At 43.2% G+C, this 71,568-nt stretch overlaps 2 protein-coding genes across 5 annotated transcripts; one reads left to right on the plus strand and one right to left on the minus strand.

Annotated features, from left to right (window-relative positions):
- Window positions 1-9,545: 9,545 nt before the first annotated feature.
- Trpv6 (transient receptor potential cation channel subfamily V member 6) lies at window positions 9,546-25,001 on the plus strand. Its single transcript, XM_055598311.1, has 15 exons — window positions 9,546-9,875; window positions 17,798-17,895; window positions 18,041-18,163; window positions 18,718-18,855; window positions 19,156-19,254; window positions 19,390-19,562; window positions 20,034-20,180; window positions 20,257-20,469; window positions 20,748-20,834; window positions 20,935-21,011; window positions 21,242-21,407; window positions 21,742-21,808; window positions 22,539-22,807; window positions 23,833-23,939; window positions 24,285-25,001. The coding sequence occupies exons 1-15, from the start codon at window positions 9,748-9,750 to the stop codon at window positions 24,574-24,576; spliced, it is 2,184 nt and encodes a 727-aa protein (XP_055454286.1). The 5' UTR covers window positions 9,546-9,747; the 3' UTR covers window positions 24,577-25,001.
- Window positions 25,002-25,147: 146 nt separating this feature from the next.
- Ephb6 (EPH receptor B6) lies at window positions 25,148-38,999 on the minus strand. Of its 4 annotated transcripts, none has more exons than XM_055598338.1 (19): window positions 38,337-38,999; window positions 33,152-33,273; window positions 32,801-32,869; window positions 32,104-32,304; window positions 31,725-31,789; window positions 30,709-31,471; window positions 29,947-30,102; window positions 29,358-29,708; window positions 29,044-29,168; window positions 28,704-28,773; window positions 28,245-28,359; window positions 27,945-27,997; window positions 27,671-27,790; window positions 27,322-27,569; window positions 26,897-27,070; window positions 26,269-26,418; window positions 25,842-26,035; window positions 25,564-25,719; window positions 25,148-25,452 (listed from the first exon to the last, which is right to left on the minus strand). In XM_055598338.1, exons 4-19 carry the CDS (start codon window positions 32,201-32,203, stop codon window positions 25,344-25,346), a joined length of 2,949 nt encoding a protein of 982 aa, XP_055454313.1. In that variant the 5' UTR covers window positions 32,204-32,304; window positions 32,801-32,869; window positions 33,152-33,273; window positions 38,337-38,999; the 3' UTR covers window positions 25,148-25,343. The 4 variants fall into 4 exon arrangements, with proteins under 4 accessions (XP_055454313.1, XP_055454311.1, XP_055454312.1 ...); XM_055598336.1 differs by having other exon boundaries at window positions 28,704-28,866; XM_055598337.1 differs by lacking the exon at window positions 33,152-33,273 and having other exon boundaries at window positions 28,704-28,866.
- Window positions 39,000-71,568: the final 32,569 nt, after the last annotated feature.

Consider the following 71,568-nt stretch of genomic DNA (forward strand, 5'->3'; position numbering starts at 1 on the left):
GAAGCAGATGGCCAGACACTTCTTTGTATGTGAGCTGTGGACTGACCAGCATCTCCAACTCCCATGGATTCCTCTTCTCATTGGTTCCTGCCACATTCTGGTCTCTTTCTTTCCCACTGACCTAACTTTACGTTGGAAAGTAAATACACACACTAAATGATTTGTAAGTCCCTTGGCACAGTTTGTTTTTCATAAACCATATTTCAACTCTATGCCAAGTGCACTAGTGGGAAGAAAGAAGCAGGCAGTGTGGTTTGCCCCCTTTTTTTCTAGGATCTCAAAGTGGAGGAAACAGGAAAGGGAAGAAAAGCTGTTTATGTTGTTGGTAGCTGTGTATTATGAGAAGAAGAGAGGTGGGACACACCGTCTGGAGTGTTGAAACTGGTTGCAAGGTGTGCAAAGGAGATAATACAGCATTTGGACTGCACTTCAGTGGATGAGCTGGTGCTTAAAGGGTAGACCACTTGGAGCTGTGGTTCTCAATCTGTGGGTTGCTACCTCTTTGGAGGGACTGAATAACCCTTTCACAGGGTTCCCCTAAGGTCATCAAAAGCACAGATATTTACATTACAATGTATTACAGCAGCAAAAGTATAGTTATGAAGTAGGGATGATCTGGTAGAAAAGCCTATCAGGGAAATAACATACTTATTTAAGCCAAGTGTTTCTCCTGTGCCTGCGATTGTACTTGATTGTTATATTTAAACAGTCCTCAGGATGAATGAGGGAAGATATATGCACTGAGTGTTACAGAAACTTACTTGTATAAGTGGTAACAGCCTAAGTTTAGATCTGTTCTCCCTGGAAACAGAACGGAGAGTTTGTTCATGGGAGTTAACATGGTCTCCACAAGGGCTCTGGTACGGAAGATTGCTTCTGAGGGATAAGGGATAAAAACAAGTTATTTATTACTGTACATTTAAAAGGGGCCAGGTGCCCTGTACACCTGTCTCGTCTAATTCCCATAAGGCTATAAGTTAGCTCACTATACTCATTCACAAACAGGTATTGAAGGGCCAGAGAAAGGTGAGTTTCTTGCCAAAGGTGAGATGACTATTACTGTACTCATTTTGTGGACAAGGAAGTTGAGTCTCAGACAGGTGAACTGTTTGCCCAAGATCACCCAACCAGAAATTAGCTGAATCTGACTTTACACTCAAATGTATCTGGCCTCAAAGCCAGTGCTTTGATTATAAGATAGGCAGCCTGAGAAGAGACAGCTCTGACGTCTGTCAGAAAGCTATCTCTTGAAATCATCAGTTTCAAATACTTCCATCCAAGCAAAGGTGATCACGCAAGAGGCTTGCATTCCTACTGCACTTTATAGTTTATAAAATCTTTTCATGTCCATTATCGCCTTTAATCCCAACAACAGCCCTATAAAGTTCACAGGGCAGGACGAATGTAAAGACAAGGAAGTCAATTCTCAGGCTGTCCAGTTGAGGTCATAGGCCTGAACAGTTCAGAGCAAGAAGATAATCCAGGGCTTATGGACTCCTGGAAAGACTTATCTCCCTTGTCAATATGGACAGGTGGACATCCAACCCAGGCATGTGGGACACTACCTTCTCCAAAAATTCTAAAACCCAGGGACACTTTGAAGGTATACTAAGATCAGGGGTACCTCTCACAAGAATGTGCTTTAGTAGCGTGCCCTCCGTAACAGGCAGATGACCTTGGTCACAAACCCACGCACCGGTGATTTCAATATTAGCTCTCACTGATAGTGCTATGTTCTGGTGGTTTCCCTGTATATGCCCATGTACAAGGGCGTATGGCCCAACCCAGACAGCGAAAGGCTTCTCAGACCTTGTGACCCCTTGGAGAAAGAAGGGAAGGAAGCAAACGAAAACAAATGGGAGCCAAGTGTGACAATTGTCCCCGTGGCAGCATGAGGCTCTGTGATAATGTAATGGCAGTGAGGACAGGTCCCTTTCAAGAGCTCATTGCGTACCCCAGTTGATGCCCGCATGTTCTGTTCCTAGCCCCTATAGCACCATGCATGCTTCGTTACACCTGTGCTGAGTAAGTACAGGGGACATGTCCAGCCATCCATAGCTAAGTGTATAGAGAGATGTATACATGGGACAGTACCTTGTCCCTTGTCCTGGAACTGTGCCTGGTGGCAGGGAGGAGACAGGCAGGAGTTGCAGAATAACTTAGGTCTCCCTCCTCATGCACCCCGCCTTCTCTTTATTTCCTGTTATTTTAGTGACTGACCAGGGACCTCACATTATCTGCCCAGGTAGTCCCAGAATTGCCCAACAGCCACCTAGAGAATGTGCTGTTTGGCTTCAGGCCCTGCCTTGTTCTTAGCTGGGTCACCTTTTCTTGGCCCCCTGGCTGATGCCTTTTCACTTTCCTTTCAGTCTCCAACCACACCCTGCTCAGGTATCTACCCTAGAATCTCTCCAGGCCCTTGTGCCCCAGCTTGGCGATAACTTGCAGTTTGGAACATGCTGACAATGAACCCCCAGCTTCCTTTTCATCACAGGTTGAGCTGTAATCCCTCACTAATGAGACATGCATCTTGATTCCAGAGCTCAGAATCTTCCCCCAGCCTCAGAACTGCCTTCCCTGCTTCACACATTTCCTCCTTCTCTGTGTTGTCTTTTCCCTATCCATCCATGCCTCTGCCTCAGACCTCTTAGACCAGTATCAGTGAGAAGAAGGAAGAGAAGGAGGAAGAAGAGGAGGAGGAAGAAGAAGAGAAATTCCTTCTAACAGTTTTACACTTTCTATACACATTAAACAATCACCCCCACTCTTTAACAAGTCTGGCATTTTGCTTTGTTTTATGACGGAGGTGATGGGGTATTTAGGTGAGTACTTGTGTTGAATAAATAGAATTTGAAAGAGTTCTTATCACCGGCTGCCCTTTCACTGAGTTTGTTAGGGTGGAGAAAGAAAAAGAATAAGTGCAGGTGGGAACAAATCGGGGAAGGATTAGTGATAAAATGTGCTTCTGAAAGGCTGTGTTAGAAACAAATACACACTTTTCAAAGGGGGGTGGTAGATTTGAGCAGCCACAATGAAATTTTGGACCATCCTCCCGAGCCATAGGCTCATGGTACCACATTCACCTCTCCAAACCATTGACTGAGTGAACAGGAAATTCATAGAGGGTAGAAACAGATGGTGGATTCGAACCTGGAATTCAGAGACACTGCCTTGGAACAGGGAGCCAGCTTACTCTTGTTTAAGCAGAAGGGCTGCACACCTTGTTTCCTCCCCATGTTGCTTTAAGGGAATTCTAGGTTGGAAATTTTCATCTCTTTCTCGCCCAGAGCTAGACGCTGATCAGAAGCTTGTCTGCCCTGATTCAGCCTGTTGCCTTCTCTTTTTCCTTCCTACCTGGTCCAGCACCTGCCAGTGTTATTTATACACTAACATCTAGACTTGACCAAAGGTGAGGAGCATTTCTAAGAATGTACTCCAAGTAAGATTGAGTTCATGTCTGCGCAGGGAAGTTGAAGGAGGCGGCCTAAGCGGACAGAGAATGGACTGAGGAAGAGGGGGCCTTAAAACACGGAGTCTTTAGTTTTACGTATCAGGAACCCATACGGTCTGTGACTAGTAAAAGCCAGCCTGTGAGTTCTCACAGTATCCGACCTGGAATGCAGCTGCCACAACTAAAAGTCAAGCACTCTCTCTGCCTTTCTCTTCTAGCAGGCCAACCCACCTTAGCCCAGTCAGCAGAGCTTGGCAGAGCTCACTGGCTTGAAGGTCTGTGCTCAGTTCTCCAGTCGATCTCCTGCTTGATTCTGCAGACAACAATACAGGAACAGAGAGTGAAGTTAAGAAGATTGAGGTTCAGTTTTGGAAGGTAGATGACCTCATGGTTGGTGGGGAAGAAAGACAAAGAAGGAAGCAGCATCATGAAAAACAGGTCTGGGGAAAACAAGGCCAATAGGACCAGTGGCTCACCCAGGGGCAGGCTGTGGACTTTGATACCTTCTTTCCCACATCATATCTCCAGGGGGCCCCTTCTGGGGCTTAACCCACATCTAGCCTGGTACTGAATGAGTAAGGTCAGAGCTTGTGGAGTCCTTGGGATTCATGAGCTTCCACTAAAGTAACAAAGTTCTCTCACAAACTCATAAGACCCATCACCAAGTTCTTGAAAACAAAACAAAACAAACAAACAAACAAACAAACAAAAAAAAAACAGAGCTCAGATCCTCCCCTGATATCTTCTGGGTGGGGAACTGAGGAACGAGTCAGACTCATCATAGGGCAAAGCAGGTACCACCATCAGCATGAGTGTTCTTAAGGTGAAACTAGTCTACAGTCTATGGCCATTGCGCCCAGAGCACACCCAATCTCATCAAGGTGGAGCCAAACCATCTTCCACTGGGAACGTGGGTAGGAAGGTGGCAGAGTCTGATCAAGCAAGTCAATGCAGGTAAGAGGACAAGAGGAGAATAGATATTCCTGTTCACTCTGGGTGAGTCCTATGAAGTATAGGGCAATATGGATTTTGAAATGAATGAACTACTTGGAGAAAATCAGAAAACGGACTTGTGCACTGCTATAGACCCCCTGCCTTGAAACCTAAACAAAAAGAAACAAACAAAAAACATTGGTACAGCACACTGATCCATTTCGGGCATGAAATTTGCATCAATTACTGTCAACAAATGTACACACTTAAGCCTCAGAAAGTAGAAGTAGCTTTCTGGTACTGCTTAGCAGAGCCTCTGCCTTCCCAGTGGCCAGTAGCCATCGCCTTGGTCTTTCATCCGTCTTTCTTTTGGCCCTTCCCTAGAATTTTGCAAAGAAACACAGCGTGTGGGTTCCATAGTGCTTCTCATGTTGTGAGGCTCTGGGGGGCCTGGACAGGAGGCACCAAGAAATGATCACAGCATTACTTTACTTTGGGAAAAAGTAATGGAACTATAGCTGCCATTGACACAGGAAGAGAAGGGGAACAAAGGAATGTTTGGGAAAAAAGTGTACAAAAGCTATGCAATGAATCAAACCTCCTGACCTGTGAAAACTGAAGTGTCTTTATGTACACACAAAATTGCACCTGACTCCTATTTCTTCATTTCTTCAAAATCACGGGATGTTTGCGTTGAAAAGGACCTTGAAGGGTTTCAGCACAAACTTTCAGTCAGGTAGGGACATGAAGGAGCCAGCATGAGAGCCCAGCTCGCCAGCCTTCCAGTCAGGCATGGTGGCCCCTGGGTGGTGCTGTGTGTGTGTGTGTGTGTGTGTGTGTGTGTGTGTTATGTGCCCGCTCACCTGCTAACCTGTCAAGCTCTTCCACTGGCTTTATGAGCAGGAACTCTGGGCTTTTGAACCCAGTGACTGGAACAAACTCCACTCTTACTGAACACTGCTTCTGCCCTCACTGCCCTCACTGCCCTGCTCTAGCTTCACCCCTGAAGACCCCACCACCTGTCAGCCAGTAGCAGGCCAGATCTTCTGCTAATCAAACTGCCTTCAGACACCCTCCAGGAGGGCCCAGGGTAAGAACCCTGGGCAGAGAGAGTCACTGGAACCAGAGAGAGGAAAAGCTGGAGAGGAATAAGAAGCTGGAAATCCAGAGTTCCATAGAGACTACACAGAGCTTTAGACAGGTATACACAAGCCCACATACCACACATGTGCAACTCACACATGTGAACAAACCATGCTCCAAATACACACATAGCACAACGCAACATGTACATATGCAATATGCAACACGTACACAAATCACACATGCTTGTGCACAAGCCACATATCACATAATAGTAAAATGCATGAATTCATGCCCCACTGTACCACACCTACACACATACTGCATACAATAACCATGTTATTCAACATACATGCAACACATGCTTACACACCGCAGTTACCATGGAACATGCACACATTCACATGCATACACTATATACATACATAATATGTAATACTACATACCCCACACATACACACCCTGCGCATGTAATAAATGATACACACCACACACACACACCACACCTCAAACATACTATGTGCCTTCCCACATATAACTCATTCATTCCATGTATTCTTACACAACACACATGGACACTACATATACTTACGATACATTCAAAGCAAATCCTGCATATGCCCTAGCTAAGTATCACACACACACACACACACACACACACACACACACACACACACACACCTTATACTCTATCAGTGGCTCTCAATGAACATTGATTTTGCTCTTTGATGGCAGGGGAGGCAATTGTCACTAGGGACTGGAGGTTCAGATCTTGCTAAGCATTGGGCGATCCTGGCATCAGGTCCTACAGGAAAATAAATTACTCCAGTATGCACTGTACCCAGATTCAGCAACCATGCCAAACACATCGACCTGGCATGTCAGTTCCATTCTCACACACAAGCACAGGCAAACACATAGCATCTCATCAACATCTCTAGCTCCACTGTGTGTGACCCCAAGAGGCAGCCATTAATGTTTTCCCTCCCCTCTGCCATGGCTTAGAGTTGGAGGAGGGGTTAAGCCCAAAGCAAGAATAACCAGGTACATTGAGCTACTTCTGTGCAGCATCTTGGCCGGTTCTAGACTTTAGGTTGATCCTCCTTGTCTGCTGACCACCAAAGGGGGAGCTACTGACTGACTGACTGACAGCTGGCAAGCTTGGTATCAGATATCAGAAGGCTTCTCAGATTTGTTGTCAGGGAAATAGATTTACAAAGAGTGAGATTACAAGCATCTCAACTTGTGGCCAATGCCTGTGACAGGGAGCACCACTGACTCCAACACAGATAGCATGAGGGCATTCCTTGGCTCTCCCTGTGCCACCACACCAGACCAGTTCTTCTCTCATAGTGGGCAATATTGCCCAGTGGTGGCATGGGAATAAAGCAATGCCATCGTCTGAACGCTTTCTGTCCCCTCAGAACTGGAAGTTTAGGAGGCATAAAGGGACATACCTGTCAACTGTGAGACAGGAGGTGAATTGTGGGGGTACCTTTTCAGCCCTTGGGTAGAGACTTGAGTAAACAGCCTCACCCTGTCTCAAGAACATGATGTAGGGTACAAAGACAGAGAATTTGATGTTCACATTTCTGAGCACCAAGTCACCCATATGTATCTCTACATATTTTGATGCTATCATTAGTGTTCTATCTGTAACACTACCCATCCAACCACAGAGCCAGGTGAAGGAAGCCAAGAAAGAAAGGGGAAAAGTGTTAGAAAACTACTTCTTCCTTCTGTCTTCCTGTTGTCACACTCCCAAGCATGCAAGCCTTGCTAACATTATGCACTTTCCTACTAGTGAGGAAACCGGGGTCTTTTCCTGGAGCTGAAGAGAACAGAGAAGGTGGAGTTGGTCAGCAGCAGACAAACACTTGGCTTAATGGGCACAAAGGTCCTGGGTTCAAGGTTTGGATTCTAGCCTTCCCCCCACCCAGCTCGAACTCACTGACCCCTCGGTGGGTGGGGAAGGCAGCTAATCGAAGTGCATTGTTTGCTCAGGGCTGTATGGCCTGGCCCTAGGCCCAAGAGCAGGAACTCCATAGCTTTTCATTTGAAGGTGGCTTTTCCATACCCCACCCACAGAGATACTCACTTTTGCTCCCAAGAACCTCCTCCCTACACATGCTTGAGCATGCTCATACAAACAAGCCCACACAACACATACAACAACCCCACCAAGCAAACACATACATCATACATATCACACAAACCAGACAAACACCACATGCCCTTATTACAGCATAGTAAGGATAAACCATACACACACATTTCATGTTCCATGCACACTACAAGAAAAACACATATCACATGCATATATCACTCATTAACAAACACAAATATATAGTATAATATAGAACACCAACAAACACAATATAGAATTGCATATACTACATACACATTCACTATACATCCCATATAGTATCATAGTCAACATGAAGCTTGCACACAAAAGGACCACAGACAGATCAAACGCACACACAAAATATACATACCTCATGTCGAACACATCACACATGCACCGCACACACACTGAGCACACCGCATGCAGAGCACAGGCATACCACACACACACACACACACACACACACACACGCATGCACACATAGCACTTGCTCATAAGCCACTCATTGTAACACACACATTCATGCCTCCCTTGTTGAGACTCCCTGGTCTTTGAACCAGACATAGGGAAAAACAAGCTGAAACTTGAGAGTGACACACAGACACCTGCGACTTTAGACAGCCAGCTGCCTTCCCAGATAATTGGGCCCCTGGGAGGCAGCAGAATTTTGAATAAGACAGAGCTTCTTTGGCTTCTTCCACATAGGGAAGGTAAACCATACAAGCCCCTGAATGGCCCCTGGTGAGGCCCAATGCTTTGACAAAGCATGCCTGTGACCATGTCTGTGCAAGTCTTATCTTCGCAGAGATCATTTTGCCTATTAGAGTGGTATGCATGGTGAAGCCAAATAAAGGCCGACTGTAGATTCAGGGGTGAGTTTGAGCTTCTCTTGTCACCTCTGTGACCTTGAAAACTCACACTAGCACTTGGAACCTCAGTTTTCTCCATGGCAAAATATGGGTACTAACTGCCTCCTGGATTCCCCATGAGTTTGTGTGGACAAATTCATTTATAGGGTCTAGTGCCGGTGGCAATGACCCAGTGTCTCTACGGGAAAAGTTGCCAGATAAAACAGTCTAGAGCATATAAAAAATATTTATATTTACACCCCAAATCGAATTTATTTCAGCATTCTTACACCTTTTCTTTCCAGACAAGGTCTCACTGTGTAGCACAGGCTGGCCCTAACTTTCCATTTTCTGCCCCTACCTGTGCAGTGCTGAGATTACAGGTAGGTGCAACTGGGCCCGACCTGTGTCTTATCTGGTATCTCACCCACCCTACAAACAGAATCTCCCACGGCTGGATTTTATACCTTGAATCACTAGCTTGAGGATGGATTTTACATCTTTCAGTGGTGGTGATGGAGACAGCCCACTGCAAAGAATGCTCATCAGAGACTGTTTCCTGGGCTTTCAAGACCCGAAATAGGTAGTGTACTACCAGATGGGCTTTATGGAAACCAGTTGCCAACTCAAAGTGTGTGAGAACTAAGAACCTCTGCCATTTATATACCTGTTCAGGGCCAGGCAAGACAGTTAACCCCAAGAGTCAAGAGAATATGAAGCCCCTGGACTTCAGTAGAGACAAGCAGAAGTTCCTTCAACCTGCAAAAACCCCTTTTCTTGCTCTCCTCCTCTTTACTGCCAAGAGTGCCTCAGGTGAGCCTGACCTGTCCAAGACTTTCTAGAAAAAGGTCAATGAGTATCCCAAAGTCCAGGGGCCAGCTCTTTAATCTCTTTGAAGGCCTAGGAGCAGGGGGAGAGTTCCAGGGTGGAGGGAGCTGCAGCTGACGCATGGCTTTGGGAGGCAGGACTTTGGGGCCTGTCTCTTTAAATCTCAGGTAATTTGGGAGGAGGGAGGGAGTGCCCGCACAGCTCCTGCTCACTCCCAACAGGAGCTCCAGATATACAAGCCAAGCAGATTCTCAGCTCTGCCAATTGGAACAAAGCAGGAGCCCTCTTCAGACTTCAGACGTAGGGGTAGCTACAGGAAGTCTCACCAGCAAAACAGGAGAAATAGGAAACAGGAGACGGGACCTCTACAGAGAGAGGGCAGGCCGGCTCTTGGGGGTGCCAATGTGGCCCCAAGGCCGAGCCCAGTTGGGGTCTGGCATCAGCCTCAGCCCCCCAAAGAACCAGCCTTCCACCCCATGGGGTGGTCACTGCCCACGGAGAAGGGGTTGATACTCTGCCTATGGAACAAGTTCTGCAGATGGTTCCACAGACGAGAGCCCTGGGCTCAGAGCCGAGACGAGCAAAACCTGCTGCAGCAGAAGAGGTAAGTTTGCCATCTGCTCTGCTCCTTCTACCTAGCAGCAGGGCTTACAGCGCACCCTCAGTTTGCTTGAGTCTTCTCTTGGCACCCTGGACAGTCAGAGACCAGCTCCTTGTTAGCACTTTCTCCTGAGTCTTGGCCTGTGAGGCTACCTGGCCAGGATGTCAGGTGGGAGGTTACCTGGGCACAGATGTTAGCTCTCTTTAAGGTCCCATTCATTTCTGCAGGGCTCTCTGTGAGTACCTCCCCAGTAGCCAGGCACCCTTCCTGGCCCTTGTGAACCCTCTACCCAAAAGGTGACAGTGGCAGGGTAGTGTCTTAGGTGTCTGTATGCCATGTCCGTACAGCAGTTGATGGCAGAAACACATTTTATATATAAGCATACATGTGGGAATGAATGGGAGAATAACTGAATGAATGAAGCAGTAATAAAATATGTTAAAAATGTGAACATATGTATCATTCCTGTGCATTTGTCTCAGGCACTAGAGGAATTTAACGAACCAACACTGCAGCCTGGAGTGTCTTCCTTCTGTGGGTGGATTTGCATGGACCCCTGGCCTCCATGCCAGAGACGCTCACCCCTCACCATGCTGCCTTTCAGGCTAGGGAGTCTGGGAGAGAATCTGGAGTTTAAACCCTTACAGAGTCTCAGATTTTGTTTCCAATTGCTGAAAACTTCCCTATACTCACTTGATATATACTCCTTCATCACTGGATAGCCACTCCTGCCTCATAGCCTCTTCAAGTTGGCTTTGGGAGCAGAAGAATAGGTAATCCCCTGGATTTTGAGCTCAACCTTTGAGTACTCTCCTCTCTGACATTTGCTGTTCCCCACCCATTTGGTTATGTACTAAAAGAAAATCTTGCTTTTGGGGGCTTTCCTCAGGCTATACAGAGACAGGCAGCATGTGCACCCAGAGAGGAAAGGCTGAAGTTTTTGTCTCCATCTCTGAATGCAGGGCTTGTCTTAGCCTTGCCTAAAGGCTACCTGTGATTTCCTATTATTTGGATTAAGCATTCCCTGCTGGGATGTGCCCCTTCTTGGATTTGTGGCTTTCCTGTCTCCCACCCCAGCCACCCACCTCTCTCCCCCCAGGCCTGGGAGAGTGGGGGCCAGGGCACATGTCTGGTTGATGACATCTTAGGGCAACAGAATGGCATTGTTGTTAGAGAATAAGTCCTCATTGGCCTCCTCTTCCCACTCTCAGGACCCTGTCGCTGGGGGCATCAGACAGAGACTGCAGAAAGGTCTTGGGTTTTGAAAGGGGTAGGTAAGATTCCTATATCTTCCATGCAGGAAGAACACAGTAAAGGGCTTGGCCTGAGGAGGCAGCCTGGCTAATCATATGTCATTTGCATGCATCTACTTGGCATCAATTTCTTCCTACCATCTGATAGGCCTCCTCTACAGTGTTGGGCTAGGAAGGCCTAATGCCAAGCAGAGGACTCTCCACTCCATTTTTCTGATTGTCACATCTCTTTACATTATTTCTCAACCCTTTTCTTCCCAGACATTCGGGGCCTACAGTAGTGTCCCTCTTTGGATAGTTCTTCCAAAAAGAAGATGAGCTTTCCTAGGAGTCTCTTGGTCTGCGAGATCAGCTATACACAGGGAAGACCTGCTGGAAATTAGACAAGCTGAGGCTGGGCTCTTAAATAAGCACTAGGAACTGTGAAAGAATCTCATTCTCTATAGGCACTATCACCATAAAGCTTATCTGATACACAGGCTTTGTAGGGTGGGCGATTCTGCCATCTCCATAAGAACAAGTTAGAGCTTAGGAGAGGGCCCCACAGTGGAATTCTGAGGTAGGACCAGGTAGGATTTCATGGAGTAGAGGACAGTCTCACCAGAAGGCAAAGCTTTTGAGAACTCTGTAAGATGGGCAGAGGTGAGTCACTCTTGCTTTGAGCGTTACACTTCTCTTGGGTCTTAATCATGCAGTTCCCCAGTTTAAATCCATATTAGCAGAATTCTCAACTCTTTTCCATTTCCTCAAAACTATTTTTTTTCTGGCTCAAAATTTCCCATTTCTGTATATCCAATGTATTAAACATCGATTGAGCATAACACATATTCCATTAGGTTTATGGGAAATTAACCTCATATAGGTCTTGCTTCTCAAGGAGTTCGTGCTATGATGGCCAAAATGTACCAATGTGCATGTTGTCCCTGCATATCTTCCAATTAAATCAACCTCAGAGAGAAAATACTAAGACAGCAAAACTATATTGTTGCTTATATGTGCTACACAGGTTCATGGTAGTTGTATCACTTTTGAACATGTTCAGCATTCTTTCTTTGTCATCATTCTTAAACAATACAGTACAATAGCAACTTATATAGCGTTAGTGTCCCATTGGGCATCATAGGTTACCTAGAGATAATTTAAAGTACGCGGGAGGAAGCGAGGGCTGTGGTGCATGCCTATACTCTCAGCACTTAGGAAACTGATAAGCTGAAGGTTAGCCTGTTTAACACAGTGACATCTTGTCTCTCAAAACACAAAAGTTAGTAAATGAGATGAACGTTGTGGTTTTCTCTGGTAACCCCAGTCCTTGGGAGGCTGAGGCCGCAAGGTTGCCCTGAGTTTAACATGGACTACACAGTGAGTTTCAGACCAGTCTGGGCCACAGAACAACATAGCACGCCTCAGGTCACATCTTAAAGTGTGTCACTCGATTATACAAACTATATATGAATATTGTATCATTCTGCAGTGGGGACGTGAGCTTGTATGGACTTTGGTACAGAGAGGAATGTTCTAGAATCACTGTCTTACAGATTCTGGAAGAGTAACTGTACCGAGGTTAAAGGTGAGCACGGTGAAGGTCACGAGAAGGTTCAAACAAGTGTTGAGGAAAGAGAGAAGGAAACTGTCCTATCTGGTATCTGATTTCTGCTCCTGTGGGGTGTGCTGAGAGCTTCACAGAAGCTGCCCAACCTGATTCCCACCCTACTGTGCTGGTCTTCTCAGTCCCTGGGAGGACAGGGAGTCATGCTGAACTTTTAAGTTGGGTTACATAGATATAAGCCTGTCTAAATAATATATGTGAGCTGATGTTTCTGTGCAAGCTGAGCTTTGACACTCTTCTGTAGACCTCAGTTCTTGTCTTGACAATTACACACATACAACACACACACACACACACACACACACACACACACCACACCACACCACACATGTTTGTGTACCTACATAAAGGAGTTGTGGCAGTTAAGAAACAGCTTGGTTCCAAGCCTTGAAATAGCCACAATCTCCAGATTTTTGACTTTCTTATCTCATCGTCAAGAGTCTCAGCTGGAGGGAGGTGGCTCATGAGTGCCCAGTGTATGCCATGTTGCCACACATGACTGCTCTTTCTCATCTGTGGTCATTGCTCTGGGCCTGACCTCCACCTCCCAAGAAAAATCAGGAAGAGCCATAAAAACTAGAAGAACCACATAATTTAGTACTAAGTGCCCAGGGCTATGTTCTTGGTAAGCAAGTCAGCGTTTTAACCCTGTGTGTTCTTCTGGAAAACTATTTAAAATTGTTGCCTCAGTTTCCTTTTTTTAAAAAAAAAAAAAATAAGAGAATTACTCAGCTGGTGTGTTGTATGGCTATGGAAAGCAAAAGTGATATTGCTTTGAAAAGGGAAAAGCATAATGAACCATGGGATTATGACAAAAAAAATAGTATTAAAAATCTAACTACAGAAGAACCCGCAGGACTATGAACTTCCTCCTAATAGAAATGAGTCCAATCAGAATAAAAACGTATGCTCTTGGCAACCCCATGGTGTTACCACTCACAGTCTGCCAGCCCCTACAGTCACCTGCAATGGTATTTGTAGAGACATTCACATGTATCCCCGGAGACCCCTACTTCCAGCCCTAATTAACACAAAGAGCAGGGACAAACTACTGACAAGGCCCTTGTCTCAGTTCAGACTCTGACCTGGTTGGACGAATCACTTCAGAGTACTCACCCTGAGGCTCCATCTGTTACATGAACAGATTAGACTCCATTTCTGCACAACTTCTACTCTTCTGATTTGAACATTTCTTGAAACTCGCTGGGTTCTGTCTTATTTCCCAGAATAAACAGCAGAACATGACTCATGTGCATGGCATACATAGACTTATATGTGCATAAGAACTAGAACCAGAGGGTTGGGGAAGCGGAAGTCATGGAGGCAGAAAGCCAAGGCCTCTCACTTGGAGGCACAGGGTTGGGCTTGAGAAAGAGAACACTAATTTATGTTCCTCCAAACAAAAACAAAAACATGCTAGGTTTTATAACAAGAACCCCATTATTGAGTTTTTTTTTTTCAAGCCATCATGGAACTATACTGATCAATTTTACATTCAATTGCCAAGTAAAACAAAATATTGAAAAACCTGGAAGTTTTTATAAATTCTATTGCTTTTTGTTACTCTGTCACTACTGTTTAAATGATTCCACCTTTTTGTGTCTTTCTCATTTTAATTATGAGGAAATGTTTTGTATGTTACTAGAAAATATTATGTAAGTGGAATTTCTCTTCATGTGAAGAATATATATATATATATATATATATATATTTTTTTTTTTTTTTTTTTTTTTTTTTTCTAAATTAGGGTTTCTCTACCTGGCATGGTTAACATGTTGGGCAGGACATTATTTGTCGATGGCCTGTTCAGCATTTTCTCCTTCCTTTTCCCCCCTGTCCTTTAGTAGTTCTCTAATCTTCTATGATGGGGTGCTGTTGGAGAATCTACAGGATTTTTTTGGTGTTCCTAGTTTTTGCTTTTGTTTTGAGTCCAGGGATTGTGAGGCAAGTTTGAAGGTCTGTCTCTTTACTGTTAAGAAGTTAGGGCTTTCTCTGCTATCACCTTGTGGCTCTATGTAGTTACTGCAAGTGATAAAGAAGTCTGGGACACTCTCCCTGATCCTTCCTCCTTCATTTTGCTGGAATCTGGAGTTTGCAGCCAGAGGAGGTCATTTGTAACAAACATTGTTGAGTTGTATTACAAGCTGTTTCTTTACAAGGGTGTGGTCTGACTAACTTGCCAGATGAGATACAGAATACTTCTTTCAATTTGACTTTCAGATGAATAATGGATAGGTTATTACTGTTGGCATATCCCAAACTATTGCATATGATATATTTATAAAATTGTAGGGAGGTAATTATGAGTGGATATGATCACAATACCTTGTATAAATGCATGATATTTTCAAAGAATACATAAAATAGTATTGAAATAGTTGTATAACTAAGGTTCGATTTTAATTGAGTATCCTGTAACTGTACTCAATGTATCTAGCAGTCTTTGGTCTTTCATAGGCCTACTAGGATAGCAACAGACGAAAGAGAAAGGATTACATAGGGTCTAGAGGCTTGTGAGGGCCGTATGCCAGCTTCAGGGATGTGTCATGAACAAAAGTAGATTTTGCTCTTCTCAAGTGTAGAGGAAGAAATGGATTCTATTTACAACACAAGGCACAAGATGTTGTAATAAAAATAAGACCAAAGGAAAGAGTAAACAACATCCTAGGGGTGGTGGCATGTGTGTATACCTGTTTGAGGAAGCTTTGTCTCCCCTACATTCTAGTGCAGACTCGAAGGTATGTATGTAAGAGAGCTTTGGGCAAATGACTGGAGTGATGGTGGTGGTGAGGTGTATAGAAAACTTGATTCGCAGCAGTGTTTTCAAACCAAACACTGTTTCTTATTTAGATTCTGTTTATTTAGAGTTGGCTCAGGGGTGGTAGATAGAGGAAATAAAGGGGATGGGGAGCTATAAAGCCACCCTGGCACCACCGCCAATTCATTCATTCTGCAACCATCACAGCAAGCACCCACAGCACACTAGGCAATTTTGCTGGGCACAGAAGTGCAGAATGCACAATGGACAATCACTGGGTTGGGGGGAGTGGATTCAGGAAGAGGCAGCCCTGTGGACACAGGCCCAGGGAGAACGGTGTGCTCTGTGGGGCTGAGGCGTGTGGCGAGACTCGAATGCCAGGTGTAAGGAGTGAGGGGGAGGATCAGAGAATGGAAAAATAGTTGCACAAAGACCGTGAAGGGCCTCTGTGTTCCTTATCCTTGGGCATTGAAAGACCTGTTGGCTTTTCGTAAGCTGTGACTATATCACCATTTAGAAAGACTATCTTTCCTGAATTAAAAATGATGGACTAGGGGTATGTAGGGTACATGGAAATGAAGAGAATTTCTTCTTACTCCTGGACCAGAGAATAAAGATGTGAATTAATGAGCTTTGGTAGCAACAAAAGCGAAAGAACTACATGGAGACAGAATCTTAAATAATTGATTAAACCTGGTTGCTGCCTGTCTGCCTACAAGGGAGCTGAGGGTTATGGCCAGGGCAAATAGAAGTCACTTTTTTCTTCTTATCATTTTTCCCAGCTCCAGATTTGTACTAAGTTTCTTGCCACTGCCAGCACTTCAAGATGGAAGCTCTTATCCAGACCATTTTTTTTTTATGTCACATAACTGGCCATCTAGGATAAATATAATTACATATACTCCCATGGAAAGACCAAATTGCTTTAAGCTGAAAGAAAAATTCAATAAAATCAGAGCTATGTCTCGTAGTTGGAGTAAGACTGCAGAGCTGGTTTGCAGAGCCAGGGAATATTATTTTGCCCCAAACAGATAATGAATAAAGATAAAAATCAGATAATAAATAAAGAAATGCTAGAGACTAGGATTTGAGTGGAGACTCTGAATTCAAAATTGGATGCCCCCAAGAAGAAATGGAAGGTGAAAATGAGAATATTCAGATCCACATGAAATTCAAAAAATTAATCCTCTAAATTCAATTTTTTTACTCGCCCTCTTCTGTCATTGTTGGCCACCATTTATATCATCACAGGTGCTACTGGATGGAACCAAAGTAGCACCTAAGACCCCATAGAAAGGGTCTGAGAATGACTGATGACTTTACTTCCTAAGCTTTAAAGAGAGTGTTCTTTAAAGACAGGGATTCCAAGGCTTGCCTTGGATTTTTTACTTTAGCAATTTCACATGCATGAACCACTCAATAACTCAATAACTCTTGGCTTGAGTAATGCTTCCTGAACTTTCATTTGCACAAGAAACCATCAGTACTCTTCCTAAACTGCAGACCTGGACATTTCAAGTCAAATGGACCTAGATTAGGTCCAAAATCTAAAACCTGAGAGTTGAAATTTCTTATTAATCTGACCATCCTTAGGATTTCTAATTTAAGATGCTGACCAACCTTAGGATTTCTGATTTAAGAAGGAAAAATGTAGAAATTAAGATATGAGAAAAGAGAAGGGGGTGAGTATGAATGACCACTGTCCCTTTCTCGCAATGACAATTGCTGTGTTTAGATTGACCTGAAGATACTGTCAGAGAAAGGAGGAAAGTGGAGGAATCCAATGTTCCACACTGAAGGTCAAATAGCAAGGCACCTTGTAATAAATAAAAAATACATTAGGCTCTACAAGTTGACTTCCTCCACAAATATAAGGGAACTCTTTTATACTTCTAGTATGTAGGAAACAAAGCTTACCATGCAGGGCAATCTCAAGGTACCTCTGAGTTCCAAATTGGATCACTCCAGGTTTGAGCAGGTTATGGGGTGAATGTATGCTTGATCAAAACTCATCCTCTCTTGTTCTGATATGAACAGATGCTATATTTGTAATCTCAGCACCAGGGGACAGGAAACTAGTCAGGGCATTGTCTTACATAAGCTAAATGGACAAAGTCAGTTTAGATGAACCAAGTAAATGGGAGAAGAGACTTGGTGACCTTTGCACAGTAACAGACCCACCTGGCTGGGTCAGGAATGTTGCCATCCGTTGCTGTTGCGACACACACATCTGAGGGAAACCTTCACAACTTGTTCTGCAACTGGGTATGTTCACTGTTACTACCTTTCTTGTCCTGTTTCCTGGTAGGATCTGGGAGTCGCCTCTTCTTCTAGCTGCCAAAGAAAATGATGTCCAGGCTCTGAGCAAGCTGCTCAAATTTGAAGGATGTGAGGTGCACCAGAGAGGTATGGAGCAGAGGCCTAGCAATGGTCTGTGGATCAGTCCTCCAATCTACAGACCATCCTAAGAGAGTCCAAGACCTAGAGTTTGTTTTTTCTCTATTGACTGCCACCAAAGACATTATGTCTTCCTTCCCTCTCTATATACCAGGAGCCATGGGGGAAACTGCACTGCACATAGCAGCCCTCTACGACAACCTGGAGGCTGCCATGGTGCTGATGGAGGCTGCCCCAGAGCTGGTCTTTGAGCCCATGACCTCTGAGCTCTATGAAGGTGAGGCCCTAGGATGGATGGTAAGCTGTGTTTCCCAGCGATCTCAGGAGGATAACCTGGCAAGCAAGAAAAGTTATCTGAAAACCCCCACACTTTATTATTACTCCACAAGCATTCCTTTTTCTAGTTCCTGATTGCAAGGCATTTCGCATGGTACCTGACCTTCCAGAGGTCTAGACAAGGTACAGAGTTAGATGGAGGGAACAGAAGGGCCTACTGGGCACCTTTAACAACCACAAGGTTGGGGCTGGAGAGATGACTCAGAGGTTAAGAACACTGCTTGCTCTTCCAGAGGTCCCGCGTTCAATTCCCAGCAACCACAGGGTGGCTCACAGCCATCTATAAGGAAATCTGGTGCCCTCTTCTGGTGTGAAGGTGTATATGCAGGCAGAACACTGTATATATAATGAAATAAATACATCTTTAAAAAAGAAAAAACAAACAAACAAACCACAAGGTCTCTGTTATCCCTCTAAGGAAACTATGGGGACACATGAGAGGGATTCCTTCAGGGTTGAGAGAACAGATACACGTGTAACTCAGAGTTCTCTCAGGTCAGACTGCACTGCACATCGCAGCAATAAACCAGAACGTGAACCTGGTCCGCGCCCTGCTTGCCCGAGGGGCCAGTGTCTCTGCCCGAGCTACAGGTTCAGTCTTCCACTACAGCCCTCACAACCTCATTTACTACGGTAAGAGCCAGGGCCAGAGGTGGACAGTGGGGCAGTGGCTAAGGAGAGGATGCTAAAGAGTACCCTCTCCTTGGTGATATCTTCTGGGAAGCTAGGAGAGCAGTGCTCATGAGACTTTAGAGCCAGAGGCCTGTTTCCTCCAAAAACCTTTATATGGTCCTTTCCTGAGTCTTCTGTTGGCCAAGTGATCCCAAGACACAGCTGAGATATGGGAGGAGGAGGCAGTTGTGGGCCTGGAGGGCAACTATCCCTCTCATCTCATCTTCCTGTCTCCTATCACGTATCTCTTTGTGCCCACAGGAGAGCACCCTTTGTCCTTTGCTGCCTGTGTTGGTAGTGAGGAGATTGTTAGGATGCTCATTGAGCATGGAGCTGACATCAGGGCCCAGGACTCCCTGGGTAAGAGCTGGGATAAGAGGGAGTTCTGGATGTTGTGTGTGTGAGAGAGGCGGTAGGGTGGGGAGAGAAAACCTTAGGATGAAGTTGTCACCAGCTCTGCTACAATGGTCACATGGCAGTCTCTGTCCTCTGCAGGAAATACAGTACTGCACATACTCATCCTTCAGCCCAACAAAACCTTTGCCTGCCAGATGTACAACCTGCTACTGTCCTATGACGGGGGAGACCACCTGAAGTCCCTGGAACTTGTAACCAACCACCAGAGACTCACCCCCTTCAAGCTGGCTGGAGTAGAAGGCAACATTGTGGTGAGGCCATTGCCCTAAAGTGCCTTTAATGAACCTTATTTTACATTGCTGAGAATCAAAAGAACTGAATACACCTATGAAGCTTAGGCCTCATTCTCAGCTCTAATTAGGGTCTCTTTTAGCCTATGTCTTTCATGTCCTTGTTTTTTGTTTATTTGGTTTTTTTTGTTTTGTTTTGTTTTTGTTTGCCTGTTTATTCTGACTGGGAACTCATATAGTCTAGACCTCATCCTGAGGTTTTCTGCAATGCTTAAGCCCACTTTTTGGAACAGTGACTTGCCAATATCCCCTATCTCCAGGTTCTGGAATGACTCCTGGGGCAGGATAATTCTAGGATTCTGTATAACAGAGTTCTTTTATTTCCCAAGGCTGTGGTCTTTAAGAAAATACCAATACCTTCTCTAGTCCTTTCCTTCTAGGCTGTGCTATTCCATTTGCCTGTGAATCCTGACCATCTCCTCTCTCTTTCAGATGTTCCAACACTTGATGCAGAAGCGGAAACACATCCAGTGGACATATGGGCCATTGACCTCAACTCTTTATGACCTCACTGAGATCGACTCCTCAGGAGATGATCAGTCTTTGCTGGAACTTATTGTTACTACCAAGAAGCGGGAGGTACAGTCTTCAGCACACAGGCCTTGGTGATGGGTGACACGGTTTTGGAGATGCTGTTCTATTCCTTCTGCCGCAGGCTCGCCAGATCCTGGACCAGACACCTGTGAAGGAGCTGGTGAGCCTCAAGTGGAAGAGGTATGGGAGGCCCTACTTCTGCGTGCTGGGCGCCATCTACGTGCTATACATCATCTGCTTTACGGTGTGCTGTGTCTACCGTCCCCTCAAGCCCAGGATCACTAACCGCACCAATCCCCGTGACAACACCCTCCTGCAGCAGAAGCTTCTTCAGGTGACACCCTGGCGGTGACAGATAGTACATTAGGAATCCACTTTTCACAGCATTGTTCCACTTTCCCCACCAGCATTTCACTTCTCACCTAGATCCCGGCTAAGTGGGCTCAGAGTCCACTTGCACCCACAGAAACACACCTAGATTCTTACTCCTGGAGCATAGTTGGAGACTAGCTGGATCTCATGGGCTAGAAAGAATCTGAAAGAGCTGGTGGCCTTGGGAGCTAGGCTATGTTAGACAGAAACAGATGATCTGCTGACCTTTTTCCTCTCTAGGAGTCATATGTGACCCCCAAGGATGACCTTCGGCTGGTGGGGGAGCTGGTGAGCATCATCGGAGCTGTGATCATCCTGCTGGTGGAGGTGAGGTGTTGCTAGGATCCTGGTGGAGATTGTCTGCCCCAGGGGCCCAGCCTGCATTATGCTCTACAAGTGCCTTTGTGTCTTTTTGACTTCTTTCTAGATTCCAGACATCTTCAGGCTGGGGGTCACTCGATTCTTTGGGCAGACCATCCTTGGGGGGCCATTCCATGTCATCATGTGAGTGTCTTCTTCATCTCACTCCCATCCTTCATCTCACTTACCCTCCCTTCCCTTATCATTGGGTTCACTCTGTGATGTATAACCCCAGTGTACTGGGCATGTCGAGGCTGATTCTGACAGTATGAGGTCTGTGTCAGCTGTACGCTTGTTGCTTGATCCCCAGGTTGAGCCTGGCTTCTTTCTCATTATGCCTCCTTTTTCCCACACCCAACCCCCACCATCCACAGTATCACTTATGCCTTCATGGTGCTGCTGACCATGGTGATGCGGCTCACCAATGCAGACGGGGAGGTGGTGCCCATGTCCTTTGCTCTGGTGTTGGGCTGGTGCAATGTCATGTACTTTGCCAGAGGATTCCAAATGCTGGGTCCCTTCACCATCATGATTCAGAAGGTCAGTGCCTCCCTTACACTTCCTAGTAGAGAGCTTCAGACCAAGACTAAGCAGAAACTTTACCAGAGGGCTGGACAGTAAATATTTCAGGTGTTGTGACCCTGACATAGCTCCTATTATATGTTTCTCCTATTTTATTTATTTGAAAAAGTTTAAAATCCCCTTCAAGCTTGAAAATCACCCTTAGTTTAAGATCCTCACCAAGACAGGGCAGAGAGTTAACACGAAGCCTGTAGCTTGCCACCCATCTTGGTGTGTGGAGCCATCAGACATTTGGCAGGTGGGTAACTGCTCTGAAGGTATGGTATTCTCTGCCTCCTCCTCCTCTCCATAGATGATTTTTGGCGACTTGATGCGATTCTGCTGGCTGATGGCTGTAGTAATCCTGGGATTTGCTTCAGGTAAAACATCAGGATGGAAGCCATGGGAGGAAAGGGTTGGGAGGAGCTTAGAGGGTTTAGAATTCTTCAGGAAGAACTTGGAGGGAGGCAAGAGATTAGAGGAGACCATGAAATGTCTAAAGATGGGGTGTTGCTCAGAAGTAAAGGACAGTAGTGTCAGGGTTGGAAGATTAGAAGCATGAGTCTTATAGAAAATAGTGGAACATAATAATTTAAAATTATCATTTTTGAGCTAATCAAGAACAACAATAGACCTGCTAAAGTGGATAGGGGAAACCTAGGGGGCCTCAACCGTACACAAAGAACTACAGGCAACTAGGAAATGCTGAGAGAAGGAGAGATAGCCATCCCCAAGAAAGAGCATACCAATTTGTTATCCAATACCAAGTGATCAGCCCTGATAACATACATACAAGTACCATTACAAGACTAAGCTGGTCATATTTACATATTTAGGAAATATGTCAACAATTAATGAAAAAGAGGCCATGAGTTTGATAAGAGCAATAAGGGTTATATGGGAAGGTTTGGAAGGAGGAAAGAGAAGGGGGAAATAATGTAATTTTATTGTCATCTCAGAAAATAAGAGGAATAATGTAAAATATATTGTTTGGAGTTGAAAACACAATATGAGATGAAGAGAATAGGATGGAAACAGACAACAAATAGCTGGTGGTGGGATATTCATGATACAGTTGCCATGGTAACTTTCACCCCTTGGGTGGAGCAGCCTTCTATATCATCTTCCAGACAGAGGACCCTGATGAGCTGGGCCATTTCTATGACTACCCCATGGCACTGTTGAGCACCTTTGAACTCTTTCTCACCATCATTGATGGCCCTGCCAACTATGACGTGGATCTGCCCTTCATGTACAGCATCACCTATGCAGCCTTTGCAGTCATCGCCACACTTCTCATGCTCAACCTCCTCATTGCCATGATGGGTGACACTCATTGGAGAGTTGCCCATGAACGTGATGAGCTCTGGAGAGCACAGGTGAGCCCTCTGGTGGATAGGAGGGTTATTGCACAAATCTCCTTCCTACCCAGGAACTGGCCACGCTCAGATGAAGGCAGCCCTTTGCATGTACTCCACATATGTGTGGATAGGTTTTTGCACATGTCAAAGAATAATGCAGCATGCCCATGGGATGTAATTAGCAACAGAGAACACTTCTGGAAACTCTAGGAAGATTTCTGTTTAGTTTTCCCAACAATTACATCCTCAGTCTTTTCTAGAAATAAAGTGAACAAATGGCTAAAGCTATATTTGGTCAGTTTTCCTCCCAAGTAAAAATGGAAGTATCTAGTCTTCTTGAAAACACCAAAGACTGCAAAATTTGACCCAGAAAAAAATGGAAGTGTTATAAATAATGACATTTAAAAGAACCCATCTTTATGGACAATGAGATGAATCAAGTCCTTATTTAAAAATATACCTGGAAAAGAATTTATCTCACTAAAAATAATTTAAGCAAAATAAAAATGGAACTATAAAACCCTGGAAAGCATTTAACTGTGACATGTGGAAATGGAGTAAAATCCCAAGCCAGATATGGAGGGTTTACTGAAAAAAATGTTGAAAATATATTGATATTAGGTTTCCATGTAGAATGCTTATATTTTGAAATCACTTCATGCATGCAGGGTCAAAACATTCTGAGACCTGTAAAACCCCTTTATGCTTTTCATGTTCTTGTCTGTATCTTGGATCAAGGTCTTTTCCAAGGAGAACCTCTTATATCCACCAGTATCTTACCTGGTTTTGACATGGCTTTCAAGTCATAGGATAACAAATTGTGAGGCTCAAGTCTCATCCACTAACTCCCACAGAAGCGGCTCTGTTATGTTCATACTGACATCTTGGTTTGGGCTCTTGCTTCCATTTCCAAAAGGCCATAAGCTCCTGAGTGTCTTTGTTACTAAGTTGTCTTCCCTCTGTCTGGCTTCCCCTCCTCTCCCTGCCCTTCTCAGTCTACACCCAACCTCCTCTCTGACTTCCCTTCCTGTCCCTAAATAAAGGTTGTGGCCACTACTGTGATGCTAGAACGGAAGCTGCCTCGCTGCCTCTGGCCTCGCTCTGGGATATGTGGGCGCGAGTACGGTCTTGGGGACCGCTGGTTCCTGAGGTAAGTAACGTGGCCCATTGGTAGTATTCCCTAAGAACTCACTTTGGATGGGGCGCTCTTGCTTCTAGATGCTCTATGGTGGTCTGTATGCTTCCTAGAGGTCTGTATGCCTCATGGTCTGAAGAGTGGCTATTGAGGACGAGATTGCATTTTGAGTGTCGGTCCCTATGCATCACCACAGCAAGGCCTGCAGGTCCCTGAGGCTTAACCACTGAGGGGCTGTGCTCCGTGTCTCCCACACTGGGTGCACAGAACCTTCAACACTGGTGGGGCTGGATGACAAGTGTGATCTTAGATCTTCTTTTCAGTTCCACTGTCTCTGATCCCTCCTCCTGCTCTCTCCAGGGTGGAAGACAGGCAAGATCTCAACAGACAACGCATCCGCCGCTATGCACGGGCCTTCCAGCAACAAGATGACCTCTACTCTGAGGACTTGGAAAAAGACTCAGGAGATAAACTGGAGATGGCACGTCCCTTTGGTGCCTATCTGTCCTTTCCTACACCCTCAGTGTCTCGAAGTACCTCCCGGAGCAGCACCAACTGGGAAAGGCTTCGACAAGGGGCCCTAAGGAGGGACCGGCGAGGGATAATCAACCGGGGCCTAGAAGATGGGGAGGGCTGGGAGTACCAGATCTGAAGGTTGGTTCTTGCCAAGCATCAGAACAGAATGAAAGAAAGCCAGTTAAAAACATAGGCGTCACCCTTGAACTCCAAGGGTGATGGGGGAGGAGCATGCCAAGGAATGCAAATGGAGAATAGATGCTCCAGGCCTCCACAACTCCTTCAGCTTGGAGCAAATGGCAGAAGACTCCATAGTCCTTGTCTCAACCAAGCATTCCTTGTTCTCTTCTTGAAGCTCCACTGCACACCAGAGCACTTTAAAGACAGGCTTGCCGTCTTGGGCACCTGTCTCCACTCAGGTCTTCTAAGAGGGAAGGGACAGAACTCTTCCTAGTGTGCTGCAGACAACTCATGGAGAATACTGAGTTTGTGGAAGGGTGTGTGATGGAGAGAGTGCAGGCATCGGCATCAGTCTAAGGGTGGGGAAGCTAGGCTGAGCCTTGCCACCTTCCAATAAAGTCATTTCCTGATTCCCCACCCAGTGCCCTGCGTATTTCATTGAATGTATCCACTGGCCCATCCCATCATGCATCTCTGCCTTTCCTCCAAGGCCTCTTGACTGAGACATGGACACACCTCAACTTGTAAATTCCCTTCTTTTCCTTTAATATGGGTAGGCTGTTGGAAGGGCAGGATTGGGGGATTCAGTGTCCAGAGGGCTGGGTTTAATGTGGCAGGCATGAAGGCTGGAATGCAGCCTGGCTCAGTCTCACACGTCCTTCCTGCACCTTATGACCAGGACTGGGGTTGGGCCTCAGCAGCTCACAGCTTCCCGACCAAGCTTTACACTTCCACCGAGCCTGGCTGCCTCAGGTGCTGCTGGAGAAGTTGGATGTTGTGCAGTAGTTTCTTCTGATGGCCAGCCAGGGTGATGCCCAGGCCCGGAAGGTCTCTGGTGGGGAAGGAGTAAATCAGACTTGGGCCGGCTTCTTCAGTAGCCCAGATGTGCCCCCTTGCCTGGGGCCCAGAGTGTCCACCCTCCCACCTCACCACCCATGCTTACTCCAGGCTGAGCTGAGCCACATCACTGAAAGTGGAAAGACCAAACTTTGAGAAGTTCTCCTGGTAGCACTCTAGTCCAATGGCTGAAAGCCAGGCCCGGAGAGAGTCCAGGCAAGGAAAGTCCAAGGCCACAGGGTTCAGAAGGGCCTGGGAAGGCCTAAGGTGGGGAGGGGCAAGCAAGTCAGATTTCCTCTTCATCTTACTCTCTCTGCTCAATTTTCCTTTTGGCTTCTATCCACCCTCCCTGCCTTTCCCAGGCTCCAGCCCCAAGCTTCAGACCTGTCCCCGGAGCCCCCTTCAGCCTGCAGGGTATCTGGCTTGCGGATCATCTTGTCAAATGCAGCCACCAGCTGGTCAAAGTGAGGCCGACGGGCACGGTCCTTCTGCCAAGTGTCTAGCATCAGTAGATGTAGCCCAGGGGGGCACCCTGGAGGTGGAGGCAGCCGGAATTCCTGTTCTATTGCATTTAGTACCTGCACGCCAAGATGAACATGTAGTGAGAAGCTATTGCTATAGGGGTATTGTGGGGTGGGGGAGGCTGTATTTGGGCACAGTATGAGGTTGAAGGTGGAAGGGAACTGCAAATTTTACAATGCTCCAGACATAAGGTCTCAGGATAGGAATGGCTTAGGAAGGGTGGGCTTAGGATATGAGAACATCGGAGGAATCAGAATGGGAAATCAGCAAATGTCTAGGTCCAGTTTACCTCCTGCTCATTCATGTCCCAGTAGGGCCGTTCTCCGTAGCTCATCACTTCCCACATAAGTATCCCAAAGCTCCAGACATCGCTGGAGCTTGTATATTTCCCATGAGTAATGACCTCTGGGGCTGCCCAGCGAAGCAAGGAACTTGAACTCTGAAGAGAAAAGCCAGAGGCAAAATAATAAGAGTTACATTCACTAGGCAACATAGACGCTTAGATGTCCTGGGAGTCTCACATCAGCATCTTTTCCAAGCCCCTTAGCTTTCCTAAAGACTAGATACACATTGAGACGTAGAGTCAAGGATTCAAGAACGTGACACTGCATGAGGCCATGGGGCTTGAGTGGAGCATTCAGAATTGTAATGTCACTCTGGCTAACTTTACATCCTGTGTTGATGGAAAGTAGGAGCTGGTTCTAGTTTTATGGGTCTCCTGTCTTCCTGTGTGCCCCCTTTTTTCTTAGTTTCTTAGCCCCCCCAATTGCTCATAGTCCAGGCTTCCCTCTCCTCACCATGTGACCGAGTCTACACTCCACGCCCCTCGATATCCCTCCTGTAGCATCCATCCCATATTCTAGCTTTCCCTTCAGCACTTGCTGAAGGACACTGACTCCCCAAAGCTCTGGACTCACCTGAGGACTGTGGCCAAGACGGGCCACCTTGCACACCAGGTGGCTGTTCACCAGCACACTTCGGGCACAGAGCGCTCGGTGCACAAAGGCAAAGCCGGATAGGTACTGCATGGCAGCAGCCACACCCCGCTGCATGGCCACAAGCTGTAGGCTACTGAACTGGCCTTCTCGCTGCTGAAGAGCAGAGGGTAGAGGTCACCAACAGGGTAGACACTAACATCTGTGCAAAACATACATCATCACAAGAGGGCAGTTGGGGGGGGGGGGGCAAATTTGGGAATCCAAATGTCCTGGGAATGAAGGATGGAGATCATGATGGAGGATGGTATAGAAAGGAGCAGAGCCATAGACTGTGTGAGAAAATGTGAGAGATCTGAGCTTTCCTCAACCCCCAAACCCTCCTCCTCCCCCAGGGCAGAACTGACCCTAAGGAAACTGTCCAGGGGACCAAGTTCCATGAGTTCTGTCAGCACCATGACGGGCCGGCTCTTGGTCACTACACCTTCCAGCCTCAAGATATTGGGATGCTGGAACTGGCCCAGCAGTGCTGCCCGGCCCAGAAAGGTCATCTTCAGGCTCTCAGCACCCCCTGCCCACAGGGCCTGGATAGCCACAGCCTGTTCCCGCCTTCCCCGGGGTTGTAGTCGGCCCCGGCGTACTTCTCCGAAGGAACCTGGAGGAATAGATATCAGCATGGATAAAAGTTTGAAGTGTTCAGCTGTGCTTAGAAGGAGCTCACCAAGTCCTCCCGGGCACCACCCGCTCCTCAAATACCTGCCCCAATGACTTCCTCAATCTTGATATATGTAGGGTCAACCTCTCGAGCAAGCTCTCTGATGGCCTGGCAGGGGTCCTCATATGTGGAAGGGTCAATGTAATACTTGACTCCAAGTCCTGAAGAGCACAGTGTGCTATAAGGGTGAGCGCCCAAATGCCCAAGCACACCCTTCTATTTCTGGAAGATGGTGAGGAAGAACCCTTTCCTCCCTGGGCACGTGCCTAGCTCCGGGCCCCCAATCCCAGCCATAATCCCTCTCCCCTTCCCAACCTGGGCTGCTGTACTGCTGCAGTTGCTCTGTGTAGCCAGTCCCACGCCGCTTCCTGAGAGGCAAACCAACAGCCTAGAATGACACCTGTTTCTGTTGGCTTGCATCAGCCCGACCACCCCGGCCAAACAGACCGCTTTCCAGCGGGTGGGTCTAAAGACCAAGGGGACTCTACCAGGCCCCTCCTTTCCATCTTAGCAGTGAACTAGTAGAAAGATATGCGAAGTGCCACAGGGGTTCATGGGGTTGTCAGGACTTGAATGGTACCGGGGTAGGTTGGGTAGGAGTGGCAGGGGCCTCACCGCTGGAAGATGACAGCCAGTACAGTGATGGCTGCCAGAAGAAGGAAGGCCAAGGCCCCCAGGATGGAACCAATCACCAAGGACAGCTTCTCTGGAAGCTGGGAGGCCAGCTCACCTGAGGGATGAGTGGTAGGGTCACAGGGGGGAGCCAGGCTTTGTTTGTGTCCACATGCCTCTGGACATCGCCAGTACCACACGCATACCCCTCACAGTGTACACTCATCCATTTGTACATCCTTCCAACCCTCCGTATTCAAGAACTGTCCACAAATGTCCTCACTACATGCATTCACACCTTCAACCCGACTCACATTGATTCACAGCCCCCGCTCTACTCATACAGCTTCTGAAGTCAGAGGTCGCCCAGAGCATCCTCCCTTCCCACAGACTCTGATCTGGAGGACGGCTTGTAGCTTTGACAGTCTCGAGACCCAAATGCCCATCTACGCTTCCTCTCACCTTGAGGCAGTGTCTGGAAATAGACTTTGCCCCCATAGGGGCCATGGCCAGCCGCAGTCCGTGCCCGCACCTGGAAGCCATAGATGTGGCCAGGGCTCAGCCGTGTCACAGTGGCAGTGTTAGTCTCACTGGTCATGGTGAAGGAGTGGGATTCATCTTCTGCCTAGGGACATTAATCACTCACTTACTTTGCCTCTGCTCTGATCCCCTATCTTTCTCTGTGATGTCCCGGGTGCCTTGGGCTCTTTGCACCTGCTTCATGCCCCACTCTACAGCCATGCCCTTGTGACGGCTGAGAGCTTTCACTGGCCCTGCTGAGGTGCCCCGACCCCCTGCCCACCTGGTCATAGTAGCGCAGCTGGTAGTCCAGGATATTCCCATTTGTTTGCTCAGGCTGAGGCCAGGACACTGTGATGCTGTTGGCTGCCCTGCTCACCTGGTGCATCACAGGAACTGCAGAAGGGACTGAAGTGCAGGGCGGAGGGTTATTGTTGGGGGGACTAGAGTGTCTGGGAGGATCATCACCCAAGGGTGGAGAGGGTAGAGTTCAGAGTGTGATGTCTAATGCAGGCTGGCTGGAAAACAGGGTGTGGGGAGGAGGGGAATCTGAGGAGCTGAAGCAAGCTGTCCTGAAGGAGAAGGAAAAGGGCTCACCTTCATGGCTGGTGCTGACATTGATGGCTGCTGCCTGGGGAGGGTCAGGGCTGAGCTCGGACACCCCATTGACAGCCTGCACTTCCAAGATGTATGGCACATGTGCTCGGAGCCCCCCAACTAACACTCGACTCTCGGTCAGGCCCCTCTGGCGGGGGTCGAAATGCACCTCATCCCTGCAGCGACGGCACGTCCCCCCACTGCTGGACTCCCGGTGGCCTCCACACTCCTTGCACACAACATTGAAGAGCAGATCTCCTCGTCCACCCAGCTCCTGAGGCAGGCGCCAGTGCAGCATGAGTGCTGAGCCTTGCACCTCAAACCAAAGCTCCCGGGGGGCCGATGGAGGGCCTGGAAGGGGTGTGGGAGGTTAGGGATTGTGAGGAGAGGATGATTAAGGAAGAAAGGAGACCAGAAGGTATGGCCAAGAGGATAGATAGTAGGATGTAGGTCATGAGGGGAGGGGCCAAGGAAACAGGAGAAGGCTAAGTCGTTCCAAGTGAACTCCAAAGCCCTTTCACCCACATTGTTAAACTAAGACCCCCCAACCCACCCATTTTCAGATTTAGTGTGTTGAGCTGAAACTCACCAGTGCAGGGAGCCTCTGGTGGGTCAGAACTGGCCCTGTAGAAGCCCTGGAGACAGGGGCAAACTGGTGCTGCAGAGTCGGAGGAGTGACTGCGGGCTGGACATGGTGAGCAGGGGACATTCCCAGCTAGGGCCTTATAAGATCCCTCAGGACAGGCTAAAGAGACCAAGGGGAGAATGTGGTGTCATCTTTACTTCATCCACCGACCCTGAGTTTCTACTCATTTGTATAAGGTGTCCTCTATTCCCCAGAGCTGGTTCTTAATTCAGAGACCTAGTCCCCATGCCCTGTTTCCTGGTGCACAGATCTATTTAGTCAGTAAGGAGACAGAATTCATGTCCACTTGTGAATAACTAAGTGGGCTGTGGGCAGGGCAACCTCAGAAGGAGGTGGTCCTGGAGAGGATAAACCCTCGGTAGTCATTCTTTTGAGCCTATGTGACACTCTTCCTCACCGCCTGGAAGCCACTAGCTCTGCAATGGACCTTTCCCAGCCAGATAGCTTATGGGCACAGAGGAGCACACATAATGTACACATAACATAACCCAAGAATGGAGCAACTTCTGCTGTCACTTTTTGGGCCTGTGGCCTTAGAGCACAAAATACGGGAATATGGAGAACTACAGCAATTCTAGAAATTTCATAAGAGCTCAATGAGTACCTCTCCCGAGGTGGCTAATTTCATCTATTTTGTGGACAAAGCCAAATTTGGAGTGTTCAGGAGAGAAATCAAGGCCAAGGGCATGCAGGAAAGGTTCTCACCTTGGCACAGCTTGTCTCCACGAGCAGGCTGGTGTCCAGGCTGGCAGCGGCAGCCTCCCACAGCTACCATCCACCTGCCTTCCCCATTGCAGTGTAGCCTTGGGGGGCTGCCCCCTGCCTGGCCTCCAACGCCATCCTCTTCTGGTTCTGCATGAGCTACACAGGTGCCCACAGCTGCCACCAACGAGGCACCTCCAGCTCCACTGGCCTGTGTCTCAGGAAAAGAGGCAAAGGCACGCAGCACGGAGGGACAGGTGTAAGAGAAGAGCTTGACTGCCACAAGGGCCAGACAGGCCCCTGTGTCCTGGAAGGCCACATAGAAGCCACGCTGAGTGAGAGGACCAAAGCTGCGCTCTTTGACATTCAGCTGCAGTCCCACCCTCTGACCAGTCCTGTGGGGTCCCACAGCCCACGAGGAAGAAGAGGAGGAGGCAGGGAAGCTCTCATCTGCTGCAATTGTGTCCACTTTAGTCCAGCGTTTGAGGTGCCAGGCCGAAATGCTGTCCGGGCTGTCAGGCTCCTCAGCCTGCCGGTAGTAAAGGGTGAAGGTCTCTCGACAGGTACCACCGCTCACACCCAGGCTGGAACAAGCTCGTACAGAGAAGTGAAGGCGGATGTGTGCCCTCTGGGCCCCTCGCCGCTCCACAAAGTGTGTCTGCAGCCAGTTGTCCTGCCCAGCACCTGGAGGAACCCCTGCAACGTGGCATGCTTCGAAGGTCCGAGTCAGACGGCGCTGGTCATCTAGAACACTCACCTCATCCCACTGAAAAGGGACCAGGGAAAACAGTAACTGCTCAGACTTTGCAGAGGGAGGTGACAGAGGGGCATTGTGGGGCTGTATCTGTTACATCGAGATCTAGCATTAATGACAAGCACAGAGAGGATACACAGAAACTCTGTTCCTCACGGTGGCTGCAGTCTTATCTCACACCTTATATCCAGTTTCCGCCCAGTTCCACTTTCTAGAGAACACTGTGGGCCAGAGTGATGGGTTCAGAATGAGGAGCTGTACTCACCCCACCTGGTGGGTAGGTAAGCCAGCCGATCTCAGAGGTCTCCCCTGTGGTATCCAGAAGCACCTCTGTGCAGACATAATGGGATGCATTGTATAAAGCCTCAGGCTGGCAAGGCTCCTCCCCCTCCATTCCATGGAAAACCAAATACTGTCACTCCAGATCCAATAAATTTGCCGGCAAGAGCTCAGTATCTGTGAGGACCCTGAGTCTAAAGTACTTGGTACAAGTTCTGGTCCCTCTCCCCACAGCTTTGCTTCCTTAACATCTTTTCTCTTTTCTGCTTTTTTTTATGTGTCTCCAGCCTTCACCTCCCGCCCTCCACCCCCAACATCTGGACTCTACAAGCTGATGAGACTCTCTTGCCTCCCCTCCTTCCTACCTTCCAGAGCCAGAACTGCGGGCCCCAGAACCAGGACCCACAGACTGCACAGCATGCCCGCCACTCTGCTCCCGGATCCAGCAATGTCCTCAGTAGCCATAAGGTATCTTCAGCACTCCCACCATCACCTCGGCCACCGCCCTGCTCTGAGGCGAGGATGCAGCTTTTGCAAGACCTGGGGTCTGAAGCCAAGATGGCGTCCTTGGATGAAAAGATGCAGAGAGGAGAAGTCATTTTCATACACAAGTTTGTATGTGTATGAAACTTCACATAGCACCTGTTCTACAACTCTCAAATGGTCCCTGAAGCAGCCATAGACAGAAGCCAGTAAGGGTTGACTCCTCTGAGTCTGTTATGGAAATTCTGCTTGTCTGTAGAGCAGCAGTTCTAACCTGTGGGTCATGATCCGCTTTGGGGTTTGAATGACCCTTTCACAGGAGTTGCATATCAGGTGTTCTGCATATCAAATATTTACATTACGATTCACAACAGCAGGAAAATTACAGTTATAATATAACAGTGAAAACGATTTTATGGTTGGGGTCAGCACACATAAGGAGCTGTATTAAAGGGTCGCAGCATTAAGAAGGTTGAGAACCATTGTTGTAGCACTCCCCACCTCAACTCTTCATGAGACTGTGTCTCAAGGCCCTCACTGTCAGAGAGGAGGCATAACAGAGTGCTGACGCAGTCTTACCCTCTTCGTCTGGAAGGAGATATTCCAGTTTGTCTTCATTTACTCTGTACCTTCCCTCCAGCAGCTAACCTGTATGGTAGTTAGAAGTCTCCTGTCATTAAAAGCAGGTGAGTGAGAGGCAGTTCACCCTTATAGACACGTGGGTTCGCAACAGGCCCTAGCAATTTCGCACAAAATATTCTAGACATTTCACAGAGATAGTGAAGCAAATGGGGACAAAGAAAGATGGCTTTGGGGTATGATGGGAGGGGAGGGAGAGAACAGATGTAAAAAGGACGCAGGCATAAGGGCTCTGAAAGATGAATGTTGCTGTGTTTGGAGAGGATAGAGCTATGTAGGTCTGGCACTTACTCTGAACAAAGGTTCTCTTCCCCAAGGGGTATGTTTTCTCTTGAAGCTTACAGGAAACTAAGCATATACCGTGAACATATGAAAGGAGGCTTCTTATTTGCTCATAACTGAAGGGAGGCATGCTGAAACAACAGTGACATGCCATTTGTTACACAAGTGGTTTTTGTGCCTTTGCCATGAATGCATATGCTACAATCCTATTCCCCAATGTGACAGTTTTAGGAGGTGGGGCCTTTGGGAGGTAATTATGCAAGATACCATGCACATGCATGATACTTGTTTAAATAAGGATATTCATGAGATTGGGGTTGGAACAATGCAGGGGACTGAACACAGCACTATCACCAAGCTTTGTCCTCAGACACTGTAAATTGTTTGTAAGAAAAAAGAATTGTTTGTAAAAAAAAAAAATTGTGAAGTGACTGAACACCAGTAGGAAGATATATGAGAAATTATGGCACATTATAAGCAACAAATATGAGCTGTTTATGTAATGATATGGAAATGATTTCCAAGTCAAAGTACTATGTGCACAATGGTATAAAGTAAACTCCTACTACTTGTTAACTTAAAAACAATAGATATCAATAGATATTGAGCTGGATATTTAGCTCAGTGGCAGAGCATTATTTTAGCATATGTGAGGCCCGGGTTCAATCCCAGCACTACAAATACAAAGCAAACCAATACATATTTATGTGGAAGGACATAACAGAATGATACATCAAGCCTGGAAAGAAAAAGAAAATGAAAGAGGCCAGGGAGATGTTTTTATTGTCTTTTTAATTTTTACAGTAAAATAGTCTTTCTTAAATATTATCTATCTTTTGAACTTAATGATGAATTTAGATGTATTTTTAAAACTGTAGATAATGCCTGCTTAGTAAAATGAGTCAAAATAGTGCTTATGTCCTATGAGTAATTCCTAGGCTCTTCATACAGCCATCCCCAACAGGAAACTTCCAGAGCCATTAGCAGATACAGTTTTATGTCCAATGGTCTGCAAAGGTATGGCTGCTTCTGGGGCCACAGAGAAGAGCACCTCCACAATAGGGGTGCTTTTGACTTTTACTGTAACTTGGTCTGAAAAGCTCACGTGGCACATGAGCAAGGGTGGCAGGATTCATTTATTTCTGTTGAGGAGAAAAATGAGAGGTGCATTGTTCACAGTATTGAGAGAACTTAAGGGAGAAGCAAACAAGCAAAACAAATAGCAAAAACTAAAGCCAACTGTAGATTGTTATTTGAGTTCTTGTTTGTTTGTTTTTTCATTTAATAAGAGTGAAGACATTCATTAAAAAAGTTTGATGATCATAAAGTATTCAGCAGATTATTTTGACGGTTGAGGTGAATCTTCAGATTCAGACCCAGAATATTGAAAATTAAAAACAAGCGTATTCAGTGGGAAAAAATGTCGCTGAGTCAGAATAGGAAGTTAGATCAATTCTTGCTAACCCAACAAACCAATCTCCTATTTATATATAAAAAGATTCGACGTGTATCTCCATTGCCAGAATAAAAACAAAGAAAAAGGGAACCTTGAGATAAGGAGCAATTGTTGTCAGCTATGTCATACCACTGCAGATTCTTCTGAAGCAAGTTCCAAAGGTGGCGAAACAAGAGACAAGACAGGAGTATTCCTCATGCCTGGAATACTAAGAAGGCAGGGCTTAGCACTTGACTTTCAAAGGCTGCTCTGCAGCTTGTAGCCACAACATCCCTCTCATCTGGTCCAGGAGGAGTATCCTGGCCTCAGCCAAGCATCCTGTCTTCAAAGGGCAAGAGATTAGCCTCAAGCCTCCTTGAGCCCCTCCCTCCTAGCATGTCTGAGATCCCCATTTCTGCTGCAGCTCAAGAAGGGAACTGGTCAGGGTTTGGAAGTCCTCTGACTTGAGGAAGGGCTATGGCTGATCTCAACCAGGAAAACATTCATATTTCAGATGTACACGAAGTTGTAAAAATATAAAATACCTGAAGCAACAGAAATGTGAATGTAAATGACAGCTCGGAAAAAGACCAACAGGACAGTTTCATGTGACAAATATCACATTCTGTGATTTTGTATCTTTCTTTTCCTCAACTCCTTCTCTGGGTCTATTGCTCTCTGCCTTTTTGATGTGATGGTGACACTAGATCACAAACCTGATACATTTGTTTTATTTATTTATTTATTTTTTTAATAATAAGGCAGGGTCTTAGGCATCAAGGCTGTATCTGATTTTAGAAACTGGCAAAACCTAAAAAATGGGTAGCATTTTAGCTCATCAGACATAGATTGTGAATTCTGTTTTCTATGAGAATGAAAGATTTGAAAGAAATTAAATCATCAACTCTAAATCTGTAAGAGCTTTAGAAATTAACAGTGTTTAAATGAAATGCTAACTATGATAGCTTCATGAACAAATCAGCTTATTTGATAGTTTATGCACTTCACTCTAAATTTAAAAAAATAATATAAACCAAATCAGCTTAAAGCAAGGTATGACAGAGATAAATTGGATCATTAAATCTGGTTACTATAGGAGGGTGCTAGTGATGGGGGATGTGTGGTAGGGACAATTAATTCTTACACGTGCCTGAATTGTTTTGTTCTTATTATAATGAGCACACCTTATTTTTATAGTTAAAAGTCTAAAAAAAAAGCAAGGATATATGAAAGGATGCTTTTGAAACCAGACACATATAACATATGTGTTTGCTTAATCTCTTTTCCCTGTTAGTTTTCAGAAACTCTAGGAATTTTCAACTATAAGACACAAGAGGCAAAGATTGGCGTGAAGGAGCAGAAGGACGTCAGTAACAAAGGCGAGGAAACTTATACTTGGGTGTTCTTTATGGCTGTCTCCCAAGAAGTTCAAGTTGTCATCATGCTTCTCAGTTTCCATGCAGGGCTAAAGTCTATGCCTACAAAGGGAAAGAGGGGGATAGAGAGGACTGGATTCTTGCAACATGTCGGGGAGGGGACTCCCTGGCAACAGAGGGAGGAAAGAGAGGAGAGAGAGAGAAAGAGAGAGAGAGAGAGAGAGAGAGAGAGAGAGAGATTTTCATGAGGTATGGTAGGCTGCTGTCCAGCAGGGATGGGAGTTGTCCCAAAGCAAGGGGTCACTGGCTTTAGGCCTCTTGCGGTTGCTGAGCTGGTTTTCACACCTGTTAGCTGCAGGGACCGTGTGGGAGGGGTCAGCACCATAGGCTAGTCCTCTGTCCTGTTCTGCAGCTGTTAAACACCCAGGAAATTCCAATATAATCCTTGCTCAGCTGACTGCTGCATTCTCTACCCTTTAATCTGCACCCTGGCGATCCTCTGGTGAGCTCTCTCCGTGCTCTGGCCTTGTGCCTTAGAAAAGGACCCCATGGGACTTCAGGGCAGCCTTCTGGGCAGACAGGGAGGAGGTAGCTGTCTTCTGACTCCGAGATCTTCTGCTGACCAGACTGAAGAAGCCAATTTGTGGAGTACCTAGCTGAGGACAGGTCTATGTCCCTGGAGATCTCTAGGCTCTGGGAATGTCCCCCAGGATCATGCTGGCTTGTGCTTCCCACTCCCAGTCTTTGCAGACAGGAGAGGCATTTAAGATGCAAGCAATGTCTAGGTCTAGCCAGACAGCCATGGAAAATGAATCACTTTGGCTGTTCACTGACTTGTGCTTGGAAAGAATATAAGGGAGGGTGTGGGGGTAAATATGTGTGAGCAATGAGTCCTAAGAGGTGATGGGAGAAAGCCCTGAGGGCCAGGAGTAGTTCCTGTATCAGCAAATGGCTGGTAGGGAGTATAAGGGAATATACCCGAGATGGGATAGGCAGCAGCAAGGAGCTGAGGAATGAGGCACAGGGGTCTTATGAACTGCTGTCCTTGCTGTGGGCCCTGCTCCATCCTCAGTGGCTGTGAGCTGCTCTCCAGAAAGATGCTTCTGCAGAGGCACCTGGGTGAGCATCAGGCAGAGAAAGGGGAGCCAAGGCCTCCTGCACCTTCAGTCGTTACCATAGTCCTCCTGCTTGCAGTGACATCTGGCAGAGTGACAGGAAACCTTGTGGCCAGGTTCAGGAGATGGTGAAGAGCTGGGAGAAATACTATCCCAGAGGAAGGCCCTGCCTTTCCCATGCTCAACCATCATGACCTGTTAGTCCCAGCATGCTGGTAACTCCATGGTCTTTACCAATCATCTGTTTGTTTGATGAATGGACCAATAGATTCAAAAGGACTTTTCTTTATGTCATTAGGTATGTACACTGAGATGCTCAGAGCAGTCTTCCTTCAAGACAAAACGTTCCACAGCTTTCAAAGGTCTGTAGCTGCTATGAGCAAGGTTCAATCCTTCAATGTCCTGTTACTGAGTCAGCCTGAAAGGACTGTCAACAGCCCCTCGAGTCACTCCCGCTGGTCTCTCAGCTAAGAAGCATCATCTCCCCTTCCAGAGCCACTTGAGTTAGGTTGCCCTGACGGGTGGAGGGCCTGGTTAACTGATTGGGAACAGCCTGGGCAGCTATTCTACATGGGCACTGCCAGGGACATTACAACATCAGTTATGCTGGTCCCCTGCCAGCTCCCCCAGGGATGGGAGGCGAGAGGGTGCCAGACGGCCAAGATCAGTGGGCAGGGGCAGAGGCAGAGGCAGACTGGGCCAAGCACCCAGATGCATAGAGGGGGTGGAGCTGGGCAGGAGCAGGGAGTAGACTTTGTTTGCAATTGGAGGGGGGTTGTGCTTAAGGTTGGGGCTCAAGATCTAAGCCTCTATCTCCAGGCTTGGGGTTGGGGGCGGTGTGCAGATGTAGATTGGCCCCCTGGCTCCTCCCAACAGCGAGAGAGTGGAGAGATGCCACAGGAGTCAGAGGCATGGACAAACCTTTTCCAAACGCTGGGAGCCTGACCTTTGGGAGGTTACCCCCCCCCCCCAACACACACACCCCATGCTAGAGAAAGAAGAGGCTCGCTGGAAATGGGATGGGCTGAATTCTAACACCTGGGATTCATAAAACAGCGGGCATTGATAAAGGCTAGCTAGGGAAGGGACAGTTCCTTGGAAACCTACTCCTGCTTTGGAGAGGTATAAACAGTACTCCCTCAAAAGACCGCCCCTCCTCGCCCCTAGGTTGTGCATAGGCCCAGGCTAGAGAGACCCTCTACTTTGCAAACCTTAATCCCTTAGTCTCCAGACGCAGTATCCTCTGACCTCCCAAATCCCGGGCTCACCTTCCCGCTGGCGTCCAGCTCTGCTGCTCTGCGCCCCTGAGGCCCCGCGGTGGACCTGCAGCTGGCAGATCTCTTCCAGCGTCGCGCGCGTCCTCTCGGGTCTGGGGACCTCGCTTCCCCACGGGCCACGACTGCTCGCAGTTTGGAGTCTCTGGGATTCTGGAGGAGGACCCGAGGCTGCAAACAGGGACTGCTCCCGAGGCGGGCCCCACGGAAAACCGTGCCAGGGAGGGTGCCACGATCAGAGTGGCCGAGCTCTGGTCTCGGGTTCGGACGCCTGCTGCACTGGAGCATTGGCTGGGCGAAGGCAGCCGGGCCCGCCCCCTCTCGTCCCTCCCCGCCTAGCCCGCCCCTCTCTGGCCCCTCCAGCCGCCCTCACGCTCTTCTCTTCCGGGAGCCGAGCCCGCCCTCTGGGCCTAGGAGCCAAGAGCGCGGTCCCCGATCTCCAGCGGGGCGAGCAGTTGAGATGCCTAGCGCGTCCTGGGCCCGCCCGTGTCCTATGAGAGTCGGCCTCTTCCCGCGGATCCTGGCGGGCAGAGGGGACGTGGGCCGGAGGATGGCACGCGTTAGGATCCGGGAGGAGGCGGTCAGTGGGCACCGCTGCGAGGCGTGTTTAAAACCCTGATGCTAGCGCTCGAGCATCAGCGGAGCAAAGCGCTACTGGCTGGCAGCTGATGGCCAGGGCCAGGCAGAAGCCCAAGCGCAGCGCCCTTGGCTCCTCCCTCCTCTTCTTTAACTCTAAGAACTAAAACAGTGGGGCTCCTACTCAGGGTTGAACTGAGGTGGGCGTGGGCAGAGCAAAGGAGGAGGTGGAGGGAGAAAGAAATCTTGGGTCACGGGAGCCCAGAACAGCCAGAGACAGTGCGGGCATCTCGGGGGAAACGACCCGGTGCTGGCTTCAAACTTGTATCTCTTTCTGTGCCTGGATCTGGTTCAGCGTTGGGGCTTCTGACTCGAATCTCCCCTTCGCCTCCTCAAAGGCAGGGAAGCCTGGGGCGGAGTCCGGGAAGTCTAATGTCTGTGCCTAGCTCAGACAACGCTTGGACAAGTCGCTGCACCTCTTGGGTGCCACCTTCCTGGCGCGCGCTCCGCGGAGAACCTCCCCACAGTGATGAGAGGCTATGGAAGGTACACTCGGTCGGTGCCTGGAGGCAAGGGCGGAACGGAGCGAGCGCTCAAAGAAGGAGACCCCCCCACACACACACAGACACACACAGTTCTGAACTGGAGTACCAGATTGGGGGTCTATTGTTTTGGTCCCGCGGAGCTGGGCTGCAGCCTTCGCATGAAATGTTGCTACCACCTGCTGGTTCTTTTAGGGAGCACAGGCACCTGGTGAATTCCTCTGTCCTCCTTTTCTCCCTTTGCCTTCCAGTCTTATCCCCCCACCTTCACTTATTCGAAGGCATGATTATGAAAGCACTAGCTGCATATGGGCTGATCATAACTGGTACTTAAAGAACATTTTAGAAACCAATGAAAATTGTGAAAGAGACTATGAGCCAACATGCACAAGAAACTAAACAATGAAACTCATTAAGGCACTGTGAGAAACAGTCTTTAATGAATTGGCTGAGTGAGTGATAGAAAGATAAAGATAAATAACAAGTCTCCACTTGGACAGGAGGTTGTTCGCTCATAATATCGAGGATCAATTAATAAGCCTGGTCAAGTTTAATGACCTGCGTTTGGACCTCATTAAAACTTTAGTAACACTGGTGTGTCTACAACGCTTGTTTCTTCCATGTGTTTGGAATCTTTCTGATAAAGAGCTGTCTGTACTTGTGGTCTGCTCTTTCCAAAGCTTTCAGTTACTGGAAAAAAAAGGGGGGACTGAATCTGCATCATATGTATTATTAGATAATTCTACCACGTATCCATCATCATATCCATCGGGACATTTGTGTATTTCCTATTATCCATCTGGCATGCTGTTGATGCTTTCACTAAACATATACCCCGTGCTTCCATCCCCTTAAATGTACTCAACAATATTTCTAGAAACGCGAAAAAGTAATAAAGCACATAATTAGCGTTTGATTAAACATTTTCACAAAACCAAAATACAGATATTTTTATGAAGCCCAGAAATTCCAATAAAAATTTGTAACACCATGCATTGATATTACAATAAAACATTTGCTTTCTTTTTTATTGTATGACACATTACAAGTGCCGTTTTTTTTCTTCATGTAATTATTTTTTAAATTCAGAAAACCCAAGGGCATCTAGTTTTCAAAGAAAACGCTGTTGTAGCCAGAATGCATAGATTAAATTTATTATTACAATTAGCCTTATATCCTAATCTCCATATTTTCAAACCACGTTTTTCTGTTGTGTTGTATTGTATTGCATTGCATTGCATTGTGCATGGGTGTTTTCCCTGCATGAATGTGTGCACACTATGAGCATGCTTGGTGCTCAAGGCCAGGAGAGGGCATCAGGTTGCCTGGAACGGTTATAGATGACTGAAAGCCATCACGTGGATGCTGGGAATCAAACCTGGGTCCTCTGTAAGAGCATTTAGTGTTTTTAACCACTGAGCCATCTCTCCAGTCTGCAACCAGGTATTAATGATAGGAAGAAAGTACAGAGTATGTCTGTTAAATTATGCTGCAGTCGGCAGCTGTGAAAGAGCAAGATAATGAGTGCTGTTTAAAGTTCGGCATAAATCCTTACTGGAACTTGCTTAACACCTGACACATATTAGGTGCTTAGAAGTGTTTTAGAAAGAATAAAGAAAACTAGTATTAAAATATTTTGAAAGGCAGAACTTAATAGAGCATATATAGCCTCACAGAACTCATTATCTCTAGCACACACAACCTCTAATGTAAATGTGGAACCTAAAAGGTCTCCTGAGTAGAAAACTCCAAGCAAGATGGCATGACTCCTTGGCTGGCTCTGCCACTTTTGTGCTGATGTTTTTCTTCCTTCTTAAGCTTTTCTTTTTTCAATATCTATCACTCCCCAAAGATGTGCAATTTCTACTTCCTTATTTCCCCTTGGAACAGCTGATGCAAGTTGATGTTATTATAAACAAACGGCTTTACAAGTGATTTCAGTAAAAGGAAATCTAGCAAAAAGCAATAAAAGAACTTCCTAAACTTCCAGATCTTGTATTTCAAGACAGAAGTTATAGCTCCCAATGCTTGGCTCTTCACCGAATCGTCTTGAGAGCTCATGGCCCCAAGTTACACTCTTATTTCCCCAAAGCTGAAGTTTGTTCTCTCTGAGTGTTTTGCTATTATAAGTGCCAAATGCCTGTTTATACAAAGAAAAATTGCTGAGTCAGAAACTTTCAGAGCATATCCTAAGGTACCATTTTGTTTAAAAGGCAGACCTACATGAGAACTGATTTGTAAATTAAAGCTGATTGATTCCTTAGCTGTTGGTCTTCAATGTTTACCCATCACAGTCTTACACTTTGATATTGCTTTGACTAAACAATAGAAACAAGGCTGATGAGTTTTGTGCAAAGAGAAAAGGAGAATGGTTCTTCTTTAACAAATTGGACCCTATCTCAGAGGCTGTCTTCAGCTACACATTTGAGCAGGAATGTCAGGAATTCCATCTTTAGGGAGGAGCCTTGCTTTGTGGGTCTCCACGTGTTAGCCAGAACTCTGTTCACAATGAAAAAGAAGTTACCAGAATGAAAGATATACACACAGCTGTGAGATCACTGTTCCAGAAGCTTTGTGGGGCTCCACTCAGAAACTTCTTACACACTGTTATTCTGGACTGTGTTACCTGGCCATTCCTTCATGTAAGAATCAGGAAGCTTCAGGTGCCAAATAAAATTAAAGGTTTTTTTTTTTTTGGGGGGGGGAGGTGGAGATAATGAGTATTTTTCTAGTAAACAACAGCTCTCTCACAAAAGAAACACAATACTTACAATGACATATATGTTTTCTTCCACAATCGGCAAAGATAGAAGCTTTCACAGGACAGCCTTGCTGATAATTTTCCCTGAAATCAATATATTACTAATATATTTAATATATACTTAATAGATATTATATAATAGATCCATAATATACACACATATTATATATTATATCCATTATGATATGTTATATTATTTAAACATATATGGTCCCTTGAAAGTTAATAAGTAGAGTGAATGGAAGTGTTGGGAGCCTCCTTTACTAAAAAGCACAGCACCATCTCAAAAGAAAAGCAATAAATCCTAGGCAATTTCTCATGCACACAATTAAAGCTGAAAGGACCTTAGCACGTAAGAATGTTTAGGGCACACTATGAATGCTTCATAGGATTGATGAATGCTTTACATAATGTTCTGGTCATTTCCGTTCTTTCAGGTACTTCAGGTAGGTGATGTGATAATAAGTCAAATGGAGCACATGGCCTGAAGGCCTTCTCCTCCAGTCAGACATAGTTTCTTCCTCCAGCTCCAGTGTAGAAAGTGCCCTCTGAGCATGACCAATGGCCCAGCAGGAAGGTGGGCCTGCATTCCTGTGAGATCTACATTCAGAATCTGGATATGGTGGGAATATTTCCTCGCCTTCTGAGTTTTCCCTCATTCTAGATGATACATCTCACTCACCATTGAAATAGGGTTCTAGAAATTGGCTGTGTCTCAACTTTAAGCACCAATAGCTATGTGAGACTACTCACTACTGGGTAAGCAACAACCAAATTTTCAATCATTAGAATCTGGAAGACAAAGTAGACAATGAACAAACATAAAAGAGTTGAAAGAAGGTGTCATTATTTTGTGTCTAATGAATTCAAGCAGATATGGAAGCTGTTTTCAATGAGTAGAACGTTGAAAGGATGAGAGAGAAAAAAGGGAACAAATTAATGAAAATAAATTTTCATGCAAGGAGAAAAGACTCACAACCACAGGAAAAGCAAGCCGCTGAAATAAAAGATGAAGCTGGAAGACACTCAAAATGTGAGGTAATAAAGCAAGACATTGTGGTACATGTTAGGATATGTTTAAAAATGCTACACAGTTGACAGATCTGATAAGAAGAGTTTTATTGGAGGAAGAAAAAGGGAGAGGAGTTAAGGCTTGAGTGGGCCATGAGGGTAGAGAGAGAAGGAGAGAGAGAAAAACAGTGGGAAAGTAAGAAAAGAGATGGGGGGGGGGCAGGAGAGAAACTGAATCAGAGAGCATGCAATGATGGTTGGTCTTTTATACCTGGTGGGCAGCTGAAGCATCTGCCAGGTGCGTCTGCCACACACCTGGTGGAGGCACATGATGACATCACAGGTTGCTAGGCAAGCTAGAGGCAGGCTGCCTATGTGCTAACAGTACATACCTGCAATCTTAGCACCAAAGCACCATGTTAAGATTGTGCAGCAGAGTTACATGGCAGGTCCACAAATCACGAAATGCAACTGGTTCTACATGGGAGGTTTATTAAGGGGACGGGGAATGGGTCATAGAGACCATCTCTAAGTTGGGCAAGAGATGGGGGAGTGGTAGTGAGAGTTCTCTGAGAAGGTGACCCAGAGCAAGCACAGGTGGTTTCAGGTGGTCTGCAGGTGGTCCGTAGGTGGCCTCACAGATGCCTGATGTCCCATTTGTCAGGACCCTCAGGGCTGGCTGTAGAGATGCCTGCTTATGGATCCCAACACTAACAAGCTCAAATATACAAGAGAACAAAGAAAAATTTAAGAAAATCATTTGAATGTTTGAAGTATAATATTAAATTTTTAACAAGTATGTATTACATAGTTGAAGTAACTAAAAAGACAAGAGACTGCACCATCTTCTAAAGAAAATGGAAAAGTGACATTTAAGATACATTCTAGAAAATACTTTCTAATCCATACTTTATAAGGCCACACAGATTTTACATTTTGCTTTTATATATTTACAATTCCTTTTGAGGGACACTGAAGAATGAGAAAGTAAAGGGGTGTTGCCTGCAGAGTCCTCAGCAGAAAGGAGTAAATTGACACAATCAAGGAGATCACAAGCCATTTCCAGCTCTCTTCTAGGTTATCCGAATGCTGACGCTAAAACGCTAAATAATTGTCCTCTCTATGCTTCCTTTAATTAAGAGTAGTTATATGACCTGACTGTGGTCCACCAGAAGAAAACAAAGTTCTGCCAGGGGCATTTCTGAGAAAGGTTTTACGCTCCAGCAGAAGGCTCCGTTGACTGGGTAGGTCCTCCTCTCTGGTTTTTAAGTAATTACTTGGACATAATATTGGTTCCTGTCAATGTCACAATGAACTTAGCAGCTGAAAACACACACCTATTATCTCATACTCCTAAAGGTCAGAAGTCTGAAGTCCTCCTCCCAGCACTGAGATTGGGGTGTGGGTAGGGGTGTTGTCTGGAGTTTATAAGAAGAACCTGTTCTCTCGCTGTTCTCGGTGTGGCTTGTAGAAGAGACATTACCTCATGGGCATGCCCTGCATCTTCAAAGCCAGGAATGTGACCTCCCTGAGAATTAACCTTTATATTCTGCTGTCCCTCTGCCTCTTACCTTGTTCTATTTTTAAGGACCCTTGTGATTATAATGAACCTGCTAGGATAATCCAGGAAAACCTGCCCTTCATAGATTTGCTAATAATCAAGTTTTAATCCCCCTTCCTACAAACTCCAAGGTGCCAGGAAATATTCTTGGGTACCATGGTTCTGCCTGTCAGAGAGCTGGTGGCAGGTGCTGAAGAAGCATATTGGTATCTGAGTCAAAACTAGCAATTGCAGACCTGCAGACCTGCAGACTACTGTTAGGGGGAAAACCAACACACACACACACACACACACACACACACACACACACACACACACACCACGAACACTGCAAAGGGGCTGCCAGTAATTGTAATTTTGTTCCATGAAATTCCGAAGATTACTAACGTACGCAGATTCAAATATTTTGTCTTCGGCTACAAGATTATTATTTTCAGAAGACAAATTTATTTTCCGAGCTTCAGTATTTAGAAAACTTGCTACTTGAGACGATTTTCCAACAACGTGTACTGTAAAACTAGAAGATGAATGGCCAGTTTATTCATTATGGAAGTAGTGACTAAGAAAAAAGTACTTATAATCATTTAAATTGTTTAAAATCACAGGATAAATACAACACAAACAAAATATAGGTCAGGAAATCACTATTCTGAACTTGGAAGAAAATACTACAACTGAAGCTAATTGTAGCAACACAAAATATCGAGGGTCCATATACCAGTAAAATCATATGTGTGTGTGGATGTGAGGACACATGTGTATGTGCTGATGCATAAGTGTACATGAATGTGTCACGTGTGCTGTCTGGAGTATGTACTTATATGGAGGACAGAGAAGGACGTGAAATATCTTGATTTATCTTGCTTTGCCTTGTGGCCTGGAGACAGGGTCTCTAGTTGAATTTGACTATCCCCCTTCGACTAAGCTGGTTGGCCAGCAAGGCCCAGCCATTCTCCCACCTCCTCCCTCCAGGCAGCTCTTTAAATGGGTGTGGAGACCTCACACTCGTTCTGTAAGTACATGAGTACAGAGCCATCTCCATAGCTCCAGAAAGTTTTCTTTTTGAAGAAAGATCTTAAACTCTAGGTTAATGTAATGTAAAATATGAAAGAGAAATAGCAAGATGGAATGTCATCAGTGCTGAATTCCTTGACATCCATCAGAGGAAGCTAGTAGCTACTGTTGGCATAATTAGGTTAAAAGAATTTTAATGCCTTAAGATAATCATGTAAGATTATCTCTAAAATAGGGTGTTAACTTTTCAAGTCATAGATAAAAGGTAAAGACAAGTGGACATAATTCATTCATCTAAAGGCAAAATAGATAAGAGCTAACAAAGAAACACAAAAATATCAAGTGCACAATCGTGACAGGTGTCAAGCACAGCACGATGTCTAAGAAGTCGGATATTCTAGAATAATTTCTGTGTTACGTCGGTGGAGTGAGGGTATGTTGAAATTTCACATAGTAATAAAAGCTCTTTCTTATTTTATTATATATACAAATAAATTGCTGTTGTCTTGCGTTTTTTGGAAATATTTATATAAATGAGACACTATTTTCTGGGTACATGTCTCTTTAATTTCTCAAATAACAATGAGACTATCAGTGACAGTATAAATGATGCTTGTTGGAATTAAGTGTATAATTTCAAACAGAGAGATACAGACACACACAGACACAAACACACACACACACACACACACACACACACACACTTGAAGAAGCAGCAGCTTTGTCTTTTTTTGCTCCTGTTGCCTCTCTTCCTCTCCTATCCCTTTTTTTTCCCCTCCCCTTTTTTTCTCTTTTTTTCTGTATCACTTTCCTCATGCATCCACAACTCCAGGAGCTCCAGGAGGATGATAGTGACTTGTCTACAGAACTCAGGAGGATCCTGTAAGCAGGACTTCTGGTGCTTCCTCTGAGTGTTTGCATAGCTATGACAGCCATAATGAAAAGGACTACCACTTAGAAATTAGCTGATGTTTTCATTATTATAAAGCTAAGAGGATGTAGTATAGAAGCAGGAGATCACTTTTTAAATAATGGTTAACTCACATTCAAATAAAACCTTATGTACTTTGATATTTTAAGTATTTTTAAATAAATGACATAAAATTGTTTATTGCTATATCAGAAAACAGTACATATCTTAAATATATGTATCATTCATAAAATCTATTCAAATCAAATTAATGGGCAAAAAATACTTGACAGAAAACATAGAATCATAAGTATAATTGGCATAAATTGTAGAAATTTCCAGTTAATAGCTTGTTAAATCCCTGATGATGATACAACCTTCCCTTCCCCCATCTCCCTAAATATGTAACTGAAAGTTACCTGAAAGAAACTTTTCTAGTTGTACTCGTCATAGTAGCATAGAATACCACTTATTCTATGCCAATATTGTTGGCAACGTGGGTTCTTCCTCTTTGCAATGTTGTTGTACAATATTTTTGAGAACTGATCAGTTTACTTGAGAGATGTGTTTTTCTGAGTCACTGATACCTACTGGCTTCTAAAAAGAAAAGAGACAGGCATATGACACAGTGGTTGTGAGACAAAGAAGAATAGATTAAGAGCCATCCTACTCTGCTAGAGACACAAAAGCAAAGTGAATAACTCAAAATTTCCCGCAAGAGACAAACACCAGAATAACTTGATACATTATGTATGAGAGGAATGGTGGAATGAGATTCATCAAGGCTACATTCCTTCACACCTAGAAAAGGAAGTCAATGCTTACTGTTGTGCAAATCAATCTTTCTTCTTTGAGAGGTGTTTCTCTCTTTTGTTCATGACTTAATTCCTGTTCATCCTTAAAACATCAGCTGAGAGCCCAGAAATAACCCTCACATAAGTGGCCAATTGATTTTCAACAAGTGTGCCAAGTCTTTTTAATGGGAAAAAAATCTTTTCAACAAATGGTACTTGGATATTGATCTGTTAAAGACTGAAGTTGGGCCCTTGCTACACACTGAACACCAATGTGAGTTCAAAATGGATCAATGATCTAAACTTAAAGCTTAAGCTACAAAAATGTTAGAAGAAAGTATTTGAGAAAACTTTCATGTTATTGGATTAGTTAAAATGCAACAGCTAGGACACATTCAAGAAAAGAAAATAATACAGTTAAGTTAGATTTCAAAAGTTAAGAACTTCTATGCAAAGCATAGGATGTTATCAAAAAAGCAAAATCACAATCTACAGAATACTTACAAATTAGAAGAATACTTACAAATTATGTACCTGCTAAGGGATTAATATCAGAATACATAAAGAACTCTAACACAGCCATGACAACAAGTGAGGAATGACTCAATTCAATCATGGACAGGATACTGGAATAGATAATTCTCCAAAGAGATGTAAGAGTTTACATGTGAACATCTCCAGAAGTCTCATGGGTTGTAACCTCAGCTTGTAGTCCTAATCACTGAGAAGTAATTGGTTCATGAATGATCTAACACATTGAAAAGTTTATAATTTTATGGGATTAGAGGGAGTACAGGTGATTAGAGGGATAAGAGCATTGCTGCTCTTTCAGAGGACCAAGGTTTGATCCCTAGCACCTGCATGGTAGTTCACAACCATCTATAACACCAGTGTCTGGGTATCAAATGTCCTCTTTGGCCTCTGTGGGGATTATGCCCTCACACAGTACACATACATGCAGGCAAAACACCTAAACACATAAAATGATAAAAGTAACGATAAATAATGTGTTTTTACAAAAGAGGAAATAGGTCACTGGGGTCATGCCTTTTGATGGGGGTCTTATCACACCCTCTTTCTACTAGTACTCTGAGGTCAGCTGTTCTGCTCCATCAGACCTTCTTCACCATGTTGCTCAGCCAATTCAACAAAAAAGCAATGGTGTGATTGGCTACAGTCTGAAACCATGACCTATATAATTGTTTCCTGTTTTAAATAGGTTTATCTCCTCTGTGTTTTCCACAGAAAACATACCAAAACACAAACATATAAATATACAATAATTGTGTTTAAAGATGCACAGTGTCTTTAGTCATTAGAAATATGCACATTGAAGCTACAATGATATTCCTCACATTTTCTAGGACATTGGAAAGTACAAATGTTGATAGTATTATGTAGGAATTAGAAATCTTACACATTGATGGGAAGAGTATAAAATGATCCTCACTATAAATAGAAGTATAGCTTTTCATCAAAAACTAACTATGGACTTGCCATATAATTTAGTAATTCCGCTTGCCTTTATCCCTACCCAAACTGAAAACAAGGTCTAGAATAAACATTGCTTTTTAATAGTAACATAAACATTGCCAAAAAGTAAAAAGATGAAAAGATTAACAAAATCTGGTACATACAAACAATATAATATTATACAACAATAAAATAGCATGAAAAAAAGATAAAAGACCTAACTATGTAACTGTAGCTGACCTGAAACTTAATAAGTAGAATAGACTGGCCTTGAATTCACATAGATCCATGTATCTCTGCCTCCTGTGTAAAGTAAAACTGTGTACTATCACACTCTTTCACAGGCATGGAACTTCAGTATATGCCACAACCTAAACAGATCTTGAAATTCTTATACATAATGACACAATCCAGGGAAAGGGGGGCAAATATTATACATTTCCAGCTATATGAGTGTTATAGTTTCATGAAGTGCTTAAGAGAAAAATGCCATATACTAAAAGCAACAGAAATAAAATTCGTACAAATCTGAACTCAGGAATTCACCAGTAGACTTGGGGTCTGGCTATAGCTGGCTTCCTGGTTCATGTGTTTGTTGTATCCTCACATTGTAGGAAGAATAAGAATTTTCTCTTGGGATTCTTTCACAGGGGTAATAATCTTATTTATGATGATTCTATATTCTCAATGCATCAACTTCTGATATCAATGTTTTATGTTACAATTTCAATATGTGAAAATCTGGGGGGGGGAATCCAAACATTTGAATGATAGCAATAATGTGCCATGAATAAGCAAATTAACATACAGAAGACATGGAATGGCAACCAGGGATTCAGGGAGAGAGAGGATGTGTGTTGGTTAGTTTTCGTCAATCCATCACAAATCAGGACATGTCTGGGAAGAGGCAATCTCGACTGAGTAATCTCCAATATCAGATTGGCCTGTAGGCAAGTCTGTGGGGCATTTTCTTCATTAATGATTGGCACGAGCAGGCTCTGCCCACCATGGGTGGCTCCACCCCTGGACAGATGGTCCTGACTTGTATAAGAAAGTAGCTTGGGCAAGCAATGGAGAACAAGCCAGTAAACAAAACCCCTTCATGAGCCCTGCTGTAGTCCTTGCCTGCAGCTTACTATCTGATGTTTCTGCTCTGTCGTCCCTTCATGATGGACTATAAACTATGGGCTGAAAAAAACCTTTTTTGTCCCCCAAGTTACTTTTGGTCATAGTATTTATCACAGCAGTATATGTAAATTAAGACAAGAAAGTTTTATTTAATACTACAGTTTTTAATTAATGTCATTAAAGAAGTTTTGGGCACAAAGAGTGGTGATTACTGTGCAATTTGTGGATATATTTAATACACAGAACTGTAGTTAAAATGATAAAAAATGGCCTCAAGGAGTGGTACATGCCAGTAACCCCAGAACTCTCCAGGCTGAGAAAGGAAAACCTTGAATTTGAAGCCAATTCGGCTAATTAGGCCAATCTTTGTCACAAAGGTGAAAAGAGATAAATATGATTTTGTCTACTTTTCCTGGAATGGAAAAAACAAACCCTCATAGCTTTTCTAACAGGGGAGCTGAGATCATCTGCTCTTATCATAGTTTCCCTAGATTGCCAGCATTTGTTTGTTTGGTTAATTTTTAGCAATATCTTTTTCCTCTCCCAGACTCCATAACCATTTCTGTGTCAGGTTTGTTTATTCTTTTCTTCTAACAATGTCTAAACATTGAAATAATCTAGTAAGTACTTTTCTACTGAATTCATCTTTTTCCAGTACTGAAGAAAAAAAAATACTATTTTGAATACACTATACATTTCAGTTATCTAAATCTTTTCTAGCTGCGACATTTATTGAGTTGACCAATTTTTAAATGACACTGAAATGGTTGGCTCTGCAAATATCTACACACAAGTAACAATATAAAGACCGATCATGTTGTACTTACGTATTGAAGAGCACACACACACACACACACACACACACACACACACGTAACAACAAGAAAAGGAGGACATGAACTTGAAAGAGAGTGGGGATATAGAGGTCAATGTGGTACATGGGAGGGTTTTGGAGGGAGGAAAGGGAAAGGGGAAATGATGTGATTATATCATAATCTGAAAAAAAAATAAAAAAAAATCTTGCAATTGTGGCATGATTAGGCCACACACAAACACAGATAGAGAAACAAGTCTAATTATTCTATTGTTACATCACATAATTATCTATGATCAAATTATGGATCGTAAAAGGGATAATTATTCCTAATGGTCTCCAAGAGCTATCATTTTCTTTAATTTGAATGTGGTAGAAAGGGAGTGAGGTGGCTGATTAAGAAGGGGCTTAGGAATGCATTCTAAATTCAAGTAATTCATTCTGAAAACTAATAATGACGGTATGTTAACTAACTCTTCTGCCAGAGCCTGAAAATCTTCAAATAAGCTAATAGGGTATTATGCTCTTTTCTGTCTCATAATTTAGAATAATTTTTAAGATAAACATTCATAGCTTAAGGCATAAATACCAACAGAAAAAGAGAGGTGGTATTTGCAAGTTGTTTTTTTTTTTTTTTCTCTTTTCTTGGTTCAGACTAGAAAATTTAAGATTTTAGAATGGCTTCTCTGATGAATGCTTTTAATTCTGAACAATCAAGAGTATTGACAAAATTATATTCTGTAAACATTTTTATGAAATAATTCTCCTCTGATTAAATCTTTTTTTATAGTGATAATGATAGAGATAGGGAATCCAATGCTCTTGAAGATGGGGAAATTCTATGATCTAAGTTAATTACATTGAAGTTATTTTGTTGTATGTCAAATGCCTATTCCCATTTAGTTCTTTTATTACCAATAAGTTTGTTTCTGAATTGTATAATTTAGTCTATATTTTTTTCCAGATAGAAACAATTTTATGTCTTTCTAAGCAAGCAATTAGGTTCTTTTAAAGGGTTTTCGTTAGGACTCAAAGAAGTTTGTGAATGTAAGTTTATGATGTATATCTTTCTCAATGATCTAAGAGTTTTTCAGATGCTAAATGCCATTGTATTCTTTTTTTTTTTTTTTTTTTAAAGCTAAGTTGGTTGGCAGGAAGACAAGCCAATTATTCTGAACTATTCTGGAAGTATACGTTAGTAGAATGTGATTGAGAATATGGTCATATACACACCCTCCCCCACTTAACACCTGTTTTAAAAATTCCCAGTGGGGAGGCTCGTGTTTTGTTTCACATGAGTCTCTTAAATAGCCTTTTAAATACAAGGAGTAAGTCAGGTTGGTTACCAGTTTTAAAACTTTTGTTTTAGGCTAAATATAACATGCAAATGTAAATTTCCATGCTGGAGGTTAGGCAGAGTTGAATTGTTTCACATAATAAAAGGGTAAGCATCTCTGTGTTTATTTTTTTCATTAATTAATTAATTAACTTTCTATCCTGGTAAGAAGTTATACTTTCACCTCTCCTAGTCTCTTCCTCTCCCCTATCCGCCTTTTCTCTTAGTCCCTCCTCTTCACCTCTCCTCCTCTCCTGCCAGTCCCTCTCTCTCACCTCACCTCCCTTTCCCCCAAGCCCCTTTCTTTTCTTTTCACAGAAGGGAATACTTCCTATGGGTATCAACCTGCCTTGGCACATCAAGTAGGACTGGGCCCATCTTGAGGCTAGACAAGGCCTCAAGAGGGGAAAGGGATCCAAAGGCAGGCAACAGAGGCAGAGGTAGCCCCTGCTCCTGCTGATAGAGGTCCCACATGAGGAACAAACTAGTCATCAGTTACATGTATGTGGGGGGCCTAGAACCCTCTCATGGATGCTCTCTAGTTCAGTCTCTGTGAGCCCCATAGGTTAGTTGATTTTGCAGGTTTTCTTGTGGTCTTTGACCTCTTTGGCTCTTTTAATCATTCCTCCTCTTATTCCCTAAGATTCCCCAAGCTCCGCCTAATGTTTGGCTGTGGGTCATCTGTTTTCATCAATGATTCTATCTTATACCCATCAGAATGGCTGAGATCAAAAACTCAAGTGACAGCCCATGCTGGTGAGGATATGGAAAAAGGGAAACCCTCCTCCATTGCTGGTGGGCTTGGAAACTTGCACAACCACTTTGGAAATTAATCTAGGAGTTTCTCAGAAAATTGGAAATAGCTCTATCTTAAGACCCATTTGTAGCATTTGTTTTTAAAATTCTACTTTATTTGGGGTGTTTATGCCTGTACCTCCATTCCACCAACACTAGGAAGGAGAAAGAATGTTAGTGTGGAGAGGGGGCCCAGACCCTATTTCTTCTCTTGGCTGTTTAGGGTCCAGGGGTTCTTTTAGGAATAGACCAATCTTCATTAACAACAAAAGCAGCTGCTTCACCCCGTGTCCTTTCTCTCCATCTGTCTGCTCCAAACCACCATGCCTTCTGTCTCTGGCCTCTTCAAACTGCTATTCAACACACACCAACACCACATACTTCTCTTTCTCAGCTCTCAATTTCTATCCTCAGAGCCCTAGACCACGCCTCTCCCAGGCTACACATGGTAGGCCTTTACCAGCTGGCAAAGGTGATGCCACACATGCGACAAACTATAACCCAACTAAAATTCCACACACACTTGGTATTAAAACAAAAACATTTATATAACATAACTGAGTTTACAAAGAAATGAAAACTTGCCTTACACCCAGCTAAACCACTCCTGGGCATATACTCAAAAGACTCTCTACCACAGCACAAGGATACTTGTTCAATTATGCTCATAGAAGCTTTATTTGTAACAGCCAGAAACTGGAAACAACCTGGATGTCTGTCAAAGGAAGAATGGAAAAGGAAAATGTGGTAATTTACACAATGGAGTACTATCCAGCTGTTAAAAACAAGGACATCATGAAATTTGCAAGGAAATGAATGGAGCTAGAAAATATGTCCCTATGTGAGGTATCCCAGGCCCGTAGAGACACACATGGTATGTACTCACTTATAAGTGGATATTAGCCATCCTCATTTCCACAGTCCCAAAGAAGCTAAGTGACAAAGAGGGCCCAAAGGAGGATGCGTGAATCTAACCCAAAGGGAGAATAAAACAGATGTCTGAAATAAATGGACGGAGGGAACTGGGTGAGAGGTGGGGTCAGGAACAGAGGTAAAGATTATAGGGTGTAGGAAAAGGTAGGGACTGAGACGGAGAACTGAAATCACCGTGTTTGTGTGTGCATCTGTGGGACAGGGAAGGCTGTGCTGGGAGTCTATGGTGATGACTCTACCTAAGACTATTAGCAGTGGGGGGGGGTGGGGAGGGAGAAGGGATTTGGAGCCTGAAGTAGCCACCTCCTGTAGCCAGGTGGGACTTGCAGTGGAGGAAGGGGACACCAACCCACACCCACAACTTTCTACCCAGCTAATCAGTGACTGACCTCACTTGAGTAGCATGCCATGAGAGAGAGATACCCACTGACACTACCAATAATATTCTGCTAATCTCCTGTTAATTTTTAAAAAATATCAGTTAGATAAAAAGTCAATATACTAGAAATCAAAGACAAAGGTGTCAAAAGAGTTCATATTTCTGGTTTTCTTTCTCAAAAGACATCAATCAAAGGAGACCTGCACATCGGCTCTCTAGCTCTGCCCTCTAGGTCTCCTGGCATTACTCTCTGCTGGGTGGGAGAGACACGCCAGTAGAGAGCTTCATGATTGTCTTACAACTGCCTTTTGTATGCTTTCCTTCTGTATCAAGAGAGAGAGAAGGGGTGTGCTGCGGTCAGAATGTCACTCATCTAGGAACAGGACCCTCATGCATCAGCCCTAGGAATTTTGTGGTAACATCCATTGGCAGCTATATTTACCTCATTTACTGTGTTAAGGAACAGTTCCCTTGGTATTCTATTAATGTAGTGGAAATAAACAAGGCTCGAAGTTCACTTGTACTAAATATAGGTGGCTCTGATTCAGTTCCTTTTTGGGTAGGTAGACATGTACCTTTAAGGAAGAATTCATCCATGCCATCTCTTTTTCTTTAGATAATGTTCACTGTTGGTTATAATTAGTCATAATTATAACAATAATTATATTCTTCTGGCCCTTCAAAAATGTGCTTGGAGATTTCATATGGACTCTCAGAAACCTGAAGGACATGGGAGGAATAGAAAAGAATATGGAAGCAAGGGAAGAATTTGGAAGGAGGGTGAAAGGGAGGGAGAGAGATTTCTTTCTTACTTCTGGTGTTTGAAATCAGAGACTGTATGAAAGACCTGTGAAGTGTCCAGGTCAACAAACATAATGGCAAGTGGACTTTGTATTTTATTTTCTGTTTCCTGATGGTTCAGTTGAACAGAAGGAAGGATGCTGGAAGTTTATTCTTTTAAATGGCAGTTAGGAAAACAACAACAGTACTTCCGTCTTTGAATTTTTCCTTAGAGAGATAATTCGTATCAGCCAAAATAATCAATTAGGACTTTCCATGACCAAGAAATAAACTTTTCTTATAGTTGCTTGGGGTCTGCTTGTTACAGCAGCTGATACTATTTTAGAATGTCTTTTGTGTGCTGATTAACAGTTGAAGAGAGACTGTTTTGTGTGAAGCAGGAACCCAGGATCAGAAGACGCCTGAGCTGTGTAAAGAGACAAGGGAATAAAGAACAATGGTCTGATCAGAGTTCACCTGCAACCGAAAGCTGTAGTCACTGTCTTAGACATCTCACAATGTATGGTTGCTGTAAGGTAGGGAGAGAAAATAGTGGATTAAATAGTGCAATACCTGGCTGCCTCAGTCCATGTTTATTTACTTGTCAGAATACGTATTTACAGCCATTTCACCTCCTATGCAGTTTTCCCTCTCTTCTGCAAGTGAATTCCTTAGAGTGAATTATACCTTCGTTCTAGAGGATCTGACGATTTGGTCACTGGGCTTACAGCTAGAGCTTGTGAATTGATGACATACCATCTAAGAATATTGAGTAATATTGGAATAGATCTGCTGGTCACCAGCCATCAACTTTCTCATCAATGGCTATGAGATCATGAATAGCCATGAGAATCCAAGCCTGTGTCCACCTTTGCTGCTTTAGTAGTACGAACAACCACAAATGCCAGAGAATAGTCTCAGCTTCAAATTTAATGAAACAGTAACTTCCTTTCTTGGTGAGAACAATTCTCCTATGAATAAAAATGAAACAAGGTACTGGAAAGAAAGAACATTCTTTATTGGTATGTAAGGTATAACAGTGAAAGACTCCTATCTCTGATTCTTGATTTCTCAGCCCCCAGTGTTCTGGCAAGAAGAGCTAAAATAACACGTTTTTTTTTTTTTTTTCTAGGATGAGACATATGTCATTCACTCTAGCAAACTGTTTCAACTTCTCAGTCTAGCCATGTGGGAAACTTTTCATAGTCAGGTCACTCCATATTTTTACCAAGCTGCTTCTGAGAGGAGACATGTGATAAAAAAAACTGCACATTCTATGGATACATATAATAAAACTATGGAATACCTTTTCTTGTAAAAAAAAAAAAAGTCAAGGATATCAATGCATATAGAACCACTATCAAAAAGGAAAGACGGTTCTCTTTAAAATATACACATTTTACTCTGAAATTGAGTTTGGTTTCCTCATGACAAAGGGGGTCACTAGTAATCAGGTTGCTATGTGGTCTCTTCAAAGCCCCAGGGAATGTTATACAATGAGTGCTAATCATTGGCGCCTGTGTTGGAAGTGTTGGGGGATCTCCAATAAGTATTGACAACAGAAGCTTGTGTTGATGAGTCAAAACATAGCTCCACTGGTGCCTTTGTTGGTGTTTGCTATTCACACAGCTCACTGAGAATGTTCTGGGGGGAGTATCTGTTCACATCCTGCCTCTGATTTCTCATCTTCCTTAATATTTCAACTCTTGCAATGTTTAAAAGATATTTATTTATTTTTTCTTAAAATATTCACCTCTGTTCACTGAATTTTGGAGTTTGTTTCATTGTGTCTCAGATTTCTTCTGCTTACTTTTTCTTTTTGAAGATTGCATTTTGTTGTGGTAACTATTTTAATACTTGTTTCAGGAATAATTTAATCCTTACCTATCTGAAATTGGCTTTATACTATCTTTTTGCTTGATGTATATTTTCGTTAGGTACAGAATATGAAGTGTACAAAATTTTCTTCTGTAGCCTGATGAAATAGCTTATTCTGTTTGTTTCTGCTAATCACACTGTTGCTGAGAATTCAGATGACACTCTGAATCACAATTCTGTCAGTGACTTTTACCTAACTTATTATTTTCTGTAGTAGGTTTTAAAGAATATTTTCTTTCAGAATAAAAATGTTTCTTTCTATTTTATCTTTGTATTGTAAAATTTAATGAAACTATTTACACATATTTCCTTAGTAGTATTTATTTCTTACTTAATCTTTTCTAATTGTTTGCCTGTGTTTTATAGTGTTTAGTTTTTCTTAAAAATTCTCATCTAAGTAAATTTTTGTTAAGTGAATTCTTCTTATAGAGTAAGACTCTGTCTCAAACAAAGCAACACACACATACACATTCACACACACAGGAGACTTAGGGTTCAGCTACGGTTCCTGTTTTTCAGTCAGTCATTTCTGTTTCCTCTGGGGTCATCTTGCCAGATAATCCCAGTCCCTCTCTTTTATGGCACCAGTAACACCACTGGTTATAGCCAATTCCCAGTTCATTAGGCCATTTACCAACTGAAAGCTAATTTTATTTCTCTTGACACAGAGGCCGGTGCTTGTCTCCTCAGGCAGGAGTCCTTACTGAGCAGACTCTCAGTGCTGCTGTGAGAGTTGTGGGAGATGGATATAGTGGAGATTTTATATTTGTGCCAAGCTTGATGGTAATATATTTCTATTCATACTCCACTATCGAGACCTAGTCATCTGGCCCTAGGAACAATGGATTTCTCTTGTATTCCAAAAAAGGATAACAGAATGATTTTATAAATCCATAGAGTTGTTCTTGTCACAGTGTTTAAAATCAAGTATCTGCTGATGCTCAGTTGTCTAGTGTGTTTATGAACAAAAAGATATGCTGTTTATTATCCATGACTGACTAACATTTCCTCTGGCAGTGCTGTCCTTCCTGCGTGAAAAGGCTGGCTGAGAGCTTTCTGATGGTGGGCGAGGTGTGTGGACTGGCAAGCCCTGCTCAAGGATAAGCAGCCTCTACTCGGGAAGCAGTTTTCTCTCCAGGCTGTCAGTTTCACTCAGCCACAGTACACAGAGGCTTCCATAGGCATATTCACAGATGTGATGGACAGGAAGGGTCCTGACTCAGCATCCACTAGAAGAACCAACAGTTCTACAATGTGTTGAGAAATGCTTTAGGTCCTTTCCCAGGCTCTGGCTGTATCTCGAAGGGCCCTGCCTCACTTGACGCCCTCTCTTGTACCTGACCTAACTGCTGTATCTCTGCACTCTGATTTGTATAATACTTAAGACATAGTAATTAATAGTCTTCAGAAACTCATACTTTATTTTGCTAATAATTGCTAACATCTTTGCCATTGTATCCATTTTTCTAGTATACATTTTAAGTTACAACTTACATACCACTATTTGTTGTTGTTTTAAATTTTCCTCTCACACATTACTTCCTGACCATAGTTTCTCTTCCCTCCACTGTTCCCTCTCCTTTCCAGACCTCCCATTTCCCCCAGTTACATGCTTCCTCTGTTTCCCCTTAAATAAAAAGAGCAAGCATCCCAGGGATATCAATCAAAGATGGCATAACAGGTTACAATAAGTCTATGCACAAATGCTCATATCAAGGCTGGACTTTAAACAGAATGAGAACAAGTATTTTTTCATCTTATGTTCTTAACTAAAAGCTGTTTTCAGTTAGAGGTATATTAATTATCATGGCTACATAACTCTCTTCTATACAATTAATAATCTAAACAAGTTTTAGAATATAAACATATTCATCACTAACAAGGACACAGGGATAGCAAACAAATTATGTGTATAACATCTAAGCTTTGGACAAGTAATAAATGTAAGCTATGCCTGATGAGGATAAAAGAGGAAACAAAGGATTGACCTTGGAGGATTCATTTCCTCTTGGTCAAGCATTCCAAGTCCCTTGCTTACAGAATTTATCCACTCATCTGTCTTATGGGCACACCATCCCAATATCTGAGATCGCTTTCCACAGCTCTGTGCTTAAACAACTCTCTGTTCCCTCCAGACTACTTCGTCTCTGTGGGAGAAGGAGCAAGTTAAAGAAAAAAAAAAACATACATTGCAGATATGACTAGGAACATGGAGGATACATTTCTAGCTTTCAAGAGTCCTGGAGGCTTTGATTAAAACAAACAAACAAACAAAAACAAAAACAAAAAAACCTGAAGGGACAAATTACAGAAAGAATAGATAATAAAAAAAATACCCCAGCTTAAGTAATAAATGCTGTGAATAGTTAAAGCAATAATCTTGGCTGTGAAAAGGCAGATATTAGAGGGTCTGGTTCTGCAATATTGAGATGCAAGAGAAGCTGAATTTAGCTGGTAGAATGTTTTCTACCTGCACCTGCTCTGGCATTTTCTGTGAGTTAAGAATGAAACACTGCTTATGAAGAGAGGTTTACAGTTTTAGAGTCCTATTTTCTTTCTCCTGTTTTCTTTTCCTAAGTTTTATGTCCTAGAGTACACTGCACCCTGCTAAATGGAACAATTATTTTAAAGTGCTCTTCAGCTCTAAAAGTGTTTTGTCTCAGAGTGTCACTAGACCCATTCAAGTAGTCATTGTATCCTGCTTTGTCTACCACATCTGCGCCCTGAAGTCAGAGCATCTTCCATGGATTTATTCCTTTGTGAAGTGAACCGGCCAGTCTAGCTGAACTGATAGGCTCCAGGTTCACTGAGATATCTTGCATCAAACAATAAGGCAAAGCATGATTGAGGAACAACAACAACAACGAAAACAAAGTTGAACTTTGGCTTTACATGTGTTCGTATGTATGGACACCCCCTCCCTCTCACAGAGTAATAAAACTATAAACTTTTAACTGGAAATATCATGATATTATCATTTTAGTGGAAATTTTGTGTTCAGAGGTGGTAAGAAATATCAAGACGTATCTTATTTTGTAGTCCAGGCTGTCCCCAACTCACTTTTGTGTGAGTCTTCCAAGGAGTGGTATATGGGTGTGTGTCACTATGCCTACATGACAGACAGCTTTGAAGCCAAAATTCATATTGCAAAGTTTGCTTTCAAAATTTCCATGTGTAAAAGAGTAAACAAACAAATGATTAAATAATCATTTAATAACCATTAAATAATCTCTCTCAAAAGGAAAAAAGACTCAATATCTATTTTGAGTTTATTCTACTAGATTGTTCATTTTTTTCTGCTGGGAAAAGATGTCAGATAATCATGGTTTAGAAAAATAAAGGAAACAAAGGGAAGTAAATTATCTGCCTATTTGTGATGATAAGAAAATAAGTCAAGAATGAGACAGTGCCAGACTAGCATCGGGATGAGTAGACCTTTGGGCAAGCTAGGCCTTTCTTTCCACATAAAAGTCTGAATGTAAGTACTTAAGATAGCTGGTGTTACTGTGGAGTGACCTGGGAACTTTAGCTTTGCTTTCCTTAGGAACCAAGAATGAACTCAAGCTAATACATTTGAATATTAAGAAACAAATTAAATGCCAGGCATGGTGGCACATGGCTGCAATCCCAGCACTTGGGGAAGCAGAGGCAGACAGATCTCTGTGAGTTTGAAGCCAGCCTGATCTATAAAGCAAGACCAGGACAGCAAAGGATACACAGAGAAATCCTGTATCTTGTCTCAAAAAACCCAAAAAATAAAAGGAGAAGGAGAAGGAAAGGAAAAAGAGAAGAAGAAAGAGAGAGAAAGAAAGAGAGAGAAAGAAGAAGAGAAAGTGGGCTTACAGAGTTTCTTTCTTGACAGCAAGTGAAAGTTGTACAAAATGTGGCACCATACTTATATCCTATGAGCAGAACTGACTTTAAACTGTACCTAGCCTTATGGTCATCTTGGAAAAGTATTTGTTGTTTTGTTTTTTATTCCAAATATCCATAGGTCCAACTAAATTTAATGTCAGTTTATTATTCTAGAAGGATTAGAAAACAAACATTGGGAGGCAACTAGCAATGTCTTTTATAAAAGAGTATTTTACTTGGTGGGGAACATGAATATAAACCAAGGATATTATAAAGTCTCATGCAGGTTGAATGCTAAATTTTCTTTGTAAATTATAGATATTAATTTGTATATTTTAAACCACTTTTAAATTTCTGAAATAAAAAATATCATAGTAAAAAAGATTCAATTACTTTTTCAAAAACAGTAAAAAGAATAAAATTTATGTAAGAAAATAGCTGTAGTTATTTGTAGTACTTTGCAGCAAAAAATCAACTATGAATATTTAATAACCTTAGTGCCAAATTTAAACTTGTAGAATTAAGTTATAAAGAAGATGCAAAAAAAAATTACTTGATTATGCTGCAAAACGAAATTAAATGATGCCAACCTTGACAAAATGAAAGTAAAATTGAAAAAGAAAGAGGATAGCAGTACCAATAGTATCATATCACCACATGAGGAGCTAGCTTGTTTTTAAGTAATGAAAAGTAATGGTTAAGGATGCTTGAATGTAAACACTTTTTTGAAATACCACTATGCTCTGCTTGGATCCACCTTCCCAATGAGGTACCTCTAGTGTTCAATTTAATTGTGGCCAGAGAGAGGACATGTGTGCACTGAGGAGATAGTTAAGAAATTGCAACTACGATTGGAGTAGATCGTATAAAAGGCATAAAGTATACAGTTATGGTGGAACATGAATAAAATCCAGCACTTGGGAAAGAATATAAGGCCAACCTGTACTACATGAGAGCCTATTTCAAACAAACAAATAACAATACAGAGTAGAGGACTAAATGGATAAATAGATAGTCAGATGACTCTTCCTTGAGGCAGAAGAATTTCTCTTCCTCAGTTGATTGTATCAGGCAAGCCTAGGCTAACAGATCCTTTGAGCCATCTGCACCCATATGTGACTTTCCAGGAATCATTTGGATGCCTAAATTCCTTCTCTTTAGAAAGACATTGCGATGGCTGAGGGGCACGTACTTAGACTCCAAAGCAATAGTATTTTTCATGATTAAAATTTTAATTTACAAGTTGACATTCTGCAGTCATGTTGTTCACCTAACAACCTGTTATTTGAACTTGAGTAGACCATGAAAGATGGACTAACTTCTACGAAAGAACACACAAAAGTACCAGCAAGGAGAACCAGGAATTGTGTCAAGGCCTGTGTTGACTATTCTCAGGTGTGTGTATAGAGGAGTCTTTTAACAGCTAGCAAATGCCTTCAGGATGCCACCACCTTTTAAAGTGTCTTCTCATCTATAGAAGTGTTCCCAAAGGAGTTAAACTCTGATTTTGTTTTACTCTTCAGGAAGCTTTCCATGAAGTTTTCTTTCTTCATCAAAAACCAAACCCCCTGTAATTTTTGGACGTTTTAATACTCACCTTGTTATGCTTTAAATATGAAATGACACTCCCTGCCTCTTGACTCCCCATCCCCCACTGCCAAACATACAGGCTCATGTTTTGAACTTTGTTCCCCAGATGGCAGCACTGTTTTGGGAGTCTGAGGGCCTTCAAGAGGTAGGGTGTAGTTGAAGGAAGTAGGCCATTAGGCCCAGTCCTTGTTTCTGTCCTGTTCACTGATTCTTGGTCTGTGGTGGAGTAATGTATGTCTGTCTGGCATTCCCACTGTCATGGACCCTGCCACTCTTTCCTGTGGTTGTGGGCTGAAACACCCTGAAACTGTGAGACAAAACAAATCCTTCTTCCCTTAAGTTGGCTCTGTCACTGAATTGTGGTCACAGGAAAAGTAAAGACTATACACCATTACTGATTGTTTGTGCCTCAAGCAATATTCAAAGATAAATTTCATTTCTTCACTGCCACCCCTCCTCTTCCAGCTCCTCACTTCAGCATTAGGTTCTGTTGCTTTTTTTTTTTGTTGTTTTGGCTTGGTTCTTTTACTCTTTCAACACTGGGATTCAAAGCCTCCTTCTATCTTGGCCAAGGTATGGGCTTCAAGTGAGAAAACTGCTTATCATGGCTACGATTCATTGTTTTCATCCATAAAGGTAAGGAATTTACCTTCATGCACCCAAGGATGTCCATGGTGGGAAACAATGAACCTGTGGACTCACAGGGGATAAAAATAATTATTGACATCAATAATTCCCAACACTGAGCAGAAGAGACCTCATGCATGCAATAGTTCAAAGGCTCTAAAATGATATCATTTTATTCAGGCTAAAAACAATATAACCCTGTTTTAATTTCCATTGCCAGGAACTGTGTCCTTCCTCTTGCAGGCTCTGTTACACAGTCGTACCTTTGATGAGTTTTTATCGTCATTCATCCTTTGGTGTCTGTCCTTATGTCCACTTGGCTTGGGAACGTGCTCTCTCTGGCTGGCTCTGTTCCTCCAGCAACCCTAGTCCATCAGCCTGGCTCTTTATGCACCTTTCCCCACCAGTTTTTCTCTCTGCTCCCTCAACCTGACGCCCTACTTCCCCAGCTCTGCATTCTGCCCTCTGGAGATGTGGTAAGCGAGACTGACAACAGCTGCTTCCTGTGTTTCCTCCCTCTTTCCCCTTTTGTTCGGACTCTCTGGACTTCACTTCATCCCATTACACATGTTCCAGGACCATTGACTTCTTTCTCTACATTTAGTGCTGTGTGAATTCTGCTTGTCTCCGAAGCTGCTTGTCTCCACACTGGGCCTTGTTAACCTCCTTTTGCTGCATTACCTCTACGACTCATCTAATAGTTTCAAATCATACTACTGACATGAGGGGAAAAGAATCTTTTAATTCCTCCTCCCTTGGTTTTTCACTGCATTATTTTTTTTTTTATTTGCTGAAGACTCTTAAGCCAGCTGTCATGTACCAGCTTTTCTTCGAACGTTGTCTTCTGATCCTTTACTTTGCTCAGATATGGGTCTTGTCAGAGGGAATATGAAAATTTATCTGGTTTGACTTTTGTGATGCTTCCTGCCAACTCTCTGCTGATGCTGAAAATACTCCTTGTTTGAAATTTTTTCTTCCTTTCCAATTACAGCCTTCTTAAGCATAGAGTTAATGGCCATACTAGGGTGCTTTCTTTGTTTTTCCAGAATAACATTTTTAAGGCCCATGATGGAGGCCTTTCTGTACTGTCCTGATAAATATCGCCTGCCTCATCCCCCTCTCCCTGTCACTCCCTCCCTCCCTCCTTCCCTCTCCCCTCTTTTCCTGTATCTGTGCCCCACATCCATTTTCTGTGTGTTCTATATAGTGGTAACATCTCTGGACTGCAGAGCTTGCCTCCGCTATGTCACCTCAGACAGGATGGATGATTGAGACTCTGACTTGGATGGAATTACTGAAATCTTCCAATCACCTTTATTCACCCATTGCAGGGACTCCCCTCCATTTCACCCTGCCTGGCTTTCAAACTTCACAAGACAGCTGTGCAGAATAACTGAATTGCTTAAATTGTTCTTCATTGGCTTCTTGCAGCAATGGGTCACTTTTTTATGAAATAATGATACATTTGACTTAAACACAGTTCCAATTTAATGAAAAAATATAAAAAAATAAGGTCTTGTAGACATATCAATGAAATGTTCCCCATTCATTCTCCACTGTGATCAGATGAAATAACAGCATCTTTTTTAAAATTTTTTATTAATTACACTTTATTCACTTTGTATCCCCCCTGTGGTTCCCTCCCTCCTTCCCTCCCTCCTCCCCTCCCAATCCCTCCCTTCCTCCACCCTCTGGATGCATGCCCCTCCCCAAGTCCACTGATAGGGAGGTCTTCTTTTCCTTCCTTCTGATCCTAGTCAATTAGGTCTCATCAGGAGTGGCTGCATTGTCATCTTTTGTGGCCTGGTAATGCTGCTTCCCCCTCAGGGGGAGGTAATTAAAGAGCAGGCCAATCAGTTCATGTCAGAGACAGTCCCTGTTCTTATTACAATGGAACCCACTTGGATACTGAACTGCCATGGGCTACATCTGTGCAGGGGTCTTAGGTTATCTCCATGCATAGTCCTTGGTTGGATTATCAGTCTCAGGAAAGACCCCTGTGCTCAGATTTTTTGGTTCTGTTGCTCTCCTTGTGGAGTTCCTGTTCTCTCCAGATCTTACTGTTTCCCACTTCTTTCCTAAATAACAGCATCTTTAGGAAATCTGTAGCTTAAAGAAGAAGAAGCCAATTATCATGATACTTCTCTAGTGGGCCCACAAGGGCCCTAATATATCTTCTACTGACATTTACTTCCATCCTACAATTCATTAAATTGGCTGCTATCTTTTGTACAATGTTCTTGGACCTTTTATTTTCTCTCCATGGTGTAAACCTGGTATCTCCTTAATTCTATATCAGTATAGCATGGGTATCTGGTTTTTTCTTTGATTTTCTGTTCTTACTCCCCTTCTGTTTTATGTTCTCTTCTAATCAAGTCTTCAAGCATTCTCTTTTCTGTTCTTTCATCCTTTCTGTTTTTTTCTCTTTCTTTCTTTCTTTTTTTGGTTTTGTTCTTAGAAAGCCTATCTTATTTCTAGAATCATAAAATCTCAGGCCCAAAGAATTGATCCATGTTAACATAATTAGTCCTGAGTTCCAATTCTCTATCCATTGGTTGATGACTCAGTGCTCGGGGAGAGAAATCTGACTGTCCTACTACAGAGGGAGAAAACCAGAATTGCTCCGGCATGGAGTGGGTACTCGGTGGTGCAGTGTCTGACATGTAGACACCCACTACAAGTTTATTCTGATTTTCCCCTTCAATTACATTTGTTTTTTCTTAAATTTTGTTTCCCATATCCCCTGACAACTTTACAAGTTGCTCTTGTATTGCTTTGCTTGACACAAGAGATGCTTAAGAATCTTGAGATTCTAAATTTCTGTGATGTGTCTGTTAGTCTTCCAATCTATTTTCAATTCTCATGACCCAGAATGCACAGACAAAGATGGGGTCCAGTTTGTCTACTCAGCCCTGTTGTGAAGAGAGAAATGAAGTAGAATTCTTTTAGAGTCTCAAAAAAAAAAAAAAAAAAAAAGACAAATATCTGCCCAAACATACTACAGCTCACCACAGCTGGATTGGTTTCTAGGCTCAACTACTCTCTAAGCATGTGACTGTGGCCAGAAATGTATAACCCATCTTCCCCTCTGTTTCTTTTCTGTGGAGTGGGGGTGATGAGAAAAGCTCTCAAATCACATGGTCTTTGTCAGGATGAAGTTATTAAGAAGTGTGCCTGAGGAGCAATGAGCTCTAATAGAGATAGAGGAAGGCAATGCCTCCGCACAGTAGCAACTGACTCCCTACTGCTCTCACTGTGATGAGAAATAAGACATTGTGCAGATTAAACACTTGAGCCTTGTAGTCAGTCGGTATTAGATTGGACCCAGATGCTGTCTGTGTGGTGTGACCCTGGGCAAGTAATTCAGTCTCTCCAAGCCTCAATGCCCTCATTTGTTATATGGGCTGCTTGCCAACTGCCTCCAACATTGTAGAGCTTTATTTTAAGGGTGGTAAGGTCTGAAAAAAGCTTGATTTTCAGGGACACAGCAAGTACTCATGCACTTGTTTTTGTTTTTTTTTTTTTTTTTTTTTTGTTGTTGTTTTAAAGAAACAGATTATTTTTTATGGTCATAATTTCAAAATTTATTTTGGAAGTTCTTTGTGATTTATTTTCAATTTGCATATAAAGCTAGTTTCTTTGTTCATAAACACTTCTTTTGGCAATTCTTTAGGATCCTGAAACTTTTTCAAGCTGCTTCTGTTTCAGCTTCTTTTAGTGTGAGATAATTCAATTAGAATCTAACACTACCTTTGAACAGAGCGCTGCGAAAGACTTCAAAGGGAGATAGAAAAGGAAACTCTCACATCCTGGCTGCTCTTATTGAGTCAGGAATAAACATACCTGACAGGTCAGCTCATTGTCCCTCTTATTGTGACTCATTAGGAGTCTTGCATTAGAATTTTAGGGACTGTGTTTATGAGAGAGAAAGTATGTGTGCATTGTTTGTGACCACTGGCTTCTTGCCTCCCGAACATGATTTTCCTGTTTTGACATACCACTGTCTTGGGGTAACAGCAACCAGACACTCCAGGTTTCATTGTGACTTTCCCCTGAATGGCTCACTTCCCTGCTGCCTGCCCAAATATTTTTATTATCCCAATTGACGACACCCAGTGCTCTCCAACACGCCGCCTGCACGGTCTGCTGTGACTACCTCTTATTGGCCACCCTGCCGTAGCAAACAGTATTATCCTTACTGTGCAGTCAGTGTCTGTTCTTTGTACACACAGTTCTCTTTTTCTCTCAATATTTTCTAGATTCCCAACTTGTGCAATCTAAAACCCGACTTTTTATATGTCATCACCCATTTTCCTTTTCCATTCAGAGGTCTCCAAAACGTATACTGAGGCAGGACCACAGCAGGGGCCAGATCCACCTTACTTTTGGTCAGCTCTGCTGCCATTTCTCTGCTTGCCATTCTTTGAACTCATTTTCTTTTATGACTACAGCATGCTTGAAATGGATGGTTTCACATTCTCTGCTGACCCATTTTCACATCCAAGGATGATTCAGACCTTGATTCATGTTCTTTTCTCTACTTTCTCCCCTCTGGACTTTATTTATTTATGCAGACAGTCTACTGAGTAATCTTCAGTTCTTATATTTTATATCACTCAAAATGTACACACTACAAATGAAATCAGGTTTCTCCTGCAAGTATCTTTCCTGACCTTTCTACAAAGAAATAGCCATCATTATTGGGTAGGCGTGCATTTTTTTCCAGCCTTTCTTTTTATGTATTTTGTATTCCACACAAAGTAAGGTGGAAATGTAAAGTAAGTGCACATCGCTGCAGACAGAATAAACTGAAATGCACATGTATGTGTTTGTGCATACAAACCAATATATATGCATATACATATCTATAACTAATATATACATATAGACTGGTTTGCATATGTATTCATTAGCATGCTTTATAGAAATCATATTGCTTCATGTGTGCTCTTTGGCAAGTTGCCTTTGCAACTAAATAACTATGGAATTTTTCCATGTTACCACACATTGCTCTTTTTCATTCATTTTAATTCCCATACTGCATGGCATAGATCACTATCTGCCCATTTATTTACTGACAGACACGTATACATTACATGTATCTTACCATTTATAAATAATGCTACAGCTTAAATCTCATTAATCTCTCAAATGTATATATGTTTTATGGAATTTTTTCATTGTGGTGTAGAATAAACTGGCATGTACATTTTTAATGAGCATTGCTAAATTCCCTCCACAAAGTCAGCTAAAGTTTACTTTCCTGCTGGGTGTGAAAATGTTCCCCACATGCTCACCAACTCAGATATTATTGATTCTTTTAATTTTGAAAACGTCTGTATCCACTTTTTAAATTCACATTCCACTGAGATAAAGCATCTCTTTGTGAAATTACTGGTCTTCTTCACTGAAAGTCTATATATACATGTTCTTTTTGACCTACTTCAGAGGAAGAAAAAGACTTCTTAATGAAATAATTTCTTCACAATTCTTTCATTTTCTACTACGTTGATGCTTTAGCATCCTCAGATATTCTACCTTCACAGATTTCTTTCTCTTGGCTTTTTTTTTTTTTTTTTTTTTTTTTTTTTTTTTTTAATGCGCACGCTACCGAGTTGGACTTTAAGAGGACAACTTTCGGAAGGCATTCTCTTTTTCTTTTTTCTTTTTTTTTTCCTCTTATTTCTCCTTTTTCTTTATCCATTTTTTTAAAAAAATTTTATTAATTACACTTTATTCATTTTGTATCCCCCCATAAGCCCCTCCCTTCTCCCCTCCCGATCCCACCCTCCCTCCCCTTTCTGCATGCATGCCACTCCCCAAGTCCACTGATAGGGGAGGTTCTCCTCTCCTTTCTGATCTTAGTCTATCAGTTCTCATCAAAAGTGGCTGCATTGTCCTCTACTGTGGCCTGGTAAGGCTGCTTCCCCCACAGGGGGAGGTGATCAAAGAGCAGGCCAATGAGATTATGTCAGAGGCAGTCCCTCTTCCCATTACTATGTAACCCATTTGGACACTGAACTGCCATGGGCTACATCTGTGCAGGGGTTCTAGGCTTTTAAATATAATCAAATTGCTGATACCTTGACAAAAGAATGAACTGTACTCTCCATTCCCGTCAGCATCTCCTTGGTTCTCCGCACTCTGAATCTCTCAGTTTGCCCATGAGTGCTACTCTTGGTCCCTCCAAGCAGTGAGATTAGTGAGGACACTCAGCCTGCCCCAATACATCTTCTTCATATGTGTAGCTTCATATTTCTAATTACGACTTTCAAAGACACACTGTTCTGCTTCATTTGCCTCTTATTTTATTTCTAAAACTCTTTTCTTCTTATGACTGAAGTTGTAGATGGTCACCGATTCTGCTTTTGGATATTGGGTATTTTTTCCTTCACTTGCTTCTTTGGAGATTTCATCAGTACAAACATTTCAACTGATGCTTCATAAGTTCTACGTGGGAGACTCCAAAGCAGCCATTGCTAGTCCTGAAGTGTCATTAAAAACCTACTTTAAACTTCCTCCAGTGGATTGAATCACTATGAGTTCAAGGTCAGGGCATGAAGCAATTCGTATCAACCTGTTTTACACAATCAAGTTCCTCTTCTTCTTTTTTTAGTCATTTGTTGTATGTGTTTGTAGTAAGATGATAAAAAATAATATTCTAAGTAAAAGATTCTTTTGCGTACTAGATTGTCCAGAAAACTCTTTGCTGACTTGCATTTGTGAATAGTAAGTGGGTCAGAGGGCAACACTGGTAAGAGTTAATTAAGCCTGTATAACAAGAGCTGATCAAGTAGGTCTGATTTGTTGTTGTTTTTCTGGTTATAGTTTTTAAGCTGAATGTCTGGTGATATAATGAAGTTGAGAGAAAGACAAAAGAAAAAGGTAGCTGGCATCTAGAATGGAAATCTGGCAAAATAACAAACCCTTAGAAGAAGGATTTTACCCAGCTCTGCAGTGCAACACACATTATAAATGGTTTTACTTGTCTCTCTGGAAACTCTTTAGCATGAAACCTGTTTCTCACTTATTACTCCTGATTAATTGTGGTTAACTAATTAAAATATTATATTCATTATGAAACATCTTTGTTCAAATGTTCCTAGTGGCTTTCTGTTGTTCAGATACTTAAAACCATTTATTTTTATACCTGATTTATTTAAGGTGTATCTGTCAAGTAATGGAATATTTAAAACATAGATAAAATTTTACCTATTTAATACCTATAAAACAATCAGCAGAAGTAAGGAAATCACTTCCAAATTTCCTTGCATCTTTTGGTAATCTTACCCTCTCTTCTATAACTGTTATTATAGTTATTACTAGAACTCTGCTTTTTGATGTAATAGATTGCTATGCATTTTCTAGAATTTTATACACTAGAATGATAAAATGTGTATTTCTTTTTGTCTCCCTGATTTCATTTATGATAATCATTTGGGGATTTATCTACTCTGTTGCAAATATAAATGTCTCATTGTTTTGTTGGTGACAGATATGCAAATGTGTGGCTATACTACAAATCTTTCATCCTTTCATCATCCACCGATAGACAAAAGGGGATTTTTTTTTCTCAGTTGGGGCTATTTCAGATGAAATTATAACTAGTTGTGACTTTATGTGTGTGTGTATATACTTTCTAGTATGTTTACTGTTTTTCCATTCCTTTAATACTGTCTTTAAGCAAGTTTCAAGTGTTGTTGAAATTGAATATAGTATTTTCTTTCTTATTGCATGCTACAGGATTTGGGATATTCAGCATGAGAATCAGGTGAAGTTTTGTGCATTTGTTTTACTTAGGGCCACCAGGGTAATTAAAAAACCTTTTTTTTTTAGATGGTAGCGTCTGAGCAGAGAGACCTGAGCGAGGGGCTACAGGTGACATGAAAACATCTGGGTAGAATGTCTGAGACAGGTGCTATAATCATTGCAAAAGCCCTAGTGGATTGGAATAGTTTCCAACAAGTTCGATAGATTCTTCAAAACATGAAGCTAGGACTGGGGAAACAGATTACATGGTAAAATGCTTATCATGCAGGCACAAAGACAATCTTGATGACCTGAGTTTGATTGTCCAGAACATATGTGAAAAGAGAGAGAGAAGCTAAGCATCATGATCCACTCAGTTCTGGGAAGAAAAGCATATATTTAGGGCTCAGTGAGAGAACTCGTCTCAGAAAAAAAAAAAAAAAAGGTATATGGCATCTGAACACCAACTATGCCAGAGATAATCATCTGTCCTCTACATGTGTGTGCACTCACCTGTGTGCACATAACATAAGCATGTTATAAACCGTGGTCATGACCATGGTTATGAACATTCACACATGAATGCATATACCTACTCTCCACAAAAGAAACATGTGATCAATCAAAATGTAATGATGAAGAAGTAATTAAAAATCTCTCATTAAAGAAAGGATTGTTATTAAGTAAACAGAAGCCTAAATTCAGTATTTCTTGGGAATA

The sequence above is a fragment of the Psammomys obesus genome, unplaced genomic scaffold, assembly GCF_907164565.1.
Source record: "Psammomys obesus unplaced genomic scaffold, mPsaObe1.curated_primary_1811, whole genome shotgun sequence".
NCBI lineage: Eukaryota > Metazoa > Chordata > Mammalia > Rodentia > Muridae > Psammomys > Psammomys obesus.

What these genes read in the sequence shown, in the direction of transcription:
- Ephb6 (XM_055598337.1), bottom strand. Translation starts at nt 32,203, where the DNA reads ATGGCTACTGAGGACATTGCTGGATCCGGGAGCAGAGTGGCGGGCATG. An exon ending in TTACCTACCCACCAGGTGGG is followed by an intron (nt 31,472 to 31,724) that starts GTGAGTACAGCT and finishes GTCCCTTTTCAG; the next exon opens with TGGGATGAGGTGAGTGTTCT. An exon ending in AGCTGCGCTACTATGACCAG is followed by an intron (nt 28,867 to 29,043) that starts GTGGGCAGGGGG and finishes TAATGTCCCTAG; the next exon opens with GCAGAAGATGAATCCCACTC.
- Trpv6 (XM_055598311.1), top strand. Translation starts at nt 9,748, where the DNA reads ATGGGGTGGTCACTGCCCACGGAGAAGGGGTTGATACTCTGCCTATGG. An exon ending in GACCTCTGAGCTCTATGAAG is followed by an intron (nt 18,164 to 18,717) that starts GTGAGGCCCTAG and finishes GAGTTCTCTCAG; the next exon opens with GTCAGACTGCACTGCACATC. An exon ending in TGCAGCAGAAGCTTCTTCAG is followed by an intron (nt 20,470 to 20,747) that starts GTGACACCCTGG and finishes TTTCCTCTCTAG; the next exon opens with GAGTCATATGTGACCCCCAA.